Raw genomic sequence first — 72,089 nt, 5'->3', positions numbered from 1 at the left:
TGGATGCTCCATTTCTAACTTTACAGCCAGGTCCATATCTTTAAACTGGCTGTGACCACTTTGAGATAGATTTGTGACATGCAACATATAAATATAAATTATTTTTCACAGTGATTCACTCATTCTTCTCCTATGACCCTTGGCAGTACTTGACAGGAGGATCTTTGACTGTGGAGCTGCCTTACCCTGTTCCATTTGGAGGTGGTATCGTGACACAGAAATTATTGTTGTGGTCTCACAGCTGCAGGGGCTCAGGTTCTATCCTGATTTCAGGTGTTTTCAGTGCAGAATTTGTACATTCTCCCCATGACCATGTGGCCTTCTTCCAGGAGCTTCAGTTCTTCCCCCATCAGAATCAGAATTAGGTTTATTATCACTGACGTACATCGTAACATTTGTTGTTTTGCGGCAGCAGTGGAGTGCAAAACGTAAAAATTGCTGTAAGTTACCAAAAATAAATAAAATAGTGCAAAAGAGGAATAACGAGGTAGATTTCATGGGTTCATGGACCATTCAAAAATCTGATGGCGGAGGGAAAGAAACTGTTCCTGAAACGTTGAGTGTGGGTCTTCAGGCTCCTGTACCTCTTCCTGATGCTGGTAAGTTAAATGGTGACTGTAAATTACCTTCTCGTGTAGGTTAGCAGTAATAGAATCAAATAAAGGTTGAAGGGCATGCATGAGCGATAATAAATTGCAAGGGTATGGGGAAATAAGGAAAGGGGGAATGGGATTGGGATTGCTCCCTGCGAGCCAACATAGACCTGATGAGACAAATGGCCTCCTTCTCTGTCATGGGTACAAGATTTTCTAGCACAGGTTAATGATTTCAGAATCAAGTTGGGCTGATGTTGTCCTTCACAGCTCGGGTAGCCACCTGTCAGAGCAGATAAAGCATTGAAGAACATGGTAGGATTGCAGAGACTGAGCTGTGTTAGTAACCTTTGCTGGCTGATCCCTCCCAAGATCATAGTTGCATTCAGATCTTTGACTTGTGTATCCAATCAAGCCAGTAACATTAGGAATTTAGAGAAGCTTAATAATTGCCATTATCAGTGATATTGAATGGAATTGGGAAGATGAGAATGGAGAAACTTCCACAAGTATCATTGTGGGTAAAGTCCCTCTATCCCACCATAATTACATGAACAACATTTAAAAGATACAATAGCGACATTTAAAAGACATTTGGATAGGTACATGGATAAGAAAGGCTTAGAGGGATATGGATCAAATGAGGGCAAATGGGACTAGCTTAGATGGGCATCTTGGTCAGCATGAGTGAGTTGGGCTGAAGGGCCTGTTTCTGTGCTGTATGAGCCTATGACTCTATAATTCAGAACATCGGTTGAAGCCACGGAGAAATCCATTAAATGACCATTCACTTTCCCAGAATTTGTGCCACTTATTTTTGAAACATTGTGGAAATTCAGTCATAGGTATACTTTCCATTTTATTTAGTCTTCCCCTTAAACCTCCACAACCTTATCCACCCTTAAGTCACTTCTACTCTCAAACAGAGTCTACTTATTTGGCTCAATGTCAACTTTTAGTCTGATTGTGCACCTTGAGGTGTTTGGATTACATTAAAGATAAGTTGCTGTTGTTCTCATGAGGCCAACATCAGCTTAGACAAATGAGCCTTAGTACTTGGTTAGGTGACTACTTGTGCTGCCTGAATGATCCTTGAGTCAGCATTTATTTAAGGGACATTTGGGGTAGAGGGCCAGGCCCACAAATAGGATCTTTTTCCCTCCATCCCATACATATATTGGGCTAAAAACCCCGGTGTAATAAAGTCTGATTTCTACTCCAGAAGTAGAAGCAAATGAAAGTTTTAAAGAATGTGCAACCTCACTTAAAACTCCAAGAATAATGAACCAAACATCATATCTAGTGGCTTTGATATGTAAACATCACTGACAACAAGGGGCATACTTCTAGCAGGGCTGCCTGCTCACAGCCCCAGTGACCTGGGTTTGATCCTGACCTCTGGCATTGTCTGTGGAGTTTGCACCTTCTTCCTGTGACCACATCGGTTTCCTCCAGGTTCTCCAATTTCCATCCACATCCCAAAGACAGAATGGAATGTTAATTGGCCACTATAAGTTGTCCCCATTGTTAGGTAGATCTAGGGAGAGTTGATGGGACTGTGGGAAGAATAAAATAGAGTTAATATAGCTTTGAGTGCTTGATGGTTAGCATGGACTCAGTGGGTTGAAAGGCCAGTTTCCATATTGTATCAACACACATAAAATGCTGGAGGAACTCAACAGGTCAGGCAGCATCTTGGCATTGGTATTGGTATTGGTTTATTATTGTCACTTGTACTGAGGTACAATGAAAAACTTGTCTTGCATACTGATTGTACAGGTCAATTCATTACACAGTGCAGTTACATTAAGTTAGTACAGAGTGCATTGAGGTAGTACAGGTAAAAACAATAACAGTACATACTAAGGTGTCACAGCTACAGAGAAAGTGCAAGGTCACAACAAGATAGACTGTGACGTCAGAGTCCATCTCATCATATAAGGGAACCGTTCAATAGTCTTATCACAGTGGGGTAGAAGCTGTTCTTGAGCCTGGTGGTAAGTGCCCTCAGGCTCCTGAATGTTCTACCTGACGGAAGAGGAGAGAAGAGAGAATGTCCCGGGTGGGTGGGGTCATTGATTATGCTGGCTGCTTCGCCAAGGCTGCGAGAGGTAAAGACAAGAGTCCAAGGAGGGGAGACTGGTGTCCGTGATGCGCTGGGCTGTGTCCACAACTCTCTGCCATTTCTTGCAGTCCTGGGCAGAGCAGTTGCCATACCAAGCTGTGATGCATCCAGATAGGATGCTTTCTATGGTGCATCGATAAAATTTGGTGAGTGTCAAAGGGGACATACCGAATTTCTTCAGCCTCCTGAGGAAGTAGAGACGCTAGTGAGCTTTCTTGGCCATGGCATCTACGTGACTTGACTATGGAGAGAAGGGTGTGTGTTTCCATTTTGTATGACTCTTTGATCCTATAAGAATCTCTGCCTTCTCAAAGAACATTATGGGTATCCTATGTACATTTGTTTTCTTCAAAAACTTTGTTTTTTTTTAATCTAAGAACAATGTTCAGTCCCATTGTGGGTTAAATATCTATGCATTCAGTCAGCAGCCACAGGGCATATGAAAGAAGATGTTTTTCAAACACAGAGTAATTTGTTTATATTTCTTGGACACTAATCCTCCCAGATGGGCATTGGAACAACAACATTAGCAACTTGTTGAGTAGTTTCTTTAAAGTTCTGATGCAGCAAAACACCCCTTTGACTCTCACCAACTTTTACAGATGCACCATAGAAGGCATCCTATCTGGATGTATCACAGCTTGGTACGGCAACTGCTCTGCCCAGGACCGCAAGAAACTGCAGAGAGTTGTGGACACAGCCCAGTGCATTACGGACACCAGTCTCTCCTCCTTGGACTCTGTCTTTACTTCTCGTTGTCTTGGTGAAGCAGCCAGCATAATCAAAGACCCCACCCACCCGGGACATCCTCTCTTCTCTCCTCTTCCATCGGGTAGAAGATACAGGAGCCTGAGGGCACGTACCACCAGACTTAAGGACAGTTTCTATCCCACTGTGATAAGACTATTGAACGGTTCCCTCATACAATGAGATGGACTATGACCTCATAATCTACCTTGTTGTGACCTCGCACCTTATTGCACTGCACTTTCTCTGTAGCTGTGACACTTTACTCTGTACTGTTATTGTTTTTACCTGTACTGCATCAATGCACTCTGTACTAACCCAGTGTAACTGCACTGTGTAATGAATTGACTTGTACGATCGGTTTGTAAGGCAAGCTTTTCACTGTACCCTGTACCTCGGTACAAGTGACAATACTAAACCAATACCACTACCCCAAAATGTGTCACAATTTTAAATATCAAACTAAATTTGTGCTGCGTTACATATTGGAGTAAATGGATAAAATCTTGGGGAAAGGGTTAGGTTTTAAAGAGTATTAGTAAAGAAGAGTTTGAGGTGGCACAGAGGTTTGGGGAGGTGGTGTCAGAATTTAAGATCTTGGCTGCGAAAGCAATGGCAACCAATGGCAGAGAGTTTTAAGAAGGGAATGCTTGATAGGCCAGGATAGGAAGGACACAGAGATTTGGGAGGGCAACAAGACTGGAGGAGACTTTATAGAAAGGGAAATAAGATGCCAACAAGAACTTTGAAAATAAGAAGAGGAATTATAAAATTATTACATTGGTGGACTGGAAGCCAATATGGTTCAGTGAACACGAGAGTGATGGGTGAATGGGACTTGGTGAGAGCTGGAGCATGAAGCATGGTGGAAGGTGATAGGCTAGCCAAGTAACTAATGGCAACACCAAGAGGTGACAAAAGCTTGGAAGAGTTCAATGTCAGCAGAAACAGGGCAGAGTCGGATAACCTTACAAAAATGGAATAAGGCAGTTTTGACGCTACTATGGTTATATGGTCCAAAGCTTTTCTCAGGTCAAGTATGACATGAAGATTTAGTATTAAGTTTCAATAGGATTTCTGGATCTCTAAGATTGTCCCGCAGGCTGCAAGAATTACAGATATACTGCTCCAAGCACCCTGGAGAAAAACTGTTTTATTTATGTTTTCAGTGGGAATACAATAGACCTGTATTTACATTACTGAATGAACCATTTGACAATTTGTCCGTGAACTTATGCTCCACAAGTCTCTTCACAATCCTTCAGAATTTATCTCTCAATCAAACAGGTTACCCGATCATATTGAGTTTTGTGGGAGCTTGCTTCGCATAAACTAGTTCCTGTGTTTCCAACATGACTTCAGTCACTGAACTTCAGAAGGACTTCATTGACTATAAACTACTGTGGGATGACTTGAGGCTATGAGATTGCCTGTATAAATAAAAATCTATTTTAAACTCTTCAAAATAACCTTTGTATCTTTTCTCCCTTATGCATTTACTAACCCCTTCATTATGCAAAACTCCTTATTTGAGCAAGTTCCAAGAAGTCTCTGCTGAACTCCCTTTAGCATATAATGGTGGATTCCTGGTTATTTTTCAATATAATGAAAATCAAGAAAAACTGCAGATGCTGCAAATCTGAAATAAAAACAGAAAATGCTGAAAACATTCAGATCAGGTAGCATGTGTAGAATAAGAGAACTGTTAACTGTTTCTCTTTCCATTGATGCAGCCTATTTCCAGCATTTTCTGTTTTTTTTCATTTAAAAGAAAATGGAGATTAGAGTCATAAAGTCATGCAGCCCAGAAACAGGCTCCATGACCCCTCATGTCCATGCCATGACTATTGGAGGGTGATGGAGAAAAGGCTGAATCATTCGCAGTGGAGATGAATCAAGTTAGTTTTCCCCAGACCCACTCAATTCCAAATGTCATTGTAGCCTTGGTCCAAATGTAGACAAAACAGCTTAAATCCAGAGTGAGATTAGAATGGCTGCCTTGGCACCAAGGCAGTATTTGACTGAGTGTGGCATAAGGGAGATCTGGAAAAAGTGAAGTCAATGGAAATTAAGGGGAAAACTCTCCAGTAGCAGGAATCATGCCCCACATGATAGAAAATCATTGAGATTCTTGGATGTAATTCAACGGCCCAGGACATTGCTGTGCGAATTCTTCATGACAGTGTCCTAATCTCAACTAACTTCAACTGCTTCATCAGTGTTCAGCAGATCGAGTGACTGAAGGACCTCATGGGACCTAGGTCTGTTTCAAGAGCCAAAGGTTTATTATATAAGTATTTTTATTAATATATATATTTCTGGGAGAAAGAAACTCTTATGTGCTTCAGACAACTTCTCTGCAGAACAAAGGAAAACATTTGTTATTATACCCTTTTACCAGTTCATCTCCAGTTGAATATACACTGATAATATTAATAATTGATTCCATACATTTACATGCATACCCAACCAGGTGCCTAATAAGATATAAGGGGACAGTTTAACCGGCTTACAGACAGATTATAGACAACTCTGGTTGACACACGATGCCTACCAGACACCATGCTCGCTGTCTCTGAACCAGAACAATGGCCACAGAATTTACTTGTGTATCCAGCTTGAACTGCCTCAGTGCTGATAAAAGAGGCCTAGTTGAACAGTTCTGTCTATGAGACTGCAAAATGGAATGTGGTCAAGTCCCACGATACCGAGTCAGTTCTCCATTTTGCAATATAATGTGTGACTATTCTCCATTCTGTAACATGTCTACTTGTGCATTTCTACTTGTCTAACTGTTGTGATTCTGCTTTTGCCTTGCCCATCTTTAGCAATCAATGACCATCCATCTTCAATGATCATTCTTCTAAAAAGAGCAGAAGTTCGCTGATTATTGAACAAAGTGGAATTACATTTGCTTTTCCACAGACAGTGAAACAGTCTGTGCCGACATACAGTAAATCCTCAAAAGCCTTTACATGTGGGCTGATAAGTGGCAAGTAACATTTGCGCTACACTAGTGTTAGGCAATGGCTGCCTCTGATAACAGTAACCTAATCACATATCGCATTGCCATCAGTAATGAAGAGTCAATTCCCTTTCCAATTGAGATGTAGGAAGGAAGCTTCTCCGGTAGTAGGCTGGTTGTCATGTGATGAGCCCCAATGGGAACTGTCAATCAAGTACGTGAAGGGCAGCATCTCTACCAATCCTGTAACCCCCATTTTATAAACTTGTTTCTGACAGAACATAACATTTTTAATGTAGCAAAATATCCCAAGGAAATCTTTTTCACAAGCAGGGAACAGTGGAGGTCTCCATAGAAATATAACAACATCCAAAAAAAAATCATCTTTGACACTACAAACCATTACCTGGACTAGACTTTCTTCGCAATACACATGGATCCCTGAACCAGTTATGAAACAGACGAGGGAAATACGACTAAATTGTACACTAACGGGGGCTCAGATCAATTCCTGGTTAACTGCTGAAACAGAAGTCAAACAGTGGAACACATCAACAAAGTTAGTCCTCTATGATCTTTTCCAGATACATCAAATGCCATAATCTGGCTCCAAAATCTGGACATTAATACATAAGTTGCCACTACAGCTATTTTTAGGTAAAGGCCAAGAGCATTAGCAAACTAATGAAGAGCATGAACTCTGTCCTTGTACCAAGAATAATTATGGGGAATAGTAGATTATTGGCTAATTAGAGGTAAACTAAATATCCAGAGACAAGAGTTCAAATCCCACCTTGACAGCTGAGGTATTTCAGTCCATATATATAAATTTGAAATTAAAAAGCTAGCATCTGTAATGGTAACCATGAAACCATCAGACTGTTGGAAAAACCCACCTAGTTCAGAAAAGGAAATCTGTGCCCTGCCCCCATTTGGTCCACACGTGTCACCAAGCTGTTGACTCTTACCTGCCCTCCAAAATGGCCCAATGAGCCATTTGCTTCAAGGGATAAATCAGGATCAGGTTTATTATCACTGACATATGTTGTGAAATTTGTTGTTTTGCGGAATCAGTACAATGCAAGACATAAAAATTACTGTACGTTATAAAAATAAATAGTGCAAAAGACGGATAATGAGGTAGTGTTCATGGGTTCATGAACTGTACAGAAATCTGATGACGGAGGGGAAGAAGCTGTTTCCAATACGTTGAGTGTGGGTCTTCAGGCTTCTGTACCTCCTCCCCGATGGTAGTAACGAGAAGAGGGCATGTCCTGGGTGGTGAGGGTCCTTAATGATGGATGCTGCCTTCTTGAGGCACCGCCTCTTGAAGATATCCTCGATGGTGGGGAGGGTTGTGCCCGTGATGGAGTCTACAACCCTCTGCAGCCTCTTTCAATCCTGCACATTGCCAGGCAATGATGCAACCAGTCAGAATGCTCTTCACTGTGCATCTGTAGAAATTTGCAAGAGTCTTTGGTGATTGGGTAGTCAATAAAAGCTGGCTTGTGAGATAATAATGTTTGTTAAACTGCACTACTGACGTTGGGCTCTGCCTAATATTTTAATCTACCCTTAAGTTTTCAGTTGATGACTAACCCATTGTCTTTTTCCAGTAACATGTACTTCTGATTTCCTGCATTTACAAATTTCTGGGTTATCTCTGCATTTATCTCAGATTAGTGAGATTGTGAAAACTGATATCAGCAGCACTACATCTGAAACACCTTCACTCCCACAGTAACATGTTTGCAACTGTTAGCAAGGATTTGGATAAATTGTAATTGAAAATCAAAAACCTGTGGATGCTGGAAAAGTGAAATAAAAGTGGAAAAGTGTTGAAGGTACTCATCAGGTCTGGCAGAGAGAAACAGTTAATTTTTTAGGTCACAAGTACTTTCTGTTTTCATTGGAAAAACTGGCAATTGTCTGACAATGAAGACGGGAAGATTGAAAAAGAGAATCACCCTCATTAAATGAAATTTTTTTAAAACTGCAGATGCTGGAAATCTAAAACATAAACAGGAAATGCTGGAAGTACTCAGCAGGTCAGGCCACATCTATGTGAAGAGAAACAGAGCTATAATGTTTCAGGTCAGAGACCGAACAAAAAGTAGAATTGGACTTGCTGCATCATTGGATATTGATGACAGAGATTCAGATCTTGTTTACAGGAGAAGGGAAGTTAGCCAGAGAGCAATAGAGGCTGGAAGCATCTAAGGCATGAGGGTTTTCTAACAGATGGTCAGAGGCAGGGATGGAACTGGGCAGTGTCACAAAGGTGACAGGAAGGAGTGGTGCTGATGGATTCAAGAGTTCAGCTCTGCTTAAGCAGAATTCCAAAGCTACGTTCATCCCCAGCAGCTGCATAACAGAGGATTCTCTGACCTATGGGTTGTTCCCGGGGACACACACAGAGACGGACATCAACTGCTGCTGGAAGGTCATCAACTCGGTGAATGACGCCCTTTGGTCTGCCCGAAACTTGTTGGTCTCCCAACACAGTGAGATGTCCGTAGGGGAATACTGCCAGCTGGCACATTCCAGGCCACAGGAGTATGTGCTGAGGGACGCACTGAAGCTGGGTGCAGACAACGCAAGGGCTTGGTGGGGAAGGACAGCAGTTTAGGGTTCTTCTCCCACTGGAGAGGGAGGGGTGGGGTCAGGCGAGGAAGCCCCTTAAAGATTGTAAATATGAGATTGGGGTATCACCCCAGGGAGCCACACGAGTGACATCTGTGCTGTGGTTTGTATAAAAAGTAACACTAGTAATTGATCTGTACATGAATGTAAAGGTTTGCACTGTTTTATTATTGTATATAGTTTGTCTTTTATTATGAATAAAGTTTATTTTGATTTATAAAAAAAAGGTTCTCACAGAACAAGGCTATCCCATTGCACTTCAGGTGTGCTAACGCCTGCAATGTCCCCAAATGTGGGATACTCGACAACAAAATTTGTGGTAATGTGCTCGCGCTCTCCCCTGATGTTTAATTAAAAGACAGAATTGATGACCTTCTATTCCCGCAGCATGGTGCTGACGAAGAATTACCAAAGTAGAGCCACACAAGTGGCATTAGTGCTGTGTTTTTTTTATATATATGAATGTAAAGGTTTGCACTGTTTTATTGTTGTATATAGTTTGTTTTTTATGATGAATAAAGTCTATTTTGGATTTTAAAAAACCTGGGACAAGCACAAGTTAGAGGTTAGAACCAATAATAATGGGTTCAGTCTTCCCAATTTTTAATTGGAGGAAATGCTGGGATAGTTTCAATTATGACATTCAAAAAGGAGCTGGAACAGATATATGAAAGGAAGGAATTTGCTCCACTCTGTGGAGACGGTTGAGGGAATGGGCCAGTATTACTCAAAGCCAGTATGGACTTAGAGGGCCAAATGGTCTTCTTTTTGATATTGCCATTTCACGATTCTGTTTCCTCCTCTCTGTCTAGACATTAGGCATGGCTCTAGATAAATCAGAGGCAGTGTAGGGGCAGAGCAAAGTGGTGGTGAGGTAAAGTACTTCTGGAATCAGACATTATCTCCAAGCTGCAGCACATAGGTGAGAAATAGAAGTGGCCATGGAAAGTAATGAGCAAGGAAAGTCCCCAGGAAAAGCAATATCATTTGCTTTCAGTAAAATAACAGGAAATGCAAATAAAAACACAATACAGGTTGGACAGCGTATGTGAAGAAAGAAAATAGCGGTGTTTTGAGTCAATGACCTTTGAAAGAATTTGTTTTTAGTCAGGATGGTTGAGGGATTGACCAGGACACCACAGAGAATTCCTCTGCCCTTTGAAAATAAACCACAGGACCTTTTCTCTTCAGCTGAGTGAGCAGCTGTTCTTGAGAAACACCTCCTCTGAGCAATCCCTCAGTACTACACTGGAGTGTCAGGCAGAACTCAGTGCTTATGTTTTTGGAGTAGGATTTGAAATCCACATCACAGACAAGGGTGTCTTGCATTGAACAAAACTAATACAACTTGCAGTTAAAAATTGCTGTGGAATTATCATCCTGGGTACAAGTTGTTAATTGGAGAAATAAAAACTCACAGAGTGAAAGAACAGCTGTAGAAAATGAATAGGTCCTGAGAAACTTGGATTATTTTGTTCTGCATTATATTCAGAGGGAGTAACTTCTGATGGAGCACAGTATATGATGCAAAAGGGATATTAAACTGATAAACTTTGCCAAAAATGCAGAGGGTGGTGTGTGAATGGAATGAGCTGCCAGAGAAAATGGTTAAGGCAGGTACAATAACAGCATTTAAAAGCCACTTGGATAAGTACATGGATAGGAAGGGTTTGGAGGGATGTGGACCAAAAGCAGGCAAATGGGATTAGCTTGGTGGGCACCATTGTCAACATGGATGTGTTGGGCCAAAGGGCCTGTTTCCATTGCTGTATTACTCGATGACTCTTAAAAAATAAAATATCTAAGACAAAACTTTTCATTAAAGCTGAAATAAAAACAGAAAGTGTCAGGCAGCACTTGTGGAAAGAGAAACAGAGATAACACCTCAGTTTCAAGGCTGCTTGTCAGAATTGAGAAAGAGAAAACAAGCTAGTTTTAAATTGCAGAGAGGGAGGATGGATATCGAATTTCTCTGTTAGGGTGAGACCAGCATTGCCGAGGTGAACCTGATGTTTATGAAGCCATCTTATTAATAAATTAAGGAAGGATGTTAGAGAGAGAGAAACAAGCAAAGGGACATACTAAAGGATAAAATGCGGACCAAGCTGTTGCTGAAACACTCGGATGACCCGAAGGCCCTCCGCTACTTCCTTCAACACAGGTCCAACCAGTTTCCCCTCCAATAACACACTCATTCATTTGGCTGAACTCTTTCTTACATTGAACAACTTCTCCTTCAGGAAAAGAAAGCTGCTGGGGGAATTGCAGGTCAGGCAGCATCTGTGGAAGGAAATGGACCATCGATGTTGCAGGTCGAGACCCTTAGAACATAGAATATTACAGCACAGTACAGGCATTTCAGCCCATGATGTTGTGCTGACCCTTTAACCTACTCTAAGATGAATCTAACCTTTCCCTCCCACATACCCCTCTATTTTTCTGTCATCCATATGCCTACAGTATCTAAGAGCCTCTTAAATGTCCCTAATGTATCTGCCTCTTCCAGCACCCCTGGCAACGTTATTACAGTGCCAGCGACCTGGGTTCAATTCCCGCTGCTTCCTGTAAGGAGCTTGTACGTTCTCCCTGTGTCTACGTGGGTTTCCTCCGGGGGCTCCAGCTTCCTCCCACATTCCAAAGACGTATAGGTTAGGAAGTTGTGGGCATGCTATGTTGGCGCTGGAAGAGTGGTGACACTTGTGAGCTGCCCCCAGCACATTCTCAGTAACGCAAAAAGACGTATTTCACTGTGTTTTGATGTACATGTGACTAATAAATAAATATCTAAATATCTAAATTCCATGCACCCACCACTCTCTGTGTAAAAAAACTTACCTCTGATATCCCCCCATACCTTCCTCCAGTCACCCTAAAATTATTCTCCCTTGTGTTAGCCATTTCCGCCCTTGGAAAAAGTCTCTGGCTGTTCACTCAATCTATGCAGCTTTGATGGATCTATGGACTTGGACCCCAAGATCCCTGTCCCTCCACACTGCTAAGAATCCTGCCATTAACCCTGTATTCTGCCTTCAAATTCAGTCTTCCAAAGTGTATCACTTCACACTTATCCGGGTTGAACTCCATCTGCCACTTCTCAGCCCAGCTCTGCATCCTATCAATGTCCCATTGTAGTCCTCAACAACCTTCTACACTATCCACAACACCACCAACCTTCGTGTCATCTGCAGATGTACTAAACCACCCTTCCACTTCCTCATCCAAGTCATTTATAAAACTCACAAAAAGCAGGAGTCCCAGAACAGGTCCCTGCAGGACACCACTGGTCACTGACTTCCAGTCAGAATACATTCCATCTACAACCACCCCCTGCCTTCTATGGCCAATCAATTCTGAATCCACACAGCCAGGTTTCCCTGGATCCCATGCCACCCAACCTTTTGAATGAGTCTATCATGGGGAACCTTATCAAACACCTTACTAAAGTCCATATACACCATATCCACTGCTCAAACCTCAATGTGTTTTGTCACATCCTCAAAGAATTCAATCAGGCTCGTGAGGCACGATCTGCCCCTCACAAAGCCATGCTGATTATCCCTAATCAGACTGTTCTTCTCCAAATGCTCATAAATCCTGTCCCAAAGTATATTTTCCAATAATGTGCCCACCACTGAAGTAAGATTTACTGGACTATAACTCCCAGGGTTATCCCTACTCCCTTTCTTGAAAAAAGGAATAACATTTCCCACCCTTCAATCATCTGGCACTACTCCTATGGCCAGTGAGGCCGCAAAGATCATTGTCAAGGGCTCAGAAATTTCTTCCCTCGCTTCCCGTATTATTCTGGGATACATCCCATCCGGCCCCAGGGACTTATCTATCCTAATGTTTTTGAAAAGTTCCAGCACATCCTCCTTCTTAATATCGACATGTTCTAGCTTATCAGCCAGTTTTACAATGTCCTCACAAATGTCAATTTCTCTCTCACAGATGAATACTGAAGCAAAGTATTCATTAAGAACCTCTCCTACCTCCTCCGACTTCAGGCATATGTTTCCTCCTCTATCACTAATCAGTCCTTCCTTCACTCTAGTCATCCTTCTGTTCTTCAATTCAAGTAGACCACCTTGGGGTTTTCCTTGATCCTACTCGCCAAGGCCTTCTTATGCCCCCTTCTAGCTCTCCTAAGTCCATTCTTAAGCTCACTCCTGGCTACCTTGTAACTCTCTAGAACCCTCTCTGATACTTGCTTCCTGATCCTTAAGTAAGCTTCTTTATTCCTCTTCACCCTACCATCCTTTTTCTGCCTCAATGAGACAAACCTATCCCGAACCCCATGCAAGTGATCTCTAAACAACCTCCACATTTCCATTGTGCATTTCCCTGAGTACATCTGCTCTCAATTTACACTCCCAAGTTCCTGCCTAATAGCATCATAATTCCCCCTCTCGCAATTAAATACTTTCCCATACCATCTGCTCCTATACCTCCCCAAGGCAAGGGTAAAGGTCAGGGAGTTGTGGTCTCTGTCTCTGAAATGCTTACGCACCGAGAGATCTGACACCTGACCAGGTTCATTGCCTAGTACCAGGTCCAGAATGGCCTCTCCTCTAGTCGGCCTGTCTATATATTGTGTCAGGAATCCTTCCTGGACACACCTAACAAATTCCGCCCCATCCAAACCTTTTGCACGAAGAAGGTGCCAATCAATATTAGGGTAGTTGAAATCACCCATGACAACAACCCTGTTATTGTTGCACCTTTCCAAAATTTGCTTCCTGATCTGTTCCTCAGTGTCTGTTGTTATAGGGGGATCTATAGAATACTCCCAATAGAGTGATTGCTCCCTTCCTGTTTCTGACCTCCACCCACACTGACTCAGTGGACAATCCCTCCAGGATGTCTTCCCTATCTGCAGCCGTGATACTATCCCTGATTAGCAATGCCTCTCCCCCACCTCTTTTACCTCCAGCAGCCATTCCTGCCCTTGTGACAGCCAAGTCTCTGTAATGACCACAACATCGTAGTTCCACGTACTGACCCATGCTCTAATTTCATCATCCTTGTTCTTGATACTTCTTGCATTAAAATAGACACACTTCAACCCATCCAACTGACTGTAATTTGCCCTATCAACTGCCTATCCTTTCTCACAGTCTCTCTACACACTGCATCAACCTGTACACCAACTGCCCCATCCTCTGACCTGTCACTCGGGTTCCCATCCTCCCGCCAAACCAGTTAAAACCCTCCGCAACAGCTCTCGCAAAACTGCCCGCAAGGATATTGGTCCCCCTCCAGTTCAGGTGTAACCTGTCCCTTTTGTACAGGTCGTACCTTCCCCAGAAGAGATCCCAATGATCCACAAATCTGAAACCCTGCCCCCTGCACCAATTTCTCAGCCGCACATTCACTTGCCAAATCAACCTATTCTTACCCTTCTTGGCGTGTGGCACAGGCAGCAATCCAGAGATTACTACCCTTGAGGTCCTCTGTTCAGCTTCCTACCTAGTTCCCCATATTCACTTTTTAGGACCATATCGTATTTCCTACCTACGTTGTTGGTACCAATATGTACCATGACCTCTGGCTGTTCACTCTCCGCCTTCAGAATGCTGTGGACCCGATCCGAGATGTCCCTGACCCTGGGACCTGGGAGGCAACATACCATCTGGGAGTCTCTTTCACGTCTACAGAATCTCCTGTCTGCCTCTCTTACTATGAAATCCCCTATCACTATTGCTCTCCTCTTCTCCCCCTTCCCTTCTGTACCACACAACCAGGCTCAGTGCCAGGCACCTGGTCACTGCAGCTTTCCCCTGGTAGGTCGTCCTCCCCAACAGTATCCAAAGTGGTCTACCTGTTGTTGAGGGGAACAGTCACAGGGGTACTGCACTACCTGCCTATTCCCTTCCCCCCTCCTGACAGTCACCCAGCTACCTGCCTCCTGCAACTTAGGTTTGGCTACCTCCCTATAGTTTTGGTCATCCTGCTATAGGAAAGATGTTATTAAACTGGAAAGAGTGCAGAAAAGATTTACAAGAATGTTGCCAGGATTTGAGGGACTGAGTTAAAGGTAGAAGTTGGACAGGCTTGGACTTTATTTTCTTGGAGTGTAGGACACTAAGAGGGCAGGCACAGTAGTGTAGTGGTTAGCATAACACTTTACAGCGCCAGCGACCCGGGTTCAATTCCGGCCACTGTCTGTAAGGAGTTTGTGCGTTCTCCCCGTGTCTGCGTGGGTTTCCTCCAGGTGCTCCGGTTTCCTCCCACATTCCAAAGACGTACGGGTTAGGAAGTTGTGGGCATGCTCTGGGCGCCGGAAGCGTGGTGACACTTGTGGGCTGCCCCCAGAACACTCTACACAAAAGATGCGTTTCACTGTATGTTTCGATGTACATGTGACTAATAAAGATATCTTATCTTATCTCACAGAGGTGTATAAAATCACGAGGGGCACAGATAGGGTGAATGAACTCAGTCTTTTTCCCAGGGTTGGGGAATCAAGAACTAGAAGGCATGGGTTTAAAGTGACAGGGGAAAGGTTTAATAAGAACTTGAGAGGCAACTTTTTTTTTTTTTTTTTACACAGAGCGTGATACGTATATGGAATGAGCTGCCAGAGGAAGTGATTGAGACAGGTACAATAACAACTTTTAAAAGACGCTTGGACAGGTACAAGGATTGGAAAAGTTTAGAAAATTATGGGCCAAACATGGGTAATTGGGACCAGCTTGGATGGACATCTTGGTCAGCATGGACCAGTTGGGCTAAACGGCCTATGTCTGTGCTTTATGACTCTGTAAGATAACTGATCAGGCATCCAAAACAGTGAGGATAAAGAGCAGGAAGTATGAACATCAGGACTGTTGCCAGAATCGCAGTTGGAAGCAGGCGAGCTGCAGCTGGAGAACGAATTAACCTAAGTAATCAACACAGTGAAGTATATTCAGCCCTGACTGGGTATATGAGGAATGCTCATTCATAGCAACTATCAGCTGAGTTGAGGGTCTAAAGGTAGAATAGTTAATGTGATTTGAAAGTAGAATTATGATTTGTAACAATGCTATGAATATTGACAGTAAGATTAAAAGATTTCTTTATTAGTCACATGTACATCGAAACACACAAGTGAAATGCACCTTTGCATAGAAAGTTCTGGGAGCAGCCCGCAAGTGTCGCCAACATAGCGTGCCCACAACTTCCTAACCCGTATATCTTTGGAATGTAGAAGGAAACCAGAGCACCCGGAGGAAACCCACACAGACACAGGGAGAACGTACAAACTCCTTACAGACAGCAGCCAGAATTGAACCCGGGTCATTGGCGCTGCAATAATGTTACGCTAACCGCTACACTACTGTGCCTGCCCAATAATTGTAAATGGTGTAACACAGAACCTTAATAAAGTATTTTGGTTCAAGGATCCTAGTTTTCTGCCCTATTGTTAGTTACATGGTTGAATTTCTGTAAGGGATATGTCCAGTTTCTACATTGTTTCCAAGAATTTTATCAGCGACAAAATCCATACGCTATTTAAGGTACCTACAAGCTAAATGCAAGTATTGTGGTCTGCTACTGAAGTGAGATACATTGGAGCTTGTTAATTTATAAGTGAGGTTTCACAATCATTTCATCCATTTACTACATTGCCAAAGATACGCATACAAAATAACCAGGATGGGTTTGAATTTATTGTGCTCCCAGCTTGACAAGCAAGGACAAGTTATTCCTTTTTTTGTGCATGTTGTGACAGTTGCTACAGCACTGTCTTCACATCCTTGATGGATAGATAAGAGGAGGACAAAGAGGCCTTGTCAGTGAGTGGATCTGCTACTTGAACACACAGTCGCACATGTGTGCTTGATGAACACGCCCCTTTGACAACTTGCCCAGGTTCAGTGAGTACACTCTGCAACTGAAGTAATCACCAAGGAGACCACTCATTTCAGCAAAAGGCAAGCTCCTTGACTTTGTGGTGCAAAATCCAGTGATACTCTCAACAAGTTTGTATCAGGTCAAAAAGGAAGGAACAAAGAAACTATTTCTGTCAAATGAAATGTGTTTCTTTAGCATTCATAAGTAATTGTAAAATAATTCTGGAGAAAAGAGTCGAGTTCCTTCAAGCTGCTACCAGTGAATGACAGACAAGGCTTACAGTTCTATATTACCGCAAGGTTTCAGAGTGTCCCTGTGGGAGCGTAGCATCCAATATCGAGTCTACATATTGAAGGGTTTCACATATTGAAGGAAAAATAAAATTTAGATCCTGAATACCAACAAGTTATGAAAACAAAAGTAAAATACCATGGATAGGCAACTCTGCATGATGTGTAACTTTAAAAATACAATGTTGGTTTCTGCCATTTGTTTGGGGGCATCATTGACAAGGCTAGTATTCATTGCTCATTCCTAACTGCCAAGCAAATGTGGTGGTGAGCAGACTATTTGAACCCCAAGTGAATATACTCTCACTGTATTGTTGGGTGGAGAGTTCCAAGGTTAGACCTACCAAAAATAGAGGAACTGCTTCTCCTTCCAAGCCTGGATGGTGTGTGACTGGGAGGGGAACCTGCAGGTGTTGATGTTTCCATGTATACTGCATCTCCTATAAGCTTCCCACTTGAGTCAGAGAGGTACAGCATGGAAACTGGCCCTTCAGCCCACTGAGTTTGCACCAGACATCAACCACCCCTTTACATCAATCCTATTTTATTCCCATTTTTATTCTCCTCACATCCTCATCAACTTCTCACAGATTCTACCATTCACCAATGCACGAGGAACATCTTACATTGGTCAATTAACCTACGAACCCATACATCTTTGGGATGAGAGAGGAAACTGGAGCACCTGGAGGAAACTCATGTGATCATAGGAAGAAGACACAAATTGCACAGAGACAGCACCCAAGATCAGAAGTGAATCTAGGTCTCTGGTGCTGTGAGGTAGAAGCTCTACGAGCTGTGCTACCATATTCCTCTTGAATAAGCCATCAATAAAATACACAGCTCAATCCAGCCTAGAAAGAGCACATTATTATCAGTGCACAAAATCATTCTTAGCTCTGCTCCAGAAATCACTGGAGTGAAGTGAATCCACAGGGACAATGGGAAGCTTCTGAATTTACCTTCAAACCAGAACCAAGGTCACCCTAATCTCAGTCATTAAACTGCAGAATGCAGGTGAATTTACCTTCAGACCAGAACCAAGGTCACCCTAATCTCAGTCATTAAACTGCATCGGGGTTACCTGGAAATGGAAAGTTTCAATATTCATACCATAGGGTAAGCACGGTAGTGTAGCAGTTAGCGTAATGCTGTTACAGTGCCAGCTACCTGGGTTCAATTCCACCACTGTCTGTAAGGAGTTTGTACGTTCTCCCCGTGTCTGCGTGGGTTTCCTCCGGGTGCTCCGGTTTCCTCCCACATTCCAAAGACACATGGGTTAGGAAGTTGTGGGCATGCTATGTTGGCACCAGAAGTGTGGTGACACTTATGGGCTGCCCCCAGGACACTACGCAAAATATGTATTTCACTGTGTTTTGATGTACATGTGACTAATAAATGCATAGGTAAAAAGATAAATAAAATAAATAAGCTACCCAAGTGGAATATGAGACGTTGTTCTTCCAGTTTGTGTTGGGCCTCTCCATAGCAGAAGAGAAGGTCAAGGACAGACAGGTTGGTGTGGGAGTGGGAAGGAGGGATAAAATGACAATGCAACCAGAAGCTCAATGCAGACTTTAAAATATGTTTTATAAGAACATGATAGTGATGTCATAATGATTAAATTATCAGACTAATAATCAAGAAGCCTTGACTAACAATCCAGGGACTTGGGTTCAAATACAACCATGGCAGCTGTGAAATTTAAATTCATGTAATAATCTGGAGGGTGGAAAAGCCTAATTAGTATTGACACCGACCACAAAACATACTTTGTGAAAACCAACTTAGTTCACTGCTTCTCTTGAGGGCAGGAAACCTGTCATCCTTACTAGATCTGCCCTACATGCGACTCCTGACCCACCAATATGATAGACTCTTAAAGGGCAAAAGAAGCCATTCAGTTCAAGAGCAAATCAGGTTGGGCAATAAATGCTGGCCTTGCCAGTGAAGCCTAGATCCTGAAAAATAACTAAAAAGTTATTTTTTCAAGGAGGTTAACAAGAAGGTTAATGAGGGAAAGGTGGTGGATGTTGTGTCCATGGACTTTAGCAAGGCCTTTGACAAGGTCCCACATGGGAGACTGGTCTAAGGGTTAAGTCGTTTGGCATTCAGGATGAAGTAGCCAATTGGATTCAACATTGGCTTAGCGGGAGAAGCCAGAGAGTGGTAGTAGATGGTTGTCTCTCTGACTGGAGGACTGTGACTACTGGTGTGCAGCAAAGATTGGTGCTGGGCCTGTTGCTGTTATCATCTATATTGATGATTTAGATGATAATGTGGTAAACTGGATCAGCAAATTTGTGGATGACACCAAAACTGGGGGCAGAGTGGACAGTGAGGAAGGCACTCAAAGCTTGAAGTGTGATTTTGACCAGCTGGGAAAATGGGCTGAAAAGTGGTGATGGAATTTAATGTAGACAAGTGTGAGGTGATGCACTTTAGGAGGACAAACCAGGGTAGGACTTACACAGTGAATGGTAGGGCTCTGAAGTGTGCGATAGAACAGAGGGATCTGGGAATATAGATCCATATTTCCTTGAAAGTGGCGTCACAGGTAGACAGGACTGTAAAGATAGTTTCAGCACTTTGGCCTTCATAAATCAGGGCATTGAGTACAGGAGTTGGGATGTTATGTTGAAGTTGTACAAAACATTGGTGAGTGTGAATTTAGAGTATTGTGTGCAGTTCTGGTCATCTACCTGCAGGAAAGAAATCAATAAGCTTGAAAGAGTGCAGAGAAAATTTACAAGGATGTTAAGAACATAGAACATTACAGCATAGTGCAGGCCTTTTGGCCCACAATGTTGTGCCAACATTTTATCCTGCTCTAAGATCTAGCAAACCCTTCCCTCCCACATAGCCCTCCATTTTTCTATCATTCATATGGCTATCTAAGTCTCTTAAATGTCCCTAATGTATCTACCTCCACCACCTCTGTCGGCAGTGTGTTCCACACACCCACTATTCTCTGTGCAAAAAACTTACCTCTGACAGCCCCCTTATACCTTCCTCCAATCACCTTAAAATTATACCCCCTCATGTTAGCCATTTTTGCCCTGGGAAAAAGAAGGGGATATGAAAAGGCCTTGGCGAGTAGGGTTAAGGAAAATCCCAAGGCACTTTTCACTTATGTGAAGAGCAGAAGGATGACGAGAGTAAAGGTAAGACCAATTAGAGACAAAGGTGGGAGGATGTGCCTGGAAGCTGTGGAAGTGGTGAGGTTCTCAATGAATACTTCTCTTCAGTATTCACCAAGGAGAGGGGCCTTGATGACGCTGAGGACTGTGTTGGTAAGGTTAATGTTCTAGACTATGTTGATATCAAGAGAGAGGATGTGTTGGAGCTGTTAGAAAATATTAGGACAGATAAGTCCCAGGGGCCTGACAGAATATTCCCCAGGCTGCTCTGCAAGGCGAGGGAGGAGATTGCTGAACCGTTGGCTAGGATCTTTGAGTCCTCGTTGTCCATGGGAATGGTACCAGAGGATTGGAGGGTGGCAAATGTTGTCCCCTTATTCAAAAAAGGTAGTATGGCTAGTCCAGGGAATTATAGACCAGTGAGCATTATGTCTATGGTGGGCAAGCTGTTGGAAAGGATTCTTAGAGATAGGATCTATGGGCATTTAGAGAATCATGGTCTGACCAGGGACAGCCAGCATGATCAGGGCAGATCATGTCTCACAAGCCTAATAGGGTTCTTTGAGGAGGTGACCAGGCAGATTGATGAGGGTAGTGCAGTAGATGTTGTCTACATGGATCTTAGTAAGGCATTTGATAAGGTTCCAAATGGTAGGCTTCTTCAGAAGGTCAGAGGGAATGGGATCCAGGGAAGCTTGGCCATGTGGATTCAGAATTGGCTTGCCTGCAGAAAGCAGAGGGTTGTGGTGGAGGGAGTGCAATCAGATTGGAGGGCTGTGACTAGCAGTGTCCCACAAGGATCTGTTCTGGGACCTCTGCTTTTCATGATTTTTATTGACTTGGATGAGGGGGTAGAAGGGTGGGTTGGCAAGTTTGCAGACGACACAAAGGTTGGTGGTATTGTGGATAATGTGGAGGATTGTCGAAGATTGCAGAGGGACATTGATAGGATGCAGAGCTGGGCTGAGGAGTGGCAGGTGGAGTTCAGTCTGGAGAAGTGTGAGGTGGTACACTTTGGAAGGACAAACTCCAAGGCGGAGTACAAAGTTAATGGCAGGATTGCGGGTAGTGCGGAGGATCAGAGGGATCTGGGAGTTCATATCCACAGATCCCTGAAAGTTGCCTCACAGGTGGATAGGGTAGTTAAGAAAGCTTATGGGATTTTAGCATTCATAAATCATGGGATCGAGTTTAAGAGCCGTGAGGTAATGATGCAGTTCTACAAAACTCTGGTTAGACCACACTTAGAGTACTGTGTTCATTTCTGGTCGCCTCATTATAGGAAGGATGTGGAAGTGTTGGAGAGGGTGCAGAGGAGATTTACCAGGATGCTGCCTGGTTTAGAGACTATGGATTATGAGGAGAAACTAAGGGAGCTAGGGCTTTACTCTTTGGAGAGGAGGAGGATGAGAGGAGACATGATAGAGGTGTGCAAAATATTAAGAGGAATAGATAGATTAGGCAGCCAACGTCTCTTTCCCAGGGCACCAATGCTCAATGCAAGAGGGCATGGCTTTAAAGTAATGGGTGGGAAGTTCAAGGGAGATATCAGAGGAAGGTTTTTTTACCCAGAGAGTGGTTGGGGTATGGAATGCGCTGCCTGGGGTGGTGGTGGAGGTAGGTACATTGGTCATATTCAAGAGATTGCTGGATAAGCATATGGAGGAATTTAAAATAGAGGGATATGTGGGACAAAGGGGTTAGATAGTCTTAGGTGAGGTTTAAAGATTGGCACAACATTGTGGGCCGAAGGGCCTGTATTGTACTGTACTGTTCTACGATTCTATGACCTGCCCCTCACAAAGCCATGCTGACTGACCCTAATCAGCCTATGCTTCTCCAAATGCCCATAAATCCCGTCTCGAAGAATCTTCTCCAGTAATTTGACCACCATTGAAGTAAGACTCACTGGCCTGTAATTCCCAGGGTTATCCCTACTCCCTTTCTTGAACAAAGGAGTAATATTTGCCACCTTCCAATCATTTTCCACTACTCCTGTGGCCAATGAGGATACAAATATCATCCCCAAAGGCACAGCAATCTTTTCCCTTGTTTCCCATAATAACCTTGGATACATCCATCAGCCCCGGTGACTTATCTATCCTAATGTTTTTCAAAGATTCCAGCACATCCTCTTTCCTCACATGGACATGCGCTAGCATATCAGCCTGTTTTACGCCATCCTCACAAGTGTCAAGTTCTCTTTCACTGGTGAATACTGAAGAAAAGTATTCATTAAGAACCTCCCCTACCTCTTCCGACTCCAGGCACATGTTTCCTCTTTCGTCCCTGATCAGTCCGACGCTCACTTTAGTCACCCTCCTATTCTTCACATACATGTAAAACGTCTTAATCCTATTCATCAAGGCCTTCTCATGCCCCCTTCTAGCTCTCCTAAGTCCATTCTTAAGCTTCCTCCTCACTACCTTGTATCTCTCCAGAGCCCTGTCTGATCCTTGCTTTCTAAACCTTAGGTAAGCTTCTTTCTTCCTCTTGACAAGATACTGTACTCTCTTGTCAACCACGGTTCCTTCACTCTACCATCCTTACCCTGCCTCAATGGGACAAACCTATCCAGAACCCCATGCAAGTACTCCCTAAACAACCTCCACATTTCCGTTGTGTACTTCCCCAAGAACATCTGTTCCTAATTTATGGTCCTAAATTTCTGCCTAATAGCATCATAATTCCCCCTCCCCCAATTAAATACTCTTGCATATCATCTACTCCTATCCCTCTCCAAGGCTATGGTAAAAGTCAAGGAGTTATTGTCACTGTCTCCAAAATACTCTCCCACCAAGAGATCTGAAACCTGATCAGGCTCATTGCCTAGTACCAGGTCCAGTATGGCCTCTCCTTTCTTGGCCTGTTCACATACTATGTCAGGAATCCTTCCTGGACACACCTAACAAACTCTACCCCATCTATCCCCTTTACACTAAGGAGGTGCTAATCAATATTAGGGAAGTTGAAATCACCCACGACAACAACCCTGTTATTTTTGCACCTCTCCAAAATCTGCCTCCCAATCTGTTCCTCAGTGTCTCTGTTGCTATTGGGGGGTCTGTAGAATACTCCCAATAGAGTGATCGCTCCCTTTTGGTTTCTGACTTTCACCCACACTGACTCAGTGGACGATCCCTCCAGGACATTTTTTTAAAATTTTATTTACAGCATGGTAACAGGCCCTTCTGGTCCAACGAGTCCGCGCGCGCCCATCTTAAACCCACAAATTAACCTACCCGTACGTCTTTAGAATGTGGGAGGCAACCGGAGCACCCGGAGGAAACCCACACAGACACGGGAGGACGTACAAACTCCTTACAGACAGCGACAGGAATCGAACCCCGATCGCTGGCGCCGTAATTACAGCTGTGACACTGTCCCTGACCAGCAAAGCCACTCCCCCACCTCATTTACCTCTGTCCCTGTCCCTTTTGAAAAATCTAAACCCTGGAATATCCAGCAGCCATTCCTGCCCTTGTGACAGCCAAGTCTCTGTAATGGCCATAACATCGTACTTCCATGTACTGACCCATGCTCTAATCTCATCACCCTTGTTCCTGATACTTCTCGCACTAAAATAGACACACTTCAACCCATCCAACTGACTGCAATTTTGCCCTTTCAAATGCCTATCCTTCCTCACAGTCTTTCTACACTCTGCATCTACTAGTACACTAAATGCACCAACCTCTGACCTGTCACTCAGGTTCCCATCCCCCTGCCAAATTTGTTGAAACCTTCCCCAACAGCTCGAGCAAACCTGCCCACAAGAATATTGGTCCTCCTCCAGTTCAAGTGTAACCCGTCCCTTTTGAACAGTTCATACCTTCCCCAGAAGAGATCCCAATGATCCACAAATCTGAAACCCTGCCCTTTGCACCAACTCATCAGCCACACATTCACCTGCCAAATCAACCTATTCTTACCCTCACTGGTGCGTGGCACAGGCAGCAATCCAGAGATTACTACCCTTGAGGTCCTGCTTTTCAGCTTCCTACCTAGCTCCCTATATTCCCTCTTCAGGACCTCATGTCTTTTCCTACACATGTCATTGGTACCAATATTTACCACGACCTCTGGCTGTTCGCCCTCTTTCTTCAGAATGCTGTGGACCTGATCTGAGACATCCCTGATCCTGGCACCCAGGAGACAACATACCATCCGGGAGTCTCTTTCACATCCACAGAATCTCCTGTCTGCCTCTCTTATTATGGAATCCCCTATCACTACCTCTCTCCTCTTCTCCCCCCTTCCCTTCTGCACTACATGACCAGGCTCAGTGCTAGACACCTGACCACTGCAGCTTTCCCCTGGTAGGTTGTCCTCCCCAACAGTATCCAAAGCGGTATACCTGTTATTGAGGGGAACAACCATAGGGGTAGTCTGCATTACCTGCCTATTCTTCGTCCTTCTCCTGACAGTCACCCAGCTACCTGCAAGCTGCAGCTTAGGAGTGACTGCCTCCCTGTAGCTCTTATCTATGAACTCCTTGTCCAGCTGCATCTCCAGTACCCTAAAATGATCTGTAAGGAGCTTCAGCTGGAGGCACCTCATGCAGGTGTAGCTATCAGGGAGACTGAGGGTCTCCCAGAACTCCCCACATCTCACAGGATGGACACACTACTGACCCCTGGAGCCATTCTAACTGCTCCAGCCTGGCACTAAAGGAAAAACCAAAGAAAGAAAGAAACAAACTTACCAGAGACTTACCTTAGCCTCCGCCTCCTCTCGCCAAAGCCTCAAGTGCTCCAATCTAACCCTGGCCCACTCACACAATGGCCACTCCCAAAATGGCTGCTCCACTTATACCTACCTTTTTATTCACTGCTGCTAATTGGCCAATCAACTACTAATAATTTGCAAATGTGCCTCTTTTAGACTCTTACAAGGTGAAACTCACAAGCACGTGCACAGAAACTCTCCTCTTTTCAAAGCTCCCACTCCAAATCTCGTTCCAACTCCCAACTCTGCAAGGTGAAACTCCGCAAGGTTCAAGGTAATGTTGCCAGGATTTGAGGACCTGAGTTATAGAGAAAGGTTGAATAGGTTAGGACTGTATTCCCCGGAGCATAGCAGAATGAGCAGACATCTCATAGAGGTATACAAGATTATGAGGGGTGTAGATAGGGTGAATGCATGCAGGCTTTTTCCCCTCAGGTTGAGTGAGACTAGAACTAGAGGACATAGGTGAAAGATTAAATATATAAGGGGAATCTGAGGGGAACCTTCTTCACACAGAGGATGGTACGAGAGTGGAATGAGCTGCCAGCGGAAGTTATAGATGCAGGTTCAATTGTAACATTTAAGAGATGTTTGGATAGGTACTTGGATGGGAGGGGTTTGGAGGGATATGGTCCGGGTGCAGGTAGATGGGACTAGGCAGAAGGTCAGGTCAGCATGGACTAGATAGGCTGAAGGGCCTGTTTCTGTGCTGTAGTACTCTATGACTCTATGACTCTAAAAGCATAAAGGATAACTGAGGAAAGATGGAGCTTATTAGGAACCAAGAAAGGAACCTATATGTGGGGCCAGAGCATGTGGATAAGTATTGTAATGAACATTTTGCAATTGTTTTCACAAAAGAGGGGGAAGATGTCAGTGTTGTAACTAAGGTGAACCTGTAGGAAGTAATGGATGGGATAAATATAGTGAAAGGGAAATATTGAGGGGGCTTTGTATTGGCTAGAGGGATGGGAAATAGGTCATCAGACAGGAACAAGCCTGTTGAAGGCAGTCAATTTACTTATTCAAATAAAAGGATCTACGAAAGATTTTTCTCAGTCTGATTACTGACCTGCCAATAGGCCTCAATGAAGTAATGGCAGGGTGGGTACTAATCCTTGTCCCAGGCCTCTCTAACCCCCTCACCAATACATCCCTTAGCAACACTCACCTCCCACACACAAACACAATCTAACCCCCTCACCAATACATCCCTTAGCAACACTCACCTCCCACACACAAACACAATCTAACCCCCTCACCAATACATCCGTTAGCAACACTCACCTCCCACACAGAAACACAATCTAACCCCCTCACCAATACATCCCTTAGCAACACTCACCTCCCACACAGAAACACAAAGCACAAAGTCCACCATACCACCTCATACCAATACTGAAGAGATCTGGTGTGGTTTTATTGGCCAAATGGATGTTAACTATCTGAATATGTTGCCACTAACTTTCATTTTATTTGTTTTATTGGTTTATTATTATTGTCACATGTACCGACGTACAGTAAAAAATGTTCTTTTGCATGCCATCCATACAGATCATTCCATATTTCAGTATATTGAGGTAGTATAAGGGAAAACAACAACAGAATGTAGAATAAAGTGTAACAGCTACAGAGAAAAGGCAGTGCAGGCAGACAATAAGGTGCAAGACCCTAACAAGGAAGATTGTGAGGTCAAAAGTCCATCTCGTCATACTGTTCAATAGTCTTATAACAGCGGGATAGAAGCTGTCCTTGAGCCTGGTGGTACGTGCTTTCAGACTTCTGAAACTTCTGCCCGTTGGGATAGGGGAGAAGAGAGAATGTACGGGGTGGGAAGGGTCTTTGATTATGCTGGCTGCTTTACCAAGGCAGTGAGAAGCATAGACTTGGCCTTTTATTTAGTTTGTAGGATTAATTATACAATAGTCCACCTTAGGGCTTTTGAATCTGTAGACCTAGGAACAATTAGCATGTTCTCGCTAAAAAAAAACTGGACCATCAACTTCCACATAGACTAAGCACTATCCACTGGAGCCGCAACTGAAAACTTTGCTGAAACAAAGCTCTATTCAAACCTCATTAAAAAGGATTTGATTACCCTTGAGGCGTCATGCTTAAAAATAGGGGATTGGCTTCAATATTGTACAGCAGCATTCTTGGCGTTAAGATTCATGATGCAAGTTATACAATATGCAATGGTAGACCATGCAGTTCAGAAATTCTTATTCCCATTTTCCTGAACATTCCTTAATGAGAAATTGTCTGTCATGTTGAAAAACAAGTCTTTGGGGAGACACAAGAGACTGCAGATGCTGGAACCCGGCGCAAAAAAACAAACTACTGGAGGAACTCAATGGTTGAGCAGCATCTGTAGGGAGAAAAGAATTGTTGATGTTTGGGTTCAGGACCCTGCATCAGGACCATGCATTTGGGGAGCGTGCCTTCAAGACTAACATCATCAGTGTGTGCAAAGGCCAGACTCATGATCTCCTGTAAGCACCAATGAGACCAGCACAATCTGGGGTTCACTGCTGAGCTCGGCGATTCCCTCTCTGGAGAATCCTTTGCTGTATTGGTGTGATCAGTGTCTACGGGAGGTCATGGTCAGGTCTTTGCATGCACTGATGATGCCAGTGTTAAAGCTTCATTGGGAACTTGGCAGTGTTGTTGGAACAAGGCTGGGTGATGTGCAGTGGTGCACATGGCAACTGTTGCTGCTGGATAAGAAACTGGTGAGCGGCAGACCGGACACTCAGGAGTATGAAGTATCCACGTCTGCTGACTGCACAAAACCAGGTGGGAAAGTAAGGTGGGAAATGGATGCAAAATGTTACGGATAGGATAAATGATTGAGAAAGAAAATAGCAGATGGAGTATAATATGGGAGGTTGTGCACTTTTGTAGGATGGGATGACTCTAGCTAACTGACAGCCGTTGGATCCAAAGGGAGTCACCAGCTGGCATCCAAGCACAGCTCAGATTGTAACGGATTTCCATTCACGCTTGGTCAAACGAAAATTCCAATGGGGCCTGAAGGTCAGACACCAGCACACCTGACTACCTGCTCCCATGCCGGACTCACCACTTACCCCATCAGCTGAGCACCATCACCATGGAAAGTGATGACATTTGCCTGTGAAGGTTCACACCCTGGAGCCTTCTCATTTGACAGCCTTCTGGGTGGACTTGGTGCTGCGTTGCAGTGTCCCATGTGTGGCCGCAGTCTGGTTGCTGGAAGGCTGCTCCCCCTTTTGTTTTGAGTCTGCAGGGACATCCTTTAAGACCCACGAGAAGTCCCTAGAGAAACAGGACTGCAGATGCTGGAATCTAGATGAATAAACAACAAGATGCTGGAGGAACCCAGCAGGTCAGGCAGCATCCGTGGAGAAGAGCAGATGGTCAATGTTTCATGAAAAAAAGCAGGCAGTCAACCCGAAAAAGTTTTTCTCCACGGATGCTGCCTGACCTGCTGAGTTCCTCCAGCGTCTTGTTGTTTTTTCACGAGAAGTCCCTGACCTGAATGAGCCAGCTTTAGACAGTTGCCCAGGGCCAACCGAAGGAACCGTCTGGGATAGCTGACTATGGGTGCAGGTGAGCAGGCTACCTGACAGGCCATGGTGGGAGCTGAATTGGTGCCTCATGAGGGGACGTCAGCGTCCTGACTCTGCATCCTGATCCTGACCCTGTGTCCTGGGCGCATTTTTGTTTAGTTTTGCCCACCCTGCTATAAGAAAGATACTGTAGTGGTTGCTACCGCGAAATAAAACAAGACGCTAGTCGGAGGATTGTCGAACAAGAACTGGTTTATTTTCCCGCCTTGCGCGTGCCCTTTAAGGGAGACTGTTCCCACCCAATCCAACCGGCAATGACGTAAGTACTACGTCATCAAGACTTTCCCGCGCGTGGGTTCTCCCCGTCGCTCGGGAAAGATGAGGCCTGCCACCATCTTGGGCCTCGTTGCTCCGACGCCGCTCAACCCGACTGCCGAGCCGGTTCGACCAACTAAACGGTGAGTCGCCACAATACCATTAAATTGGAAAGAGTGCAGAGGATATTTACAAGGATGTTGCCAGGACTCGAAGGACTGAGTCATGGAGAGAGATTGAGCAGGTTGGGGCTATATTCACTGAAGCGTAGGGGAATGAAGAATGATCTTACAGAGGTGTATAAAACCATGAGGGGCATAGATATGGTCAATGCGCAGTCTTTTTCCCATGGTTGGAGAATATAGGAACATAGAGGACATAGGTTTAAGGTGAGAGGGGAGAGATTTAATAGGAACCTGAGGGGCAACTTTTTCACCCAGAGGGTGGTCAGTATATGGAATGAGCTGCCAGAGGAAGTGGTTGAGGCAGCTACATTAACAACATTTAAATGGTACTTGGACGGGTACATAGATAGGAAAAGTTTAGAGGGATGTAAGCCAACCACGGGCAAATGGGACTAACTTAGATAGGAATCTTAGCATGGACCAGTTGGGCCAAAGGGCCCATTTCCATGATCTATGACTCTATAACTCTATGACTCTATCCCAGGTACAAGGTGGATGTTGGTGCAACAACCTGCAGGCACCCAGGGTGCTCAACAGTTCTTTCAACCATCAAGCACAGAGTTAACCTGGTGGACAGTCCCTAAAACTCAGCTATCTGATCCCTATTGTGTTCATTCTGCTCTTCAGTAGGGCTTTGCTCACTATGAAGAGGCACGTGGGTGGATGGTGGATGTCGCTGGTCCTTCAGGGGAGAGAGTCCCAACATCCTATGAATACTGAAAGGCGTGGAGAGGATGTTTCCATTAGTGGGAGAGTCTGGGATCCGAGGGAACAACCTCAGAATAAAGGGACATCCTTTTAAAACTGAGATGAGGAGGAATTTCTTCAGCCAGACGGTGGTGAATCTGTGGAATTGGTTGCCACAGAGGGTGGTGGAGGCCAAGTCATTGGGTGTACTCAAGGCAGAAATGGATAGGTTCTTGATTGGGAAGGGGGTTAAGGGTTAAGGGGAGAAGGCGGGAGAATGGGGTTAAAAACATCAGCGTAGCAGACTCAGTGGGCTGAATGGCCTAATTCTGCTCCTGTGTCTTATGGTCTTGTGCCATATCTCTGTTGTAGGAAAATAATTTGCTCACGTGCAGCATCTCTCTGCTCATGTGTAGCAGCTTTCTGTTCCATGAGCTGCTCATGGTTTGTATTTGTTACTTTCTGACAGCAGCAGCCTGCTCACTCTGTGGTACCCAGCTGCCCAATGAGATCAGCAACCGGCTCCAGTGACATCTCTCTGCTCTGTGAAGACAGCATGCTGGTGGCATTTTGCTTTTGCTTCTAAGCTTCAAGCTGATCTCCTATTGCAGAGACCAAACCTGCAGTTGGATCAGGACAAGACTGAATAGAAACAGAAAGACTTGATGTGTATTCCATCTGTGCCCCAACAGTCGTCACCCGAACCAATAGGATTGTACGATGGGCTGGTGGCGAAGTCTGGCAAAGAAGTGTACATTGATTCTAGTGTTGCACTGGGGTGTGGATGGAGTAACAGTTTACACAATTTGTGTGTGTATGTGTGAGTGAAGGTCAAAGTCGAGTTAATTGTCATCTGCACAAGTACATGTGTGCACAGGTGCAATGAAAAACTTACTTGCAGCAGCATCACAGGCACATAGCATCATATAAGCAGCATTCACAAGAAAAACATAGTTTAAACATAAATTACACACGAGTTTTGCAAGAAAGAACACAATTAAAAAAACAAAGTCCATTTTAGTGCAAAGTGATCAAAATGGTCATAGTGTTGCTAAACTGTAGTGATTAGGGTTGTGCCGGTTGGTTCAAAAACTGAATGGTTGAAGGGAAGTAGCTGTTCTTGAACCTGGTGATGTGGGACTTCAGGCTTCTGTACCTCTTGCCCGATGGTAGCTGCAAGAAGTTGGCATGGCCCGGATGGTGGGGATCTTTGATGATAGATGTTTTCTTGAGGCAACGCCTCCTGTAGATACTACCAACGGTGGAGAGAGATGTGCCCATGATGTATTGGGCTGAGTCCACTACTCTGATGTATTGGGCTGAGTCCACTACTCTCAGCAGCTTTTTTACGTTCCTGAGCATTTGAATTACCATACCAGACCATGATGCAACCAGTCAGGATTCTTTCCACAGTACATCTGTAGAAGTTTGTTAGAGTGTTCAGTGACAAGCCAAACCTCCTTAACCTCCTAAGAAAGTAAAGATGCTGGTGCACTTTCCTTATGACTGCATCAAAATGTGCTGGGCCCAGGACAGGTCATCCGATATGTCATCAGCCAGTAATTTAAAGCTGCTGACCCTCTCCACCGCCAATCCCCCAATGTAGACTGGCGCATGCTCGCCCTCCTTCCCCTTCCTGAAGCCAACAATCAGTTCTTTAGTTTTGCTGACATTGAGCAAGAGGTTGTTGTTGCAGCACCACTCAACCAGGTGTCCTATCTCGCTCCGGTAAGCTGACTCATCACCACCTGTGATTCGTCCAACAACAGTAGTGTCATCAGCGAATTCGGAGATGGCATTGGAGCTGTGCTTAGCCACACAGTCATGTATGTATAGAGAGTAGAGTGGTGGGGGGGGGGGGGGGTGCAAAGCACGCAGCCTTGAGGCGCACCTGTGTTGATGGTCAGCAAGGAGGAGATATTGTTACCAATTCTCACTGATTGAGGTCTGCCGATGAAGGGGCTAAGGATCCAGTTGCAGAGAGAGGTACAGAGGCCCAATTCTTGAAACTTAATGATAAGTTTGGATGGGATGATTGTGTTGAACGCCGAGCTCTAGTCGATGAACAACAGCCTGATGTACGAGCTCCTGTTGTGCAGATGGTCCAGAGCAGAGAGAAGAGCCAAAGAAATCACACCTGCTGTTGACCTGTTGTGGCGGTAGGCAAATTGGCGCGGATCCAGGTCATCTCTGAAGCAGGAGGTGATTAGTGCCATAACCAACCTCTTGAAGCACTTCATCACGGTTGATGTAAGTTCTACCAGAGGGTAGTCATTGAGACAGGTCACCACGCTCTTCTTGGGCACCAGTACAATAGATCCCTTTTTGAAGTAGGTGGGAACCTCAGACTGCAGAAGTGAGAAGTTGAATATATCCGTAAATACTCCAGCCATTTGGTCCACACATATCTTTAGTACTCAGCCAGGTGCGTCGTCTGGACCAGACACTTTTCGTGGATTCACCCTCTTGAAGGATGCCCGGATATCAGCCTCAAAGACTGAAATCTGGCAGGGCAGGCACAGTAGTACAGCGGTTAGCGTAACGCTTTACAGCGCCAGTGACCCAGGTTCAATTCCGGCTGCTGTCTGTAAGGAGTTTGTACGTTCTCCCCGTGTCTGTGTGGGTTTCCTCCAGGTGCTCTGGTTTCCTCCCACGTTCCAAAGACGTACGGGTTAGGAAGTTCTGGGCATGTTATGTTGGCGCCAGAAGTGTAGCGACACTTGCGGGCTTCCCCCAGAGTATTCCATGCAAAAAAGATGCATTTCACTGTGTGTTTCCATGTACATGTGACTAATAAAGAAATCTTATCTTACCTTGTCTTAAATTACAGGGTCATCTGTAGATGCAGGGGCTCGTGTGGGTGAGTCATAGTTCTCCCTATCAAAGTGTGCATAAAGGACACTGAGCTCATCTGGGAATGATAGGTCGTTACAGTTTATGCTACCTGATCACACTGTGTGTGTGTGTGTGTGTGTGTGTGTGTGTGTGTGTGTGTGTGTGTGTGTGTGTGTGTGTGTATAACAATAAGCATAATCAAACATGAACATAGTAAATGATTATTTGCTGGCTTCCTGTAATCCTTGACTTCAGTATTTTTTGATTCATTAAATGTTTAGTTTGGGTGTAATTTTGTTCTCTAGAGTACTGTGAAATGTGCTGACCAGAAATGTAGAAAGCTGAGGATTAATCAGTCTCAATTCATTCAGTGTCACTGTACCCTTGCAGAAAAATTAGCACCAACATGTGCTGAATTCTGCTTGGAAATGAGTTGTGGCCCCTGAATTAATTAGAATGTGCTATATTGCTGGTCAGAGTTTGCCTAAACCTGTACAAGGACCTTTTCAGACATTGTCAGGTGCTAAGTAGTTGTGTTCTCACTCTTGAGTCAGAGGCTGTGAATTCATCCCATACCAAAGACATGAACACACAGCTTTCTCACTCAAGGGCGGGTTAATTGGTCACTGTAAATTGCTCCTCGGGTCGAGGTGAGTCATATAATCTAGGGGAAGTTGATGGGGATGTGAGGAGAATAAAATTCGATTAGTGTAACTGGATATTTGATGGTGGACCAAAGGCCTGTTTGTGTGCTGTATGACCCTATGAGCCAAATAGTCATGAGGTGGCTGGCATGGAATAACAGATCACATGCTGTTTACAAAGTTAAAGCAAAAGACTGTAGATGCTGGATAGTTGAATAAAAGCTTCACAGAAAGGCCCAGCTGAATCTGTGAAGAGAGCTTGGTGATTCAGGTCAGCAACCTGTTATAAGAGTTATTTTTTACTGACAGGATTACAGCATTAAGGTAGCACAGAAGTATAAGCTCATTGAAATATCACTCTGCTTTTTGATAAACCATTTTGCTTTGATGACTGTAAAGAACAAAGGTCAGGCAAAACAATCAAAGCTGACTCAGATAACACAGGCTGTGATGAATATCAGACTCAGGCAACATGAAGGGTTATGATACCTTTGACTTCCAGCTAATTACATGTTTGGTACACGCAGCTTCACTAACACTCGAGAAACAATATCCATGTCAAACCAGCCAGCTTGATCGGAGCCCCATTCGGTACCCCGAACTTTCACTCCTTCCATCCTTGGCAAAAGGAGCTGCTCTGTATACCACTGGAGTGAACACCTAGACTACTCTGACAGCACCTCCCAAACCTGTGACCTCTACCAGCCAGGGCAAAGGCAACAGGTGAATGGAAACACCACCAATTGTAGAGTACCCTCCAATCATATACCATCTACATTTGGAAACATTGTCATTCTTTCATTGTCTCTGGGTCCAAATCCTTGAACTCCCTACTCACCAACACCAAAGGAGTACCTGAACCAGAAGGTCTCTAACAATTCAAAATGGGGGCTCACCATCAATGGCGATTATCGGCAAAAACTGTTGGCCTTGCCAGAAGCATCCACATCCAGTAATGGATAAAATAAAGCACATATGAGCCACTGTGAACAAGTTTAGGGATGTAAATAAATTCACTAGCAGAATATTTTCTGAGGCATCAGTTCTATACATGCATAAAATGACTTACATTTTTATAGTGCCTTGCATAACATGAGGATGATCTAAACTCCATTACAATCAATGAAGCAGCCACTGAGCCACAGTTGTAATGGTGCTGAGTAGGATTCCAATCAAACACCCTTTACCCAGGCATCAGGAAGTGTAGTCACCTCTAACAGAACTAGTTTGTAGCTCTGCAATGTAAGAATATCAGTTGTAGACAGCGTTAATGCAAGCCAGTTCAGCACAGCAAGGCCTCTCAAACAGCAGGTGATATTCGGTGGATAATCTTGAGCAGAGACACCAGGATTAATTTCTTCAAAAAGTGTGATGTGATTTTTTTAGCTGAGTGGAGGCAGACTGGGCCTCATTTTAACATTTCACCTTGCAGGTGGCACCTCCAGATGTGCAGCCAACCCAGTATGACCAGCCAGATGTGCAGCCAGCCTTCAATACTCCCATCCAGATGTGCAGCCATTACTACCAGCCAGATGTACAGCCACCCTTTCAGCACTCACTGCCAGATGTGCAGCCACCCCTTCAGTACTCCCAGCCAGATGTGCAGCCACCCTTTCAGTACTCCCAGCCAGATGTGCAGCCAGCCTCCAGTGCTGCCAGATTAGATTCTTGTGCTTAGGTCTCTATTGTGGATGAGTCCACAACAATCTGACTCAGAGGCGAGAGTGCTTTCAACCCAAAGCTTTGTCACACATCAAGCTAAATCGCTGATGTCCAGTTTTTCAGTCTGATGCAAAAGATTGCTGGTTATCTAAGCCAAAAAACGAATCAGAATCAGAATCAGGTTTATTATCACTGACTTATTTGACGTAAAATTTGTTGTTTTGCAGCAGCAGAACAAAAGGAAAGAAAGAAGTAAAGTACCCTTTCTTGGTATTTGGATGGTATTGGCAGTATTTGTCTTTGTTGCCCATGTCTAATTGACTCCAAAGCAGTTCAGTGTCAACTACTTGGTGGGTCCAGCCACATTTAAACCAGACTGAATGAGAACAGCATATTTCCTTCTCTGAAGGATATTAGGGAACTGAGTATGTTTTTAATTACAATCTGTTTCATGGTTACCATTACCGATTACTAGATTTTGGTTTAATTCCAGATTTTTACTTAAATTTAAATTCCCCTGCTGCCTTGGTGCTATTCAAACATGTATCTCTGGGTCAATGGTCCACACCAATGTATGCTAGTCCAGTAACAGTATCCTGTTGCATTGCTACACCAGTGACAATTTTTCCAAGTATTTACAGTTCCGTAGATTTCTACATGTGTCAACTTGACTCAGATTGACATATATACTCATTTGCATTAGAATGGCATGGATTCAAACCCACTCCTGAAATGGGACTGTGTCAACCTGGTTGATACGCCAACGGATTACTGAGCAAGAGTGGCCCTGTGTACGCAACATCTATGGATGAGGGGTTATCAGGGACCATCTCTATCTGACTTGGGTAAAGATCCCCTTAAACTCTTTCATAGGAAACAACTGGGAATGTCTTCCAATGTGCTGACTGAGATTCTTATTTATTCAATGCCACCAAAATCAGATGGCTTATTTGTCCCATGGCTACCCATCAGAACTTGTTGCTGCTAAAAACAACAGTAACCACACAAAATCCACTCTGTTACAAGGTGTTTCAGGATATCTCTTAGAGACATAATTAGTACAATGTAAATCTATGGACCAAACCAAAACAATACTCGGCATAAATTTCCAGTTCTGATATAGACAGAAGGAAAAAGCAAGTTCTCTAATGCTGGAGAATTCAACATTGTGTCTTGAAATCTGCAATATGCCTGGACAGAAGATGAGGTGTTGTTCCTCTAGCTTGCATTGAGACTTGCTGTAACAGTGTAGGAGGCTACAGACAGATAGGTCAAAGTGGAAGCTAAAGTCCTACTGTTTCTAGTAATTTCTGTTTTGATTTCAGAATTCCAGCATCTGCAGTCTGATTTTCACAGATATTCCCTTTGTTCCTTCTTCTTTGCAACTAAAAACACATTTGATTTCTAAGCTTTCACAGTTCTGATGAAAGGTCATCAATCTGAATTGTTAACTCTGTTTCTCTCCCCCTGCCTGAACTGTTAAGAATTTCCAGCATTTTAAGCTTTTAAAAGTGATTGTTGAAACAGTTATTAAAAAAATGCATTTAAGTGTGTTCTTTGTTTCTAACGAAATCCATTACAAAATGTACAGGCTTATACACAAGAGACAATCGGAGCTCAAATAATTTGCAAACATTGTTTTGGGCACCTCACAGACCACCTTTGGAACCTTCTATGTACACTGTTGCAGCCAGAAAGCAATTAGTCACATGATACACTTCTTAAACCAATAACTACTGCCCACAACCAATGTTACATATACTACAACACTTGTTCCGTTGAGCACAGAGACATTACAGATGGGCTTGGTCCTGCCTTCAACCAGTGTCAACGGCTTAATAAATGATTAGAAGTGGGAATTTGCAATTCATTCCTCACCACCTTTGTCCAGGTCTCCTTCCCTAGTCCAATGAATCTGTAACCACCCTGGTTTTACTCCTCATGTTATCAGGGTCTGTATCGATAACATGACAAATAAGAAAAAAAATAATTACAACACTAAAATAATGGCCACAAGAGTTCCATTAATTTTGTTTTATTAGTAGTCTTAATGAAATAACAATGTTAGTTACAATGAGAATAACTAGCAGTCTATGACAGTACAAAGCAAACATTGCCTCTAAAATGTACTAAAGCGTACATATTTCCATTAATCGCATAGCAATTAAGATAACTGAAAAATTAAAGGAAAAATCAACAACACCACCTGAGATACTTTAAAATATGATGCACAATGGCCCAAGTATTGATGTATTTTCTATTTACACCCCTGTAAAGTACTCCACCTCCTACCCAGCAAATCTCCATCGACACGGCTAAGTGTGAAAAAGGAAAGTCAGTACTTCAGCCACAGTCAGTGGAGTATTGAAAATGAAGTCAGCCAGTCAGGAGGTACAGGCCACTGCAGAGGGACATTCTTTTCACTTGCTCGGGTTAACACAAGGTTGTATTGAATTATTGTCACTAACTTGGAAACATTCAAGCTAAAGTTCAGCTTTAAAGAGGCACAGATACTTCCTCAATGAGTTTTGGAACTTCTTGATAACATCTTCCTCCACAAACATTTCTTTTTCAACAGACAGGCTTTACACCCTGTATATTGTCTTACTATTCTGCTAAGGTGGGGTTATGATTAACTGGAGGCACATTCCTTTCAGACTTGATAGTCTTATAGGTATAAACATTCCAAAGGTTAAATAATGATGCAGCAAATTTACAAATTGGCAGATGCTTTTAAATTTTTGACTCTAGATAAGAAGCAATAAGCTGTGAATTTTCTATAAGTATATTTTTAGCTAATCTAAAATTTGGTGTATGCACTTAAAACCTGTGTCACACTGGCCAAAGGGAAACTTTAATAGTCGTACAAGTTTAATATTGTGATCATTTTTTTAAAGAAAAATTATTTTGCACTTGTGACTAGTCTCTAAAGTAAATGGCAGCACAGTTTTTGAGTGTTGATGGTCCAAGGATCACGACATATACTTCTACCTAACACATTTCTCCCTTTTCCTTTGGTTCTGAGAAGAATCATAACAATTTCATTGTTTTTATAGATAAAAACATTAAAGGACTATTAATGCAAAACAAAACACTGGAGATTTTATACAAGTTTTCATTTGAAATGGCCTTTGTAGTAACTGTGTAACAAAGAAAAAGCAAGTTAGCCAGTCTATTCAGATAGTATTACCCAGATCTCTGTAGGGTTCCCACTTTGGTATCATTTTCCTTTATAATACTTATTAAATATAAAATTCCTGAAAACTATTACATGAAGCAAAAATGCAAAACACAATAGGGAAAGATCAGATTGAAGTAAAATTGTGTATGATCACAAAGGTCAATATAATACAGTACAAATAATATGGCATTTGATTCATTTCCTACTGGTAATAATGAAGATTATATAGTGGAAAGGCTTTGGATATAATAGACTTGTTTACTACACATTCTCATGCATGCTACCAGACAAACAATTTACTTATGGATCAAAGGAAAAAGCATCAAATTGTACTTAGATTCAGTGAAACATACCAGATCAACCACAACAATGTTACAACAAACAAATGAGACAAATTAACATATGCAAATGTAGGGATGGAAAAAATACATTATCCCATTTTATGTGCATCTTCAATGTGGTACATGAAGGCTTCTGCTCAAGTGCTGCTTTTCATTTTTTGTTTCAATAGGTCAGGTGATAATCTGCTTACTTAATTGTAGACTAAAACAGTTAATGCATCCATTAAGTGTATGCTTGCTCTTTCAAAGGCAAGTCAGATCCAAAGTGAGTTCAACAGTATTGATCCAGCATAAAGGCAACATTACCTCTGGCACAAATTATGAAGCTCAATGTCACTGCAGGTTAATGCCTTGGAGATCCCGTTCAGCAATATTGATTATCATGAGCAAGATGTATACAAATGATGAGATTGGTGCGAGAGATACACTTCAGAACTGATTGCATATTTTGGTTGGCATGCTGTCAATCCAGCAATTAAATAGTTTGAGGGTACAAAGGATGCTCCAACCACTAAAGTTCCCAATGGAATGTGTTTGGAGAGTACAGAAAGGTTTAACAAAGCCTCAGTCCACAGCATTCCTCTTGATTTGTCCTCCACAATCTCAACGTACTGACAGAAATTCCTCGGGTGACTTCCTGTCAAAGCCCATTCAATGGACAGTTACGTTAAATGGAGCTCTTCTACTGTTCAAGCATTCCCCCATCTCAGGTAACCCTGTGTAATATCTCAGCAGGATTGGAGGTTTAGTTCCGTTGCCACCGCTCTTGATTTTTGGCTACCTCACAATACTTCTACATCGAAATCTGTCAGGCTCTGAAGGGCATCATCGAGGAAGCTGCTCCCAATTTCCTGTGACAGACTTAATGGTGTCTGAAGCATACTTCCATGCAAATTAATATCTGCCCCATGTGCCAGGAGGATCTCAACAGTTATGGAATGTCCAGACCTCAATGCTAAGTGCAGGGGTGTAAGCCCTTCGTCGTCTGTAACGTTTATATTTACTGTGCTGCCAAGCAGCTCCCTCACCACTTCACTGTGCCCTTTATCTGCAGCTAAATGCAGAGCTGTCCTCTGAAGGGAAGCCCTGACCTCAACATTTGCCTTCTCTTCAATCAACATCTTTACAGTGGGCAGATGACCACGATCAGAAGCCAGGTGAAGGGAGGTCCATCCCTCCGCTGTTGTTGCGTCGATGTCCACACCGTGCTTGATCAGAAGCCTGGAGGTGCTGGTGTGCCCATTTTCGGCAGCAAGGTGAAGAGGCGTCTGGCAGCTCAAGGTCTTCCTGTTCACCGCAGCCTTGCATTCCAGCAGGATACGAGCTGCCCTGTACTGGCCCCTCTGGGCTGCTAAGTGGAGCGGGGTTCTTCCGTCAGCTGTCACTCCTTCCTTGTTTGCCCTGGCCTGCTTGATGAGAAGCTTTGTGATCACGTGATGCCCTTGCCAGGCAGCGAAATGTAAGGGCGTCCAGTTATCCTTCCCCTTGGCTTGGACATTAGCCCCCCGGCTCAGCAGAACACGGACCACATTTTCATGGCTGTGCTGGCAAGCAACATGGAGTGGCATCCGACCCTCAAAGTCCACTTCATTTGTTGAAGCATTCCTGTCCAGGAGTAGCCTCGAGAGGGTTTCTTCACCACTCTGTGCTGCAAAGTGGAGGGGAGTCCACTGATCTTCATCCTTGGCATTTACGTTAGCCTTTTTCCCCAGAAGTAGCTCCACAATGACCTTTAGGTTCTTCTCTGAGGCCAGGTGAAGTGGCGTTGAGCCTCGCTTGTTGGCAACATTCGGGTTGGCATTGTACAACAGCAGCAAGCGGACAGCTTCCTCATTGTCCAGCTGAACAGCGTAGTGGAGGAGGCTCATGCCATCATCCAAGACCAGGTCCACATCTTGAGGCTGCAGGAGCTTCATCAACTTTCCAACATCTCCGGACACAATGGCTTCATAGAGTTTCTTCTTTGGTATGTTGGAGACTGATTGCTCTGGAAGAAGATGAGATCACAAGCCAACCAATGATTATACCTCAAAATGGAATTTTCAAACAAGTGCACCACAAACATACCATTTTAAAAGTGGAAGGTAGAAAAGTTAGCAAGGAGATGAATATCCCATTCATTGGCAATTACTGGGTGGAAAAAATCATGCAATTCTTTTGAAACCATATGTGCAGCAATATACTATAAAAACATTAAACTTCCAGATTAAAGATGTGAATTATATGATCAAGGTTTTAACTGATAATGAATTTGGAAAACCACAGTAACTTAACATTCCATAGCTATTTCAGATGGTAGGAGTCCATTTGGTTATAGGGCAAAGGTTTAATGATAGAGATTGTTGCTATGACAAAATAACAACAGCAACTTAGAAGCATTTTCAACTGTACGGTGCAAAGTGGCAGGCTGTTCTTTGCAAAGTCACATTGAGTGTTGCCCTTTGGCCTGATGCCCACACTGTGCATTGTGCAAAGAAATTTGCAAGAGCCAAACTCTTGATAACGGTATCCGTGTTTGCCAAAACAGATTTCCTGCAAATACCAAGTTTGCCCTGGTAGGTAGCTACAGGGACAAATAATTTCTACCCTTTAGATTCATTCACATTGCAGCTTAAGCACCCAGGATGGCTTTATGAGCAAATGTACTTCAGGGAGTGGGACTGAGTAAAACATGCCGAAAGGTTCAATTCCAGTCCTTGTTGCACTGAGATGCCACAAATAGGCCATGGGAAGAGGAAAAGAGAAACAGGTAACTTCAGCACTCAGTTATTATCAGTGAGCTTTCATAATGGAATAACATGTTTATGGACAAAATGATTTCGCTGTTTCACCTCCAATTGTCAATTTCTGAGCCAACACACATAGTCCTGGCTCAGGTGAAAAATAGTTCCAGGAAGCAGCCCTCATCTCTGTTAATAATCGCAGGTGGGCCTTGGGATGTCAGGCAATGCAGTCAGATGTGTCCTTTTCATCTCCCTCTCCCAATCCATTCGTTATTCTGTAGGAAGTTGTGGGCATGCTATGTTGGCGCCGGAAGCGTGGTGACACTTGTGGGCTGCCCCCAGAACACTCTCTGCAAAAGATGCATTTCACTGTGTGTTTTGATGTACATGTGACTAATAAAGGTATCTTATCTTGTCTTATATCAGTGCTCTAAAGCTTCCACTAACTCGGGCTCCAGTCTCCCTTCTGCCAGTGTGTATTTGGATCCCTTGACTTGCCTTGGAAGGCGTTTAAATGCAGTGCTTCCTGCATGTGTTTGGGAATGCAATCTTGAGCAACTGGGGTTATGGTTATAGAATTTTAATCACACAGCATGGAAATAGGCCATTCAGCCCATCGAGTCCATATATACCAATCCTATGCTAATCCCATCTTATTCTCCCCACATGCTCATCAACTCTGTCCGCGCTGGGTTCAAGCTGGGCTCGAACTTAAGTTTCAAAGGATAAAATAAACCAATATTGAATACTGCAATAGAAGACCCACAGGAAGGCTGGCTATGCGTAAATATAGAATTTAACAAACTCACCAACTCCTCCGGTTTCCTTCCCAAAAGATAACGATATGGATCCCTGGGATGAGAAGGCAGAGTCGATGGACGAGATGCCCGACAGACGCTTTTTGCTGTCGGCCATCTCTCCGGTCGATGGGCATTCATTGCCAGTCGACTCAAAGTCATGGGAGATACCGGAGTCCAACTGGGAGAGCAGCTGGGAAAGGCTGCACTCCTCACTGTCGAACACCCGCTTGGACAGTCCTTGCTGAACCGGCTGCTCAACTTCAACTGCTGGACCCTGAAGTTAAGATAAGAACCAAGTCATTTTGTGCATAAAGAAAGTCAGCCTGGCTGTGTATAATAGTTATGTTCTCTCTGTCTCTGCAAATAATTACACTTAGCAGGGCCACCCATCAATATCATAAAACTATCACTGGAATTAATGCTTGACTAAATAGTGGATTTGGGACTACAATTCTTCTGCTGGACTACATAGTGTTCAATATGTACTTGTGTTGTTAGACCTATTTCTTCCTTTGAATTCCTGTTCCTCTAAGCCATAATAAAAGCTTTAAAACTGTATCGTGTTTCTGCCATATGTAACATAGTAGTGTTTGAGCACCACTGTCCATGTCCTTGAGGAGTCCGCTAATCTTTGGCGTTATCTACTGCAAATGTGCCTCAACTGGTCCGGTGGAACAATCTGAGGCAGGGTTGTCAACTCTCATTGAATGTGTTCCTGGTGCATTCATCATGTGACATCCAACCTCCAACTTTCCCATCTAAATCTTCTCAAACTGGAGAGCAAAATAACACTATAGGAATTAAGCTGATGATCCCTGTCTTTTGTCCTGAGCTCCAGTTGCTTTATAATTCAAAAGAACTGATCACAGAAGACAAAAATGACATTCCCCCACCCCCAAGGCTGCCATGATTTTTCTCTTGGATTGCTAGAGATTCAATTCCTAAATTTCTGAAAAGTCCAGGATAATCCTGAAGGACTGGGAACCAAACTAGGACACCGTGAAACACTTGGCAGCACTTGAATGAAACCACATTACCTCCAGCAAACTTGCATTTATATGAAACCCTTGGCAACCTTACAGTCCCTAAAGGACTTCACAGCTTGCTATTCAGATATAATCACTGCAATCTTGTAAGGAAATGGCAGTTATTTTCTCCGCACCAAAATCCCACATAAGATGACCAGTTAAATAATCAGAAATGTATTTTAGTGGTCTTATTTAAGAAAAAAATGCTTTTCACAATACTGGAAAAATTCTCTGCTTTTCTTCAAAGAGTATCAGGAGATTTATTTTCTGTCTGGCTAAACCAGTTAAACATATTCAATTATCCAACAGAATTTTATTAGCACAGAGTCTTGTGTTCCCTCACTGCACAGTAACCAGCTTTTGTTTTGGCTACTAGGAAAAGGAAATCAAGGGAAGAAACAGGTCTAACAACACAAATAATTACTGAGCATTTCTTAGTGCAACAGAAGAATCACAATGCCAGTTTCACAATTTAGTCAAACCTTAATTCCAGTGATGTTTTAACTAAAGTCAAGAGTGGCCCTTCCCAGAGCACCCATTTTCGGCCAAGATCTTGCATGGCAGATATTAACCTTGCAACCCAAAAAGAAGTAGGATTCACATTGTTATTTCTACTTGCCTCTTGGGGAGGATCCTTAAGGATAGGATTTACTCACAGTTCAAAGAACATGGGCTAATTAGGGACAGTCAGCAAGGCTTTATGTAACACACAAAAGGTTCAAGGAACTCAACGGATCAGGCAGCATCTATGGAGGGAAATAGACAGTCGACATTTCGGGTCGAGACCTTTCATCTGGATTGAAGGATAGAGGGGAGATAGCCGGTGTAAAAAGGTGGAGGGAAGGGGTGGAGCAAGAGCTAGCAGATGATGGGTGGATCCAGGTGAGGATACGATAGTTGGATTTAAGAGGTTTTTAGATAGGCACATGAATCTGCTGGGAATAGAGGGATATTGGATCATGTGCAGGCAGGAGGGATAAGTTTAATTTGACATGGTGTTCAGTACAGACATCGTGGGCCGAAGGGCCTGTTCCTGTGCTATACTGTTCGATGGTCTATGTTTTTCTTCAGCCCTTGTGTTATTTCTATTTCATGTAAGCAAGGACAAAATTTGGGATCCAGATCTTCTCCCAATTTTCATGGTGGATGAAGAGAGTGGTGCTATTCTCCTCCGATATAGCAGTTCATGGAGGTTTCATAGATGAGGAACATTTAGTCCTTGGATACTAGCCCTGACCATGTGTTACAGTTGGTCTGACTTACAAACATTTTGCCAAGATCAATGGAACCAAGAGCGTAACCAACAGCTCATATTCTCACACCAAGTAGTGCTAGTGTCTAGAGAGGAATTTCACAACTGAGGTACTTTGTTTAACGACAAAGCATCTCTTCCCTTCATTACATCTGACTGACCTGTTGTAGTACTTCAGATTTTGACAGTAACTGGTACACATAAAGAGTTGAGTATTTTCAACTATTAAATTGAACATTAAATGTCCATGTTAGTAAGCTTGCTTACTCTGGGTGGAGGAAAAAAAATTCCCAATCCTAAGCATTACTTGACACAAGTATGAATCTGTCCAGACTCTCTTGTAAATAATATTCGAGTAAAGAGAAAAACATGGGAATGAGAGGAAGCCGACAATTTGTTCTGAAATTCAAAAAGCTTCATCAAGTCAATCAGTCATTGATGATCTCAGCTATTAATGAGTTACTCATTGCATACAGGCTGCCTCTAGTCACTTGTCTAAACAAGAAGTGGCATTTTCCAGTCCAGGTTAATACGTGCTGGGATTGCTGTCAAGTTGCACCATCAAGACCTAAGAACATAATCTCAGAAGTTGCTTTTATGAGCCATTCTAACTGGTTTCAAATACCCATTTACAGCAGAGGTTTAAGTAAGCTTTACCTTTCTGGTTGCTTCATCTGTTTGGCCAGAAACCAAAGACTGTTCTGGTTTCTCTTGCACTATTTCTTGTGGCTTGGTGCTAAGTTCTTCTGTTTCTGACGTGATTTCTTTCAAAATAAAATTAATTGTATCATTAGTCTTTATTACAACATTGAATCTTTAAGCATTTAGTTTAAAACACTTACTAATTATACTGATATGGTTAAAAGGGAGAAATCAAGGGGGTTATTCAAGGATGTAGAATGGGACAATGGGTGGTGTGTACTTTTCACTTGGGCAAATTACTTTGAACACACAAGCATGCACTCATCAATTGCATTTCACTTCCTATTTGGCACAAGTTCACAATACACTAGTGCCTCGTTCAAGATGAACGAGATGTTCAAGATGCATTCCCAGGAATGAGAGCACTATAGGAATCAGGGTTAAAGTAGCCACTACACCATTATAGGGAAAGAGAGACATACAATACTGACAACAGTGCGGTATTGGGAACTCCCTGTGGCTTCATGCTGTTGTACCAGGAACCTGGTGCAATCAAGCAATGAATCACCCTACTGCTCGGTGTGATGATGCTGCCTGTGTGCAGGCTGGGGCAAGCAGAGAGGCCAGTCAGCACTGATGTGTGTGGCTCAGGGCTGGGCCATTGCTGGGGATTGGCAGCACCTTCTCTGTGTGGTCACAGACCACCCAGGTCGTACTGTCTCTCCCTTCACCTCCTGTTGGAGGTGATGAGAACTACCATCCCGTTTTCTATGTTTGGCTTCACAGCCCTCCCCCACCCAGAGATTCCTTGGTAACCTCTGGACTGGGGAGAGCTGTGCAGCCAAACAAAGAGAAGAGGAAGACAACAGCTTCCATCACACCCAACAGGAGGTGATCAGGACCCCTTAAAATACAAAAGCCTGAAAGCACGTACCATCAGGCTCAAGGACAGCTTCTATCCTGCTGTTATAAGACTATTGAATGGTTCCCTTGTACGATGAGATGGACTCTTGACCTCACAATCTACCTCGTTGTGACCTTGCACCTTCCTGTCTACCTGCACTGCACTGTCTCTGCACTGAGCACTTTTATTCTGCTCTCTGTTATTGTTTTATCTTGTACTACCTCAATGCACTGTTGTAATGAATTGATCTCCATGGACGGTTTGCAAGACAAGTTTTTCACTGTACCCTGGTACATGTGACAATAATAAACCAATTTACCAATCTACCAATCTGGGTTGTGTGTAAACACTGACAGTCCTCAATGATGGCCTAAACTCTTTGTGCCAGCCAGGGCATAGCTCTGAGCCTCACACCTCAGTGCTGAGTAGCCACACCTCTCAACACCCCCCCTGCCCACCCAACACTAGCTCTCACAGGCTGAGCTGTGACTCATTAACAAGAGAACACCAGCGGGGGACAGAGATTTGCACCAGGCTGCCAGCAGATCAATGAGCATCCCAAGTGGACGCCTTTCTTAAAGTACAGGGGTGACATACCTGTGAGTGTTCAGACCCAGGACCAGGAACACTATAAAGACTCAGTGCTCACCTGGATGGGACTCATCAGGGTACAAAACTGTCCATTATTGTCATTAGTGAATCTGGCTCACAGACAGTAGCTGAGAGTTTGGCAGTGAAACAAGGCACTACTACAGCAAAGAGCTGACTCTTGTTTTAATTCATTCCCAGCTTGTGATCACCATCGTGGTTTTGGGAAGTGGGATAACTTTCTCACCTAGCATCGAAACATGGGACCAAGTAGCTTCCTTCTGTGCTATAAATCGCTCTGATTCTGCACACTAGTGTGGAGGGGATTCCCTCCACCATATGAAAGACAAAAATACTTGAAATACTCAGCAAATCAGGCAGCATCTGTGGAAAGAGTTAGTGTTTCAGGTCAGAGACCCTTATGAGTAATGCTGTCTGACAGACTGAGTGTTTCCTGCATTTTCAAAAGTCAAAGTCGAGTTTATTGTCATATGCACAAGTACATGTACACACAGGTGCAATGAAAAACTTGCTTGCAGCAGCATCACAGGCACATAGTATCATATTAGCAGCATTCGCAAGAAAAACATAAATAAAACACAAGTTTTACTAGAAAGAACACACTTAGAACAAAAAAAGTCAATTTTTATGCAATTTTCAGTCTTTATTTCAGATTTCCGTCATTTTTGATTTTCATTGCCTGTCCCATGTTTATTCTGCATGCAACGTATTGCTGTGAAGGACACAAATACACAGCTGAAAGCAAATTTTACCTTGAAATGTCGGGCGGTCACTGGGGGCCTCCTTCCAGCATTGTTGCATCAGCTTTAACAATCTCTTACACGCTGGTGGCCTAGGCTTTGGAATTGCCGATAACTCAGGACGAAGTCCACTGACCACTTTGACCATGATGTGCAGAATGTTTGTTTCAGCTGAAAATTGAAAGGCAATATTAGTAGGCAAGTAATCCGAAATAAAAGCAGAAAATGCCAGAAACCTTCAGCAGGACACAAGGCAGAGAAACAGTTAGCCTTTCATCAGAACTGGGAAAAGTTAGAGATAAAGTTAGTTTTAAGAGGCAGAGAGGTGGGGGAGGGGAGGGAAGAACAAAAGGGAAGCTTTTTTGGAAGACAGGAAAGATTAAACAACAAAAGAGATAATGATGCAAGATAAAAAGGATGGTAAAAGGTAAGTAAAGAAATAAAATATGGTTCTACGGCAGGTGCAAATAAATGCAGCAGAATCCTTGTCTGCAATTGCTGAATTCAATGCAAATCCAGAATGTACAGAGTCAGACGAAGAGGTGCTGATACTTGAACTTAAGTTGATCTGATTAGGAGGCAAGGGGCATAGAGGTGAAGTGGGAACAAGAGGTAATGTGACAGTCATCCGTAAGCTTGGGTCAGGGCTATGTTTCTTATAATGGTCACCCAACCTGCATTTGACTTCCAAGTAGAGGAGACCACATAATGAACAGCAAATGTTTAAAGGACTCAATAAATGGGAAAAAGTAGAAGTAAGTCCCTGTGTTATCTGGAAAGGACATCAAGATTCCTGGATGGTGGGAAGGAAGGAGGTAAAGATGCAGGAGAAATGTTTTAGTGGTGCTTGAGGAGGGTGGTTGCTGGGTCTTCAGCAACGAAATAGAAATGAGAATTCTATTTGAGATAAAAGATGATTGTGAGCTTAAGGATGTCAATTGATGTGGAATAGGGGTGGATTTGGCAAAGGCGAGTGCTGGGAACTTGTAGATGAGCTTGTGAACTACGGACCTTTCCAACGTAAAGTATATTGTTAGCACTTCACGAAAAATTAGAGAATTCATAACACAGAACAAGTTGCTTGGGCTCAATCTATCTGTCTTGGAATTCACTGTACATTCATTGTAGGAGCGGTGCTCTTAATCCCATGTGCTGCTTTTGTTATGCTACTCCTTCATGTCCCCAATATTAAGGTGTAGTGATTCAATGAAAAGCTACTGCAGTGTGGTGACTCCACTACAGAGCAATGACACCACCGTAGTGTGGTGGCACGAGTGTGGTAGCAGCAATGTAGTGACTCCGCTGAAGGACAACGACACCACCCTGACATAGCAACAACAATGCAGTGACTCTGCTGTAGAGTGGTAACACATGTGCTGGGAATACTCAGCAGGTCAGGCAGTACTTTTCCATATTTCCTTATAATATAGGAGGACATTCAGCCCATCTGGTCTATGCCTGCTCACAGAACAATCCCATTCCCCCATTAATTTTCTCTGAAACTTATGCTTCCCACATTTCCATTTTGATGTGAACTGGTTATGAAAGTTGACAAGCTCGATCTATGGGATGGCACAGAAGGATAATGAGCAGGAAGTTTTTCAAATTGTGATGAAAACTCAACTAACAGGAAACCTGCTTCTAGCTTCTGAACCATATCCACATTAACGGACTCTTGAGTGATTCAATAACCTGCTCAATTATAAAATCAGAACCAAAAGTGAAGCCATCCAGATCTGAGGAAACTAGTAAATGACATCAAAAAAGTATTGCAAGAGGAAATGAAGGTTGTGTGCACACTGAGGGTAGCTAATGGAGTAGAGATGAACATGCAGGGAATGGAGGTATATGGATCATGTGCAGGCAAATAGGTTTAGTTTAATTTGGCATCATGGTCGGCACAGACATAATGGGCCGAAGGGCCTGTTCCTGTGTTGAATTGCTCTAGGTTCTGTGTTATAAATATAAGCAAAGGACTGAATGCAGAGATTATTGTCAAAAAGTGGGAACCCAAAGGAGTCAGAGTAAAGGCAAGAATATCTAACCTTCCTAAACTAATGGAAAGAATAGAAGGGCCATTGCTCATAGCACTGAGGTCATGAGAAAAGGTTTATTGACATAAAGCTCAAAGTTGGCAATCTGTCTTTATAGGATGTTGAATAATATGGGTTACTTAATTATCTTTATTTTTATAAAGAGGAACTGCGTGGGTGAATTAAAGGCTCCTTCATGCTCAGAGATGCCTGTGGTGATGGGAAACACCCACAATACATACCTGCAAAGGGCTTCTTCTGCGTTAAAATCCCCCAGATGACAATGGAAAAACTGCAACAAGGAAAGGAAATGATTGGACAACTGTTTGAAATACATAGGACTGTCGAAGAAGAATCTGGCGTTAATTTACAAGCATCGAGGAGGATCCATTTTTGACCAGACTGCAACAGCACACCACAAAATATCGATAAGCACAAACAAGACAAATGTGCACTCTTTAAATTTCACCAGAAAAAGTGGAAGTAATTGGGTAATATCTTATCAACCAAGCCACTATGTGTCCAAGATGGACTTTAAGCGCATAATTTACAGGTTATAACAAGGTTCTATTCCCAAGAACTGTTCGTAACCCGAACTGTTTGTAAGTCGGAAATGAACAAAAACGGTGTGGGAGAGGATCACAGAAACAGCTGTAATGGGAAAGTTGAAGAGCGGCTGCCAACTAGTCTCACTGGATGGGTGAATGAGTCTGCTCAGCGCTCCCAACTCTGCTCGGCTCAACCCAGCCCCCGAATGTTGTGGCTTGGGAGGTGGGTTTGGGGTGGAGGGGTGGGGGAGAGAGAAGACATGTGGTAATGCCCCGTTCCCACATGGCAGAAGATGCCTGCAGCCCCACAGCAGATAGCAAGTCCACCCCACTGGTCTCTCAAATGCTCATTCGTATGTATGGGGTGACCATAAGTCACACGTTCGTAATCCGGGGAGGACCTGTACTCATAACGGTTCTTCACCTCGTGCATTTTTCTGGAGAAATTAGTCTGCTGTTATAGGGAGGAGTGTAGTATATCATTTTTCCTTATCTTTATGTAGACTTTGTTTACTGAGTAAATTGACTTAGTTTGCCATATAGACTGTCATACAATCCATCCCACCTCTGTCACAATAATAAAGTATTGTCAATATATAATCTCAAACTAAAATGGCATCTCCCAGTTAATCAATAATGACTCCCTAACCTGTTGAGAAAAATTTAGGGAAATTTATGCTGAAATTTAGTGAGACTATGAACAGATCAGTGGAAAGTCAGGATTTACTTAAATAGCCTTTTATTTGCAGTGGCCATGTATAGGAGATCACTGTAGAATAAGTGCTCAGCTCACCCACAACCAGAACAAAAAGATGAATCTGACACAAGATGCCAGCACTGACATCCATTTTTTGTTACCCACAAGCGTTATGCAAGTTTCTATAAAAGTGTCTAACCTATATACATCATGCTTAATATCGGAAACCCTCTTCTGCCGCAGACGTTCTGGGGGTAGATATGCGATTGTACCACAGAAACCATCTATGCTGATGTCCTGCGAGTTAGACAATCCATTCCATCGTGCCAACCCAAAGTCTGAGATCTATACAGAGAAAGAGATTAATGTACTGCAAAGCAAGCTACCTCTAGATTTCATAAACAGTGAATGAGACGCACGGCAATCCTTCATCAGGCATGAATGGGATTGGGTTACCCAGAAAGAGCCTGTATGGTAAATGTAGGCAAAAAGCAAAAGCAAGCAATTCAATCAAATCTGATAGGGTCTCATCACTTACCTTGACATGATGGTGTGCATCCAGCAGTATATTTGCAGGCTTTAGATCCAAATGCAATAGTGGCGGGGACATACAGTGAAGGAAGTTCATGCCCACTGCCGTCTCATGAATGATACGGAAGCGCAGTTCCCAGGGTAATATTTCTGAAGCCAGCAATTTTTCCAGTGAACCGGTCTCCATGTACTCCATGACTAGTCCCACTGGATCTTTGCAGATCCCGTAAACTGGGAGTACATAACGGAATTTTGCCATCTCCATTTTCTTGGCTTCCTCCAGCAATTCTGCATTCTCCCTATCAATGCAAAAGAGAGAACAAAAACCTATGGTTTTGATCAAGAAGAGCCACAGTGGAAACATGTCACCGTAGCAACAAATCACCTATTTTGGACAAAGCATTAAACTCCAAAGTTCCAAATCAGATAGAAATTGATGTGAACTAGTTTCCTTTGGTCTAGCTGGTTTTGGTTAGTTTGGACTTAAGTTTAACCTGGACTGTGATATTCAATAGAGTATCCCACAGGAGGTATTGGTTCCAAGGATGATGTGGCTCAGACTGACCTGAAGGATACTGAAGTTCTAATAGAGAAGAACAGGTCACAAAAACATGGACATACTCCCTAGATTATTGAAGGTTAAGGATTGATCCACTCGAGGTGTTAAAGATGGTTAAATGACTAGATAGGACAAATAAAGAAATACTAGTTCATCTGATAAAACAAGGAAGAACAATTATAAGACCTTTCCGAGGTAAGGTCAGATAGCATATTGCTCCTGTGGAGATACAGAGACTTCTTTCCAAAACTTTTCTTCCTCACTAAATTATTACAATGCAGAAGGAAGCCACTTGGCTAATCAGGTTCATGTCAGCTCCCAACAGAGCAATCCCATAAATCCCATTCCCCCTGGCCCAATTTCCCTGTATTCCTGCAAGTTATTCTCTCTCACATGTCCATCTATTCCCTTTTGACTATTTGGCCATTTGCTTACCATAAAAGTTAACTTACAGTAGCTAATTATGCTACTTAGCAAGGCTTAGATATTAAAAGATGTTAAGAAAATGGAGGTAATGAGTTAATTAAATGGTGGTAACAGACTCAAGTTGGACATCCTCTACTATACTCCTCTGCCAGACTTGGAGCATGCCTCATTGTTCAGCTCTCTGGCAGGGGGTCACTGGAAAGGTAACCAGGTTAGAATTCATTAATCCGAATGGATTTACTGAAGCCAGTATTAGTTTGGACTTTGAATGGTGTAAACACTTCTCTGCTACAGCATGTGTGACCAATGCTCACTGGGTAAGCTATGCAAACCGGTGTCTTCTCTATTTTACACGGCCCTGTGTGGGAATATTGACTGTCAGTCACCAATGGTTCTATTACCATTGACTGTGGGGAGGTGGGGGTTGACAAGAATAAAAAGAAGAGCCACCAAGATCCAAATGACTATCAGGTCCTCGCTACTTCTGCTCACTTTAAGGGAGGTTAATGTTGAACTCTACCAAGATGTTGCTCACACTATCTGTCTGGGATTGGACACCAAATTTGATTACTTGGGTATAATACAACACAAAGTGGCCTGCAGCTAATGTCATGTAAGGAGCTGGTCCAAGGGATTAAGAGAAACCTGTGGAAACACAGCGCTGCATACAGCTCTCCTAGAAGTACAAAGGGACGGATTCATCTTTGGTCACCAGCGATAAATATAAGTTAAGATAAGATATCTATTAGTCACATGTACATCGAAACACACAGTGAAATACATCTTCTTGCGTCGAGTGTGCTGGGGGCAGCCCGCAAGTGTCGCCACGCTTCTGACGCCAACATAGCATGCCCACAACTTCCTAACCCATACGTCTTCGGAATGTGGGAGGAAACTAGAGCACCCGGAGGAAACCCATGCAGACACGGGGAGAACGTACAAACTCCTTACAGACAGAGGCCGGAATTGAACCCGGGTCGCTGGTGCTGTAATAGCGTTACGCTAACGGCTACACTAATGTGTGCCAGAATGTCTGCCATTTGCCCCTCCGGATTCAGATCCATTTAGCACAAACAAGCAAAGACAAACAGATCACTATTTAATATAAAATAAAAACAGAAAATGCTGGAAACACTCAGCAGGTCAGGCGGCATCTGTTGAAAGAGAAACAGAGTTAATGTTTCGGGCTGAAAACCATTCTCTGACCTGCAACATTAACTCTGTTTTTCTTTCCACCGATGCCGTCTGACCTGCTAAGTGTTTCCAGCATTTTCTGTTTCAATTTCAGATTTACAGCATCTGCAGATTTTTTTTATTTTACTTATGTTCCTATTTATCTTCACAACACGCATTCCCCTCATCAATGAACCCTTAGAAAGAGCAAGAACTGTGACTGACGTAAAAATAAACTGTCTGGAGACAGAGAGAGGAGCATCAAACCTCCAAGACATTGACTGCCATATTAAACTAAAACATTCATAGCAACTGCAGCTCAGCACCAGAGGCAGAGAGTCTGATAAACTCCCTTCATCATTACTGGGTGTGTCAGTGCAGAAATCTGTACACTATCAGTATCTTGCCCTCAAATCTGTTCTGTGAGATTGACAAAGCTATTCATTCCAAAAAAAAAGGGAATATGGTCAAAGTCATTCCCTTGATGCATTAGCTGCATGGTTTCCTGCAATTCATGCAAATTATAGTAATGAATGTGCTATTTATTACCAAGAATGGGGTCTTCAACTGCCTTACTTCATCCTTCCTTTTGTTGCCTTGGAGTTGGCTACTGATCCCCCCTCCCTGGTTCTACTCTTAAGTAAAATGAAGGTAATCCAGAACTCTGCTGACCAAGCCCTAACTCACATCAAATCCTGTTCACCTTTGTCCCCTGTGCTTGCAGGAATACATTGCCCTAGTTAAGCAATGCCTTGGCTTTAAACTACTCAACTGGTTTCAAATTTGTCCATGGTTTTACTCCTTCCTATTTCCATATTGTTCTCCAGCCTAATGGGATACCTGCTCTAATCCTGCCCTCTTGATCATCACATTAATTGTTCCTCCACTGGCAGCTATGCCTTCAGCTGCCAAAGCTCTAAACCCTGAATTTCTTTACCAATCCTCTCTACCCTTATCATGTTGAACAAGGTTTTGGTCATCTGCTTTAGCATGCAAGTCAGCATCAAATCTTGTTTGATCACACTACTGTCAATGGCTCTGGGATTAGTTTCTTTCTGTTAAAGATCCCAACTAAATACCTGTTCGATACAGAACCCTTGTTTTAAATGGAAGTTATATACATTGAATGACATTCATTTCCTACAATTTTTAAACAGTCCAAAATTTCACGACGACAGAAATAAGGATTCCATTATCATCCCCGTTTCCAACCTCGAAGGTCAAGCTACAATTTTCCTTTTCCTTTTAATGGCAATGATGAAAACTCCAGCATATTAAAACAACCTTTCAGGAACTGGAGTAGTCTGTTTAATCCCTTGAGCTTCATTGAGTGCATGGTTGGTCTGTTATCACATATCCGGCTTTGTTAAATATTACTTAAGAGCTTTCAAATTCTCATCCTCGTTTTCAAATATTTCCATGGCTTTGCCCTTGTGTCATGCTAATCTCCTCCAGATGATATCCAATTCTGAAAGAAAATAAGAGATCTACTCTTCTTTGTGGGTTGGAGAGTTTAAATCCACAACTAAGCTCTGCTGTTTTCTGCAAGGGTCAAAGTCGTATTTCAGGCTGAAGCAGACTAGACCATGGCACATACGAATCCTTACTAAGTTCAACAATGGGTTCTGTGAGGTATACTGGATCACCAAGAATGCTTTTGCTTTGCTTAGAATACGTACAGGAACCACATAAATAAATAAAGTCCTTCTGAAGCCACCATTCATTTGCATATCTCATCACCAATGAGTTTTGTAGGGTTAAAATAATTAGCTTAATCTTAAACTGTTATGCACACAAAGTGCACCTCATCCTCGTTTAGATCTGTTAACAGTGTTAACTGGATATACTTGGTAAATAACCAATGATTTGATCAATGCAGTTTCCTTGCCCATGTTAATGGCCCCTTCTTCACTGCAGAAACATGTTTTATGCTTTCCATTGCGGTCGATCACTGGCACACAGGGACCAATCAAACATAAATTCTGGACATTCATATATTCCAACCAGTAATATGTAATCAGAAGGATTTATTCTTCAAATTATATTGAACTTGAAGAGAGTGAGAAGTTCAGAGTTCAGCTTGCTGAACCTGGAGAGGAGCGTGCTAGAATCTGAAGCAACAAACTGCTGGAGGAACCCAGTGGGTCAGGAAGCATCTGCAGAGGGAAATGGACAGTTGATGTTTCAGGTGGAGACCCTTCAGCTGGACCAACAATGCAGAGTAGGATCCAAAGATAAATGTTTCAATATTTAAATACATATGTTAATATGGAGTTGTCACAAATTCTTTGACACAATACTAAGATTTGTTTGAGTTAAAGGTCATTTGCCTTGGTTTGGGGACAGAGATATGTAGAATATGACCATCCCACGGGTCCGTACACTGTGAGGGTGAGGCAGTACAGGGACTGATCCTCCTATCAACCCCACCCCATTCCCCCAATAACCATAATATTACCTGCGATCTCACACGAGTATTCATGTATAATCTGCAGTTGGTTAAAATGCCACTCCAAAGCTAATTGCGTTAAAGTCCTTGCATCTGCCTCAGCAAGCACAGACCCCTTCCCTAAAGGACAGTACTGAAACAAAGATAATCTTGCAGCTCCATGCTCCCTTTTACATGTCCGACTTCAATGATCAGAGTCTGGTGTGCTGTCCAACTGCTCAACACTCCTGCTCTTTCTGAGTGTCCAGCCACCTTCCCGGTGACTATCCTTGATCTGGGCCACTGTTGCATCAATCCCCACTGCTACTTTTTGATGACCTAAGCCAATTGAGCTTAAGGGCTGCTTGCCTTGATTATCCTGTGATGTGGAGAGGGCTCCAGCAGAGACTAGGCCTCAAATAAGGCAGACTTATTCCCTCCCCTGGTCTGCCCTGATCTCCATATGACCAAAAGCCTTTGATCTATTTTTAAATGTCTCTGATAAGCAAAAACAGTTCAAATAAACTTAAATAATTTTAACTTTTAAAAATATATTAAAATTTATTAATGTACAGGAAATAAGAATGGAGTGAAATAAAGATATAAGAGAAAGCATTGATTTTTTAATGTTGTAAAGCTCAGGGGCCAGATGGTACCTGATCTAGCTCCACATCTCAGGACCTTTCTTCACTAGCTCTGACCTCAGTGGTGACTCCACTGGTGGAGCTGGAGATCAGGTACACTGGCATCTGTTCTCCAGTCCCCATCTGCCCTCCACATTGCAATGCAGGGGTTTTAAAGTCAGGAAGTAGTTGACCTGCCAGAAACATCAAGTGAAGCCCAATACAATTCACCTTGTATTCCATTGTTATTCTCAAGGGGCAGTAACCTCATACCCACCAATGTCAAAATACTTAGTTCCATCCACCTGCTATTCATACTGAGTGGCATTGTGTCGGGTGTAGACTGTTAACCGCCCGGAGAGCAGCAAGTGCACGAACTGTACCCACACACCATAGCCACCATCCCTTCTACTGTCCTACCCCGAGGTATGGAAATTCCTCCGTGATCCTCTCCAGCTCCAAATTCTCCGGAAGAGTTGCTGCTTTGACCATGGTTTTGATCACCTGTCCTTTACATGGCTCCACTAGATTTTAGAACATAGAACATAGAACAATTACAGCACAATTCAGGCCCTTTGGCCCACAAAGCTGTGCCGAACATGTCCCTACCCTAGAAATTACTAGGCTTACCCATAGCCCTCTATTTTACTCAGCTCCATATACCGATCTAACAGTCTCTTGAAAGACCCTATCGTATCTGCCTCCACCACCGTTGCCGGCAGCCCATTCCACACATTCACCACTCTCTGAGTAAAAAACTTACCCCTGACATCTCCTCTATATCTACTCCCCAGCACCTTAAACCTATGTCCTCTTGTGGCCACCAATTCAGCCCTGGGGAAAAGCCTCTGACTATCAACTCTGACTATTTTGTCCTATCAGACTCCTGCAAAGTCTTTCATGACATTTTTATTATGTTAAAGGCACTGCAACCTATTAAATATAAAGTGCTGACTCTGTTTGAATACAGTAGACTGCAGCAAACCCCCTTGTCACCTTACAGCTCCACTTCTGCGTTACACAGACACCTTCCTATTACAAAAGAGGACCAACTACACACACATTCTACCCACACACAACTGTTGCCACAGGCGGGTCAGGAGTGTTGCAGAGTCTGATGCAATTGCTTCTAATTGGTTTTTAAATAACAAGCCACTGCAGCAGTCAACAACAGTCACGCACACACAAGGAGATTTCCTGTTCCAACTTGCCCATTCTCTCATTCATTCCTGTTAAACGTTGGCTGCTGTTCCTTGACTCAGTGTGGGTGGGGCGCCACTTCACCATAACCAGCAGGAACTTGGTGATATACACATGGTATTACTCTATGCTGTCCAATTCTGGTTCATTTCCCGTAACACCTTTGTCACAATCACCAGAGCCACCTGCCACATGACCTGGATGTTCAAGGTCGAAAGCATCTACATAGACACAAATCAAATTGGGAGGAAGAGTTTCCCCAACATTGCACCAGTCCGCATGGCGATCTTTGTGTGTGTCTGTCTCAGGAGTGCACACAACATTAGGGACATTTAAGAGACTCTTAGATAGACACATGAATGATAGGGAAATGGAGGGCTATATGGGAGGGAAGGGCTAGATAGATCTTAGAGCAGGATAAAGTGTTGACACAACATTGTGGGCCGAAGGGCATGTACTGTCCTGTAGTGTTCTATGTTCTATGTTCTAACCCCACCATGCAGTAGGAAAGCAATACAGAGATTCTACCTGTCACCCACTCTAAAAAAAATCTGGGTCTGACCAGGCTAGTCGACCAGACTCATGATATCCTGGCAATCTGGACAGTACCTCCTCACCTTTTCCAAGTGAGGGCATTCCTAGGGAGGAATCCTTTCAAAGCAATGCCATAGAGCAATAGTCAGTCCAAGATGTATTCAGAACCTTTAGGAGGGGGGAGAGGATGGACCCAGTTGTCTTTCCCTCAACCAGATGGTCAATGCCATTTTGCAAAGTATATCATTGCCAAAACTGTTGAACGGGTATAAGGATGTAGTTTGGATGGTGGCAAGGTTAGTCCTCCCTGTGCAGTCTTTCTCACACTCTTGAAGCTTCAGAATCACCATGAACAAGGCTGTGGCTGGGTAGTCTTCTGCCTAAGTGAAATTGGTAAGGGATAAATATTGGCCACAACAATGGGGATTACCCATCGGCAGGCATGTAGTGTGGCAGTTAGCGTAACACTATTACAGTGCCAGCGACCCAGGTTCAATTCCAGCCACTGTCTGTAAAGAGTTTGTACGTTCTCCCCGTGTGTCTGCGTGGGTTTCCTCTGGGTGCTCTGGTTTCACAGAATCATAGAATCATAGAACAGTACAGCACAATACAGGCCGTTTGGCCCACAATGTTGTGCTGACCTTTAAACCTTGCCTAAGACTACCTAACCCCTTCCTCCCACATATCCCCCTATTTTAAATTCCTCCATATGCTTACCTAACAAGCTCCTGAATTTGAATTTGAATTTGAATTTGAATTTCCTCCCACATTCCAAAGACATACGGGTTAGGAAGTTGTGGGCATGCTATGTTGGCGCCAGGAGCGTGGCGACACTTGCAGGCTGTCCCAGAACACTCTACGCAAAGATGCATTTCACTGTGTGTTTCGATATACATGTGACTAATTAAGATGTCCTATCTTATCTTAAATAATAGCAAGGGATTTATTTATGCCCACCTGAAAAAACAGAAGTAGTCCAGGTTACCATTTCATCTAAAAGTTGAAACATCAGGCAGATGTGCATTCTTTCAGTGATGTATTTGGACTATTAGGTCAAGATTTCTCTGCTTGCATCAGGTGTGGGATTTGAACCTACAACCTACTGCCACAAATCCACACCTTTATTTTTAATCCCTTCACAGAAGTCATTGGCCAGGCCAGTGTTTATTAGTTCTACTTGTCCTTGAAAAGCTGATAAGTTATTGTCTTGAAATGCTGCAGTCTGTGAGGTGAAGATATTTGCAAAGTGTTGCCATATCGGGAGCTCTAGGAGTTTGAACCAGTGATGATGCAGGACAGTGGCACGTTTCTAAGTCAGGGTCAAGTCAAGTTTATTGTCATGTGCACAAATATGGTGAGGTACAGGTACAATGGAAAACTTGCTTGGAGCAGCATCACAGGCACATGATTGTGTGATGGTTGGGTTGGTGGCTAGTCTTTATATCCTTTTGCCTGCTTTTCCTGGGGATAAAGGTTGCAAGTTTGAGAGCTCCTGTCATAGAAGCCTTGGTGAGTAAATGCAATATGTTTGCAAAGGGTAACAGTTCAGCCATGGTAAGGAATAAGCGCAGAGACACAAAAGACTGCAGATGCTGGAATCTGCAGCAAAAAATAAACTGGTGGTAGCACTCGGGGGTCAAGCAGCATCTGCGGAGGCAAAAGGATGGTCGCTGTTTCGGGTCAAGCCCCTGCATCAGGACTGAGAGTGTAGAGGGAAGATAGTCAGTGTATAGAAGTGAGAGGGAGGGGTGAGACAGAGCTAGTAGCTGATGGGTGGAACCAGATGAGGGAGGGACGATGGGCAAATGGAGCCAAGTAGGAGAGGGGGAGAGGATAGGAAACGTGAAGCAAGGGAAAAGAAACCCCCTGGATGAGTATGCAGGTGATGGGTAGATGGAACCGGAGGAGGGAGGGAGGGAGGGAGGGAGGGTAATGATCCTTGGTAAAGAGGGAGGGAGGGATGGAAAAGGAAAACATTGGGAGAGAGACCCTGGGTGGACTGGTGGGAGTGGGGAAGGAACAAAGATGGTGTGCGTTACCAAAGATATCCCACCATTTATTTTTTGATAAGGAAAGAGTGCATAAGCTGGCACTGTAGGAACTACAATTTGTCCCAGCAAATTACTTCAACTAAAGTGGTTGAGGAGTTGGACTTTAATGGAGCAAAACAAGGTTAAATATAGCATACTGTTCTTTTCTCAGTGAGTGACAGAGAGGTCTTGTTGGGAATGTCAAGTCTCCAACTTCCTCAGAGCAAGAATTCTCAAGCAAGAGCGCAGGTTTCACGTAATGGAGGGTGATCTCCGGGACTAGTGATGGTCATGCTGAAGGAGAGGAATAACTTTGCAGACCTACCTCTTTCCCCCAACCCCCTTAGCTTGTTTTGGTAGATGTTGTTTCCAGTGGTTTTGCTGCAGCTGTATCTGCATTGCCAGCACTATGATCCCTGGGCCACACAGGGTGATGGACCTTTCCTTTCTGCATATACACATGTTGATAAGACCGTGAACGACAGTCTGACTTTCCCTGTCGCCTGCTAATTCACCCACTGTCTGCCATCAGTAAATTTAAAAGCTCCCCCACCATACACTCTCTTGCAATATGGCATTACAATTATATTCAAACCATACCCACCATCTAGTCCCTACATTGTTGACTTAAACATTCATTCCCTCCACCACCAGCACATCGTGGTTGACATGTGCACTGCAACAACTCATTAAGATTTCTACCCCTCAAACCCCTAACCTCCACAGCCTAGATTACAACAAATGCACTACCCCCTTAACCCTGTTCACCAAAGTGAATAGGTGCACATGAATTTCAGACAAAAATAAGATGCTGCCTTGATGTTCACCTTTTTCAAATGGTCCGTCAACACTCACAGTCTAGTTTCAGTCTCGGGGTAGTCATGTGTATATTACAGCAAAGGAGTATAAGGCCCATGAGCCACTGGCAGGTCTAATTTCCCCCAAATGTGGTTCTGGCGGGACCTGGGATAATAAGATTTATCTGCCATCTGCCTCTCTAGGGTCCAGCATAATCTTTGGCTGACTGAGGAAAATGGTTTCCGAAGACCAAGAACTCAAACCTGGTACAAAACTCATGGTCTACAAGGCAGCAGTGATCCCTGACCTTTGTACATCCCATCCCCAGGTAACAAAAGGGTTCCATTTTATAGACTCCATAAGTCGATTTTGTTCATAAATTGGAAAATACGCTAAAATCACTCAATATGGTAACCATACCTCCAGACTACTATAATGGATGGCATCAAAGGCACCCAAGACTGATAAGAAACAACAATTACTAAAAGTGAAGAGATAGAGGAAACTAGTTCTACCATCCACAGGAACAAATATATGTGTGTACATCAGACTTTTGAGTATAACAACATTATGGGAACTTGTTCGTAGCTACAAGTCAGGATTTCGTAACCTGAGGATGGCCTGTGTATATATTGGAGATCTGGGCTACCTGTGGCAGGCACTTCAAGGCACTGGAAAGATACCACAGTGTTGCTTCCCTCCATATTCCCTCCATAAGATCCTCCAAATCTACTGGAAGGATTAGAAGACCAACATTAGCATCCACTCCCACGCCAACATCCCTGGCACTGAAACCTAATTACATTTAGTCTTCTCCAGTGGGCAGACCACATGGTTCACTTTCCTAACAGGCTCCTGAAACACTGCCACAAAGAAGAGATCTGGCAGACAGAGGAAAAATTTCAAGGATGTGCTTAAAGTCTCTTTGAAGAAATGCAACATTCCTGGGAATCCCTGGCCCCATGCCAGCTCCAAGAGGAGAAGGAGCACTGTGGATCGTACTGAGAACCTAGAGTCCATACATCGGGAGCACACAGAAGTCCAGCATCAATGCTGGAGGGAGCAACCACTTCCCAAACCCAGTCAGGTACCTCCTGCCTCGTCTGTGAAAGAGTTCAACAGCCACCTCAGAACCCACAATCCATCCCAAGGGACTGACAAAAAGTACACCTACACTGGTGGAGGTGTGGGTAAGGTGACATCCCCTCTCAGTTCCCCAGCTCCCTCTGTCATCCCAGCCCACCCCACCCAAACATTCAGCCTACAGATCCCAAACCTGGCCTTTGCTGAGCGGCAGTGCGGGAGGGTGACTGGGTCTGACACAACCCTGTTGTTTACTCCTGCCTGCCCATGGCTGATGTTGGCTACTGAATTCAGCATTCATGTGAAGATAATTGCTTTAAAATGATATGGTAACCTGATGCCATTCTCACTCACTTAACTTCCTACATCCTGGTTATTGTAAAAGCTGGCAGTAATTAATCCCATTAATGGGATCCCTCTTCACATAGACCCCCCTCTGCCTGATTAGGATGAGCGACCCACTACACTGACTGCTCCCCCTCCTCACATCCCACTTCCATCCTCCTCCTCCCACCCAGTACTCACCCCACACTCCTCACTCCCTGCTCCCCCTCCTACACACGTCATTGTAAGGCGATTGTTTCCACATGAACGCTGAATTCAGTAGCCAGAATCAGCTATGGGCAGGCAGGAGTAGACATAGAACATAGAACATTACAGCACAGTACAGGCCCTTCGGCCCACAATGTTGTGCCGACATTTTATCCTGCTCTAAGATCTATCCAACCCTTCCCTCCCACATAGCCCTCCATTTTTCTATCATTCATGTGGCTATCTAAGTCTCTTAACTGTCCCTAATGTATCTGCCCCCACAACCTCTGCAGGCAGTACATTCCACACACCCACCACTGTCTGTGTAAAAAAACTTACCTCTGACATCCCCCCTTATATCTTCCTCCAATCACCTTAAAATTATGTCCCCTCTTGTTGGCCATTTTTTGCCCTGGGAAAAAGTCTCTTAGAGACTCTTAGGTAGCCACATGAATGTTAGAAAAATGGAGGGCTATGTGGGAGGGAAGGGTTGGATAGATCTTAGAGCAGGATAAAATGTCGGCACAACATTGTGGGCCGAAAGGCCTGTACTATGACTGTCCACTCGATCTGTGCCTCTTATCATCCTGTACACCTCTATCAAGTCACCTCTCATCCTCCTTTGCTCCAAAGAGAGAAGCCCTAGCAGCAGGGCTGTGGCAGACCCAACACCACTGAGCAAAAGCCAGGTTTGGGATCTGTAGGCTGAAAGTTGGGGTGGGGGGGTTGTTGTGGGTCTGGGATGAGAGAGGGAGCTGGGGAACTGAGAGGGGATGTGACCATTCTGCACAGCACACTTCTGACTGTCTGCCCTCATCTGCAAACTGCTCTCCTACAGTCCCTCCCACCACCCAACTCATGCACTCCACACTATGCTCCGCCTGATCCACACTCCACCCATACCTTCTCCACACTAGGCACCAGTCTGCTTGCTCACCCATCACCTCCCCCAAGTGATTTCAAGGAATGTCTCAAAAAGAGAGAGAGAGGGAGAGCCAGAGAATTTAAGGGAAACAATGCAAGACTTCAGGAGCTGGAGAAGGCTGGACTGCCAACGGTGGAATGGTTAAGACCAAAGATGTGCAAGAGGGCAGAACTGGAGAAGTGGTAAATTAGTAAATTGGTTTATTATCATCACTTGTACTGAGGTGCAGTGAAAAACTTGTCTCACATACCGTTCACACGGATCACTTCATTGCAACACTGCATTGAGGTAGTACAAGGTAAAATAATAACAGAATGCAGAATAAAGTGCTACAGTTACAGAGAAAGTGCAGTTCAGGCAGACAATGAGGTGCAAGGCCATAACGAGGTAGATTGTGAAATCAGAGTCCATCTTATCGTACTAGGGGACGATTCAATAGTCTTATAAGAGCAGGATAGAAGCCGTCCTGAAATCTAATGGTTCTTGCTTGCAGGCTTTTGTATCTAATTTTGTATTTTCTGTGTAGAAGTCTCTGAAGAAAGTGCCAGCAATTATAGTGGAAGGAATGGCAAAACCAAACTAAATTTCTCCTGCACACCAAATTTGAAATGGTGGTGTTTGTCGCCGTATTTATTGTTGTATTGATTATTACCATGTATACTGTTTACTCTGTGAGCTTCATGGGAACAAAGAATTTCATTGCACACTGGTGTATATGACAATAAACTAATCTAACCAAATTGGTATTTGAATTGTACTTGTGGTTGAAAGCTGTACAGTGCATAAGAAACAGGAGCAGGTTAATCAATTCCTCAAGTCTTCAAAAAGGTCATGACTGATCCAATCTTGGCCTCAATGTCACTTTCCTGCGCTTTCTACGTACACCTTGTCCTTCAAATATCTGTTGATCTCTGGGCTTCAATATATTCATCAACTCTGCTTCCACAGCTCCCTAGGGAAGAGAATTCCACAGATTCATGACCCTCTGGGAGAAGAAATTCCTCCTCAATTCCATCTTAAAGGAGTGACACATTCTTGAACAATGGCCCTCCAGTTCAAGATGGCCCCACAAGACATTAATGACAGGAGAGATAAGAATAGAACCCAAGTGTTTGTTATTAGAGGTCTGTGAACGTTTGATGCACTTCCTTACTTCCCCTTGCTGCTTTCTGAACCGAGATGACAATCAGTTTTTTTGACTGCACCATCACCTCCAATGCAAGAGGAATTTAATGTAAATACATAATGCGTTTCCAGTTCCATGTTAATGTTTATGCTGTTTCACCTATTTTTGATCCTCTTTTCTGAGTGTGCACGTAGAAATTGGTTGATGATGGCAGACAACATTACCTCTTTCAGTAGACTAGGGCTGTGCCTTAATAATGAGTTGCTGTAATCTAGTATGTAGTTTGTACATGATGCAGTGTGCCAGCGCTGGACAGGAGCAGGTGTAATGTCCAGGAAGGGTGGGGTTTGCAAGCCTCCCAGGTCTTCCTCAAATAGGCGGCATTCAACTGAACAACTCATTCAATAGACAGTGTACCCAACAATCCAGTACTCCCTCAGTGCTGCACTTAGACTTACAAAGACCATATTCAGACAATTGCACAGCATATTTATATCCAAGGTACATCTTTAAGTACTTTACACCCAATGAAGAATCTTGAAATGTTGCCACTGTTGTAATGTAAGAAACACAACAGCCATTTCCAACAAGTAACAGAAATGTGATTAACAAACAAGATTACTTAGTCATAATTTTGATCAAAGGATAAATACTGATCAGGAGGATAGCAGGGAGAATTCCCCCATTACTTTATAAAGTAATGACAAAATATCCTAGTTTACTAACTCAATGTAACTGCACTGTGTAATGAATTGACCTGTACAATCGGTATGCAAGACAAGTTTTTCACTGTACCTCGGTTTATTATTGTCACTGTACAAGTGACAATAATAAACTAATACCAATTTATTTGGGACCTGGTCTTTGGTTTAACATCCTATCCAAAAAATAGTAACTCTATGAACACTACATTCCTCCAGAATAGCTTTTGTATGTCAGCCTAAATGTAGGAGTTAGATTTGAACCCACAACCTTCAGACTCAGGTCGGGATCTGGCTCTCCATTGAACCATGATCAGCAAAGAGAAAAGGCCTAGGTTCTGCGCTGACCACTCTCACTTCCCCAAAAATCTAAGTCACCAAGCCTGGGTGTCAGACCCAGTACGAAAAAAAATGGATGTTTCCTCCCAGTATTAACCCAGCTGACCACATTTCCTTCATCTCCAATGTTGTGGATTGGGAAGGTGGGAAGGAAGAATGATTAAGGAAAGTAATAATAGCTTCATTGATTTTAGGGAAGGAACATAGAACATAAGTAAATAGAAGCAGGAGTAGGCTACACAGCCCCTGATCTACAGACTCATGACTACACTTACCTTTAATAATGCACCCCTCCAGCTCCTTCCCCCCCCCCAAAAAAAACCATTAATTGGAATTATCTGTAACAATTTTCACTCCCTCCCCATTACTCTAGAAGGTCTAATGGTAGGTTACATTCTTAAAGGAACAGCCTGAACGTCATTGTTATTATTAGAAGTGTATGAATGTTTGACACTCTTGTTTAAAACTCCCCTTTCAATGTTGTTTTAAATGAGGTGTTTTTCCTTTTGAAAGGCATCACCACCTCCATATAAAGAAATTTAATGTAAATCTATAATGATTTAAGTGTAGAAGAAAATTGCTCAGCAACCTTTAGAAACAACTGTATCAGAACAGCTTGGGCTGTTGTCTGAGAGCAGAGGATGAGAAGGAAATATTTGCATTAATATTTGCCTACACAATGCAATTAGCCCTGACATCCCAAAGTTCTTCACAGACAATGAGGTCATTCTGAACTGATGTCAGTCCTTTAATGTAGGAAACAGCAAGATCCCACAAACAGCAATGTGGTAATGAGCAGATAATTTGATTTATTGATGTTAATTAAGGGATAAGTGTCGACAAGGATGCTGGCAATGTCTATGCTGCCATTCTTTTAAATATTTAAACATAGTTAAGGTCTCAATTTAACAGCCCATGTGAAAAGTAGGGCTGTGATAATGCAGCCCTTGCTCAGATTTCTGGTGTGGACTCTGGTATGACTTGAACCTATCACCCTCTCCTTCCAAGGTGAGTGTGTTACCACTGTGCTGTTGCTTATTGATAAAGTATTCAATTGTAAAGCATTCCTTTCTGCGTTCTCTTGGCTTACAAAATGCCCTATTCCTTCCTCATTGCTTAAATATTCTTAATCCTTTCAAGCTTCATGATGTACTGAATAAGGATCTTGTTCCTTCACCTGGGTTTTCCATTATGTAGAATGTGGTGTCATGAAGAACCAGCAGCCTGAAGTGGTGATCCCATGGAAAGTGCTGCTTATCTTCAGCTGTGGTTTAGTCAGCAGCACTCCATCCTTGTAAAGGAAGGTTATGGGTTCAAGTTCTAGTCCAGGGAGTTGAGCACATGACTGGGACCAACATATGGTGCAGTACTGAGGGATGGAATATGGAACTGAGGTCCCATTTCCCCTGCTGGTTCACATAAAGATTCCATGGCATTATTTTGAAGAAAAGTAGGAAAATTATCCCTGGGGTCCAGAACAACATTTATCCTATTTTTTTCAAACTGCTGAAACATTCTATCTGCTCCCTATGATGTTCTTTGGGAGTTTGTTGTATATGTAAATTGGCTGCTATATTTCCTGCATTACTACAGTGACTATATCTCAAAGTACACCATAAACTGTAAAGTTGTACAGTCATTCAACATAGAAGTCTCAGTGAAGTTATGAAAAGTAAAACAAAATGCAGTCCATTTTTCATAATCTCAGCAGATAAGTCTTGTTTTGTGATTGTCTTTTCTGGTGTATGTCACATTTCCTATTAAAGGGCACAAACTGAAGACACAACAGCCTGCAGATGCTGGAATCTGGAGCAACAAACAATCTGCTGGAGGAACTCAACAGATCGAGCAGCATCTGTGGGGGTGGGTGGGTAGGAAGGAAAACGTCAATGTGTTGGGTCAAAACCCTGAATCAGGTCTGATGCTTGGACATACAAAGGACAAAACTTGTGTCACAGAAAATACCTACACTGTATAGATCAAGTTATGACTAAATATTGAAAGTCTTACCAAATGGACCAAATTTGGTTTTTATCTCTACAACCAATAAGCAAAATGTGCAGCATTTGAAAGCAAACTGGGAACAGATGCTGCTTAAAAATAAGGGTCACCCATTAAAGAGAGAAATGAGGCAATATTTTTCTCTTGGGGTTGTGGTTCTTTGGAATGCTCTTCCTCAAAGGGAGCAGAATCTTTGCAGATTCTTGATGGAGGTGTTGAAAGGTCAACACCAAGGTCAATGATAATGCATAGTAGAGGTTACAATCAAATCTGCCATGAACTTATTGAATGGCAGAGCTGGTTTGGAAGTTTGTGTGGTCTACGACTAATTTATATGCTTGTATGTGGGGAGTAACATCACCCATTAGTAGAGTTTGGGTATCAGAACTTGTCTTGGTTTAGATTCAGCATTCATATTTGGCAATGCAGTTGCACAAGGGTCAAATATACCCAAATAAGAAGGCATGATACTCAAGAGCAGCATGCATTTATGTAGCATCCTTAAGATAAGATTTCCTTATTAGTCACATGTACATCGAAACACACTGTGAAATGCATCTTTTGCAGAGAGTGTTCTGGGGGCAGCCTACAAGTGTCACCACACATCTGGTGCCAACATAGCATGCCCACAGCTCCTAACCCGTACGTCTTTGGAATGTGGGAGGAAACCGGAGCACCCAGAGGAAACCCACGCAGACACTGGGAGAATGTACAAACTCCTTACAGTCACTGGTGGGAATTGAACCTGGGTCACTGGCGCTGTAATAGCGTTATGCTAACCACGTGTGACAATCAGATTTCACAAGGGCATTATCAAGCAGACTTTGAGAATGAACTACACTGCAAATTATCACAGGTGAACAAAAACTTAAAACAATATATATTTTAAAGGGAATCTTAAAAATAGGAGAGAGAGGGAGAGACATCGTGGGGAAGAATTCCAGATTTAGCTGGAAATTGGGAGGCGGACAAGAAGCTAAAACCGGAGGAGTGCAGACATTTCAGAGGCTTGTAGGGCTGGAGATGATAAGAGTTGGTGGGGGGGGCGATGGTGTGACTTGGGTTTTGAAAATAAGGACAATGGTTTTAAGATCAGTGAGTAACCAAACTATGAAGGAATTGAAATTACTCAGCGATATTTCAAGTTAAGTGAACAAAGCTGAAAAAGAATGGGCCCATTTCTTAGCCCAGCAGTTGCATAAGGCACAAGGCTTCTACTGAGTACTCTCCAGTCATGTCAGCTGGGGATTAGTGTGCTGGCCTCCGAGATTCCACCCCAACAGGAGACATTGTCTTATGGGAGAGAAGGTACATTAATTTGATAAAATGTACAGCAATATTTTTAAGACTCATTAAAAGAATGAATCTCTAGAAAACTGATTTGTGGCAGACTTTACATATGTTTTTAATTAGGAAACTAGATTGATGTACATTCCTGTAATCATAGTTACCAATTTGCAATGTATGTACTTTCTGTGAATTCCCATCAACTGCATGTTCTGCAAGCATTTTTAACCTGTGATAATTACCATTTATTCAGCACCTCAACATGATGTTCATTGTCCCAAGGGGCTTCACAGGTGCTCAACCAAATAAAACTGTCACAAGTCAAAGAAGGAAAAGTAGGTGATCTGTGCTGTCGTAAGGTCTCAGACCTGCAACAGTAAATATTCCTTTTTCCACAGATGCTGCCTGATCGGCTGAATGATTCCAGCATTTTGTTTCTGTTTCAGATTTTCAGCATCTGCTGAAAACAGGGTCTTAAAAAGAGAGAGAGCGGTTTGGGAGATGAAGGTCCAGAGCATAGACTACCTGATGGTGGAAGATAAGACATTGGTGCTGGGATGAAGGAAGTGAAATGGATGAGAAATGCCCCTTCACTATAAAATGAGTGCCCAAGGACCCTGTGAAACTGGAAAGGATGATTTTCATTGGTCTTGGGAACTGCCGTAAAGTTTCCACTTAGATTTAATCCAGATTTGTTCCTGCTAAACCATAGGAACCATGGTTGGAGTCCCCTAACAAGCTTTGATGTGAACAGAGGTAGAAAACAAAATCAACCAGAAGTGTTCTACATGGCGCTTGAGGGCAGGGAGGCCTCTACATTTCAATCATGCCTGTCCACCAGGATTTCCATGACAACACAAGTCTGCAGTAAATCACTTCTGTCTCACACTGTCTGCATTTAACAGACTAAAAGGGCTGTTATCCATAAATCTGTGAGAATCTAATCTGATTGAGGAAAATACTTATTTATGGGATGTTCTATTCAGCATCTGTCTATTACATTAAGGGACTACCCTCCTAGTGCTTTAACACTTAAGCACAGGGCAGAGACAAAAGTAGTAGCAGAACTAGAAATAACAAGCAGGGAAGGAGCAGTTTAAATGACCATGTGAATAAAAAGGCTGGTGCAATAAAACAACAACTTGCATTTATATAGCATATTTATCACAGTGAACAGTCTAAAATTACTTCACAGCAACACAATCAGACAAATATTGCCATCAATCTTGTGAGGAAAGGTTGAGTGAGCTAGGGCTTTTTTTCTTTGGAGCAATGCAGGATGAGAGGCAACTTGACGGAGGTGTATAGACAGAGTGGACAGCCAGCACCTTTTCCCCAGGGCAGCAATGGCCATTACCAGAGAACATCCATTTAAGATCAGAGGAGGAAAGTTTAGGGAAGATGTCAGAGGTAGGTTTTTATCTTTACACAGAGAGGGGTGGGTTCCTGGAATGCACTGCTGGGGGGTTGGTAGAGGCTGATACAATAGGGACATTTAAAAGACTCTTAAGGTAGGCACATGGAAGTAAGTAAAATGGAGGGTTATGGGCTGTGTAGGAGGGAAGGGTTAGATTGATCAGGGAGTAGGCATTTATATAGGTTAGCACAACATCACGGGCTGAAGGGCCTGTACTATGCTGTACTGTTCTATGTTCTTAAGTCACGTGGAGAGAAAGTAGAATGGTCTGGAAAATGATCAAAAGCTTGGTCAAAGGAGTAAGTTTCAAGAGGTACTTCTTCTTCAGCCCCACCCCCACCTCCACCCCACCGCCTCCCCCCCCAAAAGGAAGGAGAAAGATGGGGAGCCTTGCATAGGGAACTCCAGAATTTCTGACTTAAACAATTTAAGGCAGGAGTTAGTGGGACCCAGGGAACTCAGAGGCTACTGAGGTTATGTCAACCAAAAATGTTCGACCTTTGCATGCAGAGTGATTCAACACAAGAACAAAGAATTGGAAGCAGGATTGGCCTCATACTTTCCCCCGAGCCTGCTCCATCATTCAATAAACGTTAGCTGATCCTGTGCCAGTCTCCGTGCCCCCACCTCCCCCTTTCTGTTAGCCTCCGAAAAATTGTCTCAATCCCAGTCTGGAATATACACATCCGAAGGGACCGTGGGAAAAGTCAGCTCAAGTTCCACAGTGAATGGCTCTGGCTATGAGTACATGTTTAGCCCAGGGTGGGACAGGATTAGGCTTGCCTGTGAGCCCCTCGGTGGTTGAATATCTGATTAACCCTCATTGCCTGAGCTTGTGCACATGAAGGCTGTCAATGGGGCCAAGAAAACAAATGAAAAGTTATCTGAGCAGGAGCCAGCACTTTTGGGCAGGGCAGAATGAGGAAATGTGGGGGATGTGTTTGCAGGTGTGGGAACAGATCCAGCAATCTTTAATGGGATCTACTTCAAAGTTATTCTGTGACATGAATCCCACGGGAAACCATCTCATCTGGGAATTTCATTCTCAGATAGCGCTGCACCACACAGGAAAAACAAACAGACAATATAAAAAAACTAGCAGGTGAGCACGGATTAACTGAAAGCCATCTTACGCACTAGCTTTACATGTACTGTTACTGTAGGGATGGTGTACAACTACATTGATTTAAGGACCACATTTTTACTTTAAAAAACTGTGCACCAACTGCCAGGAATCTTCCGCCCTTAAAATTCTTTATATAACACTTAAGGTTTGCAACTTACTTCTCATCCACATGAAGACTTGGGGGACATTTGATGGCCAGCCATGTTTTCCAGTGAATGTGACGGACCTTGTAAACCTGTCCAAAACCACCAGATCCAACTTTTTCCCAGCTCGCAAACTCATCAGAGTCAAAGGTCTTTAGCAGTCCCATTCCCCAGGAGGACTGCTCCTGTTTCTCCATAGTTGTCTCTTTTAAGTTTCCCAGAAAGAAAATCTGCTTCTCTTCCCTTTTGGTGTGTGTACGTCTCTTTTTTTCAGTAATTGCTGTTCTACAATCTATCTGGTCAGGTGTTCAAGGTGTGTTCATTAACTCAATGCTGACATCATTTCCTATTGCAACATGAAGGTTAACCACCCTTCAGGAATTTACAGACTTTTCCACTGTTCTTTAACCCCGCCTCCTCATTGCATCACACCCCCAAGGCTGCCAGCCTGAACACACAACTCAGTACAAGGCACACATTCTCAGTACAAGGCACACATACTCGTAAAAGGCACACACACTCAGTGCTCTTGAACTACTGACAGACTTTCCCTGCATTACAGTTCGTCTTTTGCTTCCCTCGCCTTCACCTCACTTGTCAAATCCTTTCCTCAATTTCCTTTGCATTCCATTACGTGGATGAATTTACCTGAGACAAGGGC

General features: G+C 43.3%; 1 protein-coding gene across 1 annotated transcript; it reads right to left on the bottom strand.

Annotated features, from left to right (window-relative positions):
* Positions 1-36,987: 36,987 nt before the first annotated feature.
* On the bottom strand, positions 36,988-71,718 carry ripk4 (receptor-interacting serine-threonine kinase 4). The gene is made up of 8 exons (XM_052015008.1): positions 71,444-71,718; positions 50,986-51,277; positions 50,647-50,792; positions 49,445-49,494; positions 47,182-47,340; positions 44,932-45,038; positions 42,004-42,268; positions 36,988-40,458 (listed from the first exon to the last, which is right to left on the bottom strand). The coding sequence occupies exons 1-8, from the start codon at positions 71,623-71,625 to the stop codon at positions 39,254-39,256; spliced, it is 2,406 nt and encodes an 801-aa protein (XP_051870968.1). The 5' UTR covers positions 71,626-71,718; the 3' UTR covers positions 36,988-39,253.
* Between the last annotated feature and the right edge of the window lie 371 nt (positions 71,719-72,089).

This window comes from Pristis pectinata, chromosome 4 (genome assembly GCF_009764475.1).
Source record: "Pristis pectinata isolate sPriPec2 chromosome 4, sPriPec2.1.pri, whole genome shotgun sequence".
Taxonomy (NCBI): Eukaryota; Metazoa; Chordata; class Chondrichthyes; order Rhinopristiformes; family Pristidae; genus Pristis; species Pristis pectinata.
The sequence above is the reverse complement of the archived record's forward strand: the minus strand, read 5'-3'. Positions and strand labels throughout refer to the sequence as shown.

Bases quoted from the DNA above. Each gene is read 5' to 3' on its own strand.
- ripk4 (XM_052015008.1), bottom strand. From the start codon at position 71,625: ATGGAGAAACAGGAGCAGTCCTCCTGGGGAATGGGACTGCTAAAGACC. The intron at 42,269-44,931 runs GTAAAGCTTACT...TCTTAACTTCAG, and splicing joins CAGATGAAGCAACCAGAAAG to GGTCCAGCAGTTGAAGTTGA. The intron at 40,459-42,003 runs GTGAGTTTGTTA...ATCTTCTTCCAG, and splicing joins GAAGGAAACCGGAGGAGTTG to AGCAATCAGTCTCCAACATA.